General features: G+C 40.6%; 1 protein-coding gene and 2 long non-coding RNA genes across 3 annotated transcripts; 2 read left to right on the top strand and 1 right to left on the bottom strand.

Moving 5' to 3' along the window:
- Positions 1 to 571: 571 nt before the first annotated feature.
- SLCO2A1 (solute carrier organic anion transporter family member 2A1) lies at positions 572 to 40,189 on the bottom strand. The gene is made up of 14 exons (XM_075201579.1): positions 39,925 to 40,189; positions 21,734 to 21,871; positions 21,312 to 21,474; positions 19,776 to 20,003; positions 19,596 to 19,694; positions 19,303 to 19,436; positions 16,969 to 17,050; positions 10,468 to 10,632; positions 9,249 to 9,438; positions 8,568 to 8,697; positions 8,267 to 8,436; positions 8,122 to 8,186; positions 7,820 to 7,943; positions 572 to 6,277 (listed from the first exon to the last, which is right to left on the bottom strand). Exons 1-14 carry the CDS (start codon positions 40,003 to 40,005, stop codon positions 6,157 to 6,159), a joined length of 1,890 nt encoding a protein of 629 aa, XP_075057680.1. The 5' UTR covers positions 40,006 to 40,189; the 3' UTR covers positions 572 to 6,156.
- Positions 9,701 to 16,092, top strand: LOC142143607 (uncharacterized). The gene is made up of 3 exons (XR_012689551.1): positions 9,701 to 9,757; positions 10,953 to 11,043; positions 15,910 to 16,092. It is a non-coding gene; the product is annotated as an uncharacterized LOC142143607 (long non-coding RNA).
- On the top strand, positions 16,676 to 20,076 carry LOC142143606 (uncharacterized). Its single transcript, XR_012689550.1, has 2 exons — positions 16,676 to 16,818; positions 19,599 to 20,076. It is a non-coding gene; the product is annotated as an uncharacterized LOC142143606 (long non-coding RNA).
- Positions 40,190 to 60,948: the final 20,759 nt, after the last annotated feature.

The raw sequence follows: 60,948 nt of genomic DNA, 5'->3' as shown, positions 1-60,948 counted from the left end.
TTGGGAGTCTTCCAGACATTTCGGGAGTGTGGGCAAGTATGATTAAGACTCATTTCTTTATTTAAGCCTATCAGCCTCCCTCTAACTCCCTTATCTCGGCTTTCACTTCCACTCACGCAATCCATACCACCTTATTTGTGTTTTCCCCTTTAGGATGTAAGCTCTCATGAGCAGGTCCCTCTTTGCTTGTGTTCTCCTTCTACTATTCCATCACCCTCAGTACCTCTTGGCCTGTGTCCCTAGCCCTGTTTTCTTGAGCCCAGGACTACACCACTCTGGTCACAACCATCACTCTCATTCACTTTCTCGTAAATAATTTGATCTGCATTATTATGTTACCTGTATTTTATTTGTTTTTTCAGTATGTCTAGACTTATATGTCATGTACGGCACTGTGGACCTTTAGTGACACCTTAAAAATAAAAAATAATAATAATAAGGCATTACTCAGCAGTCTCGGGGCAATGCTGCTCCCTAGTGGATATATGACTAGTAATATAATAAGATCAGTTTCACTCGATGTGTATGTGTTTGCAGGATCCATAATAATAAAACAATCAGACACATTGCACATAGATATAAATGTTTATATATAATTTACATAACAAACATATTAACAGTTTACCAGTGTTAGGTTAACAGTGAACAATATTGTTTAATAGAAAATGAATGCCCAAGTAGCTCTCAAATAAAGACTTATTAGAGTTTAAAACCAAAAACAGGGCTTAATAACTCCCTAATTGTGACCAGGATATGTATATGCTGTGGTTAAAAAAACACATCTATTTACAATGTTAACATAGTTTTGCATAACTGAGAAATCCTTTACATTCCTTCCATCATTTCATACACACACGCACACACAGACACACACTTATTATAGCCGTAACGCCAGAGGTAGTCATCCTGTGGCTCTCCAACTGTGGTAGAACTATAAGTACCAGCATGCTTAGCTGCTGGCAGAGCAAGTTTGGACTTGTAATTCCAACACAGTGGAACTTGCACTAAGCTATTTTGAGTGGAGTCACACTAGCGCTTCAGATCATAACATTTATTCAACTAGGAAAATGAAGGGTTGGAAATATGTCAACAATCTGCATAATGCCATGATAGCATCAGTGGGAAACAGTGCTACAGACAGGGGGCCTGATTCATTAAGGAACTGGACAATTCCTTAATGACAAAACCATGTTGCAATGCAAGGGGTATAAATTAGTTTATTATTTTGCACATAAACTAAATACTGGCTGTTTTTTCATGCAGCACACAAATATCAACTTTAAATTTCAGTGTACAAATAAGCTACCAAGTATTTGTGAGCTGCATGAAAAAAACAGCCAGTATTTAGTTTATGTGCAAAATAATAAAACTAATTTACGCCCCTTGCATTGCAACATGGTTTTATTCAGAAAACTTAAGTAAGAAAAGTTCCTTAATGCATCAGGCCCAGGGTCAGATGTAAAAACGCTGCATGCGTGAGAGAGAAATAAAGTGAAACATTTAGAGGCGCCAACATGACTCAGAGAAGACATAATGTAAATCATATGTTTGGGAATTTCCCTAAAGTTAAACATGAGAGTATGTATTCAACATGCATGTCAGTAAACAGGTTACATGTTTATCATACATGTATCATTATTGCTATATTTAAAACACTTACATCTAGTAACTACTTATACATTTAGCACAGGTTTTCTTAAAAAAGGTGTAGTGATAGCAGACCTGTCCCCAGTCTGACAAGGACCTTTATTCAATTTATAGAGAAGAGTGTTTGATCCATGTTCCCAGGAGAATCTCCCAAAATAAGAGCAAACCAGTATGACCATTGTAAAACTGGAACCTGCTCTGTTGGTCCAGAGGAATGTGGTACTGGAGAGATACAGCCATACTTGCAAACTCTCCCGGAATGTCCGGGAGACCCCTGAAATTCGGGTCGGTCTCACGGACTCCTGGGAGAGCAGGCAAGTCTCCCGCATCCCGCAACTGCCTAGCCTAAATGACGCGATTTGCTGTGAATTGCGTCATTTTGGCCCCGCCCCCCGCGACAAAACGGCGTTGTGTTACTCGTATGCCAGTCACTGCTGGGCATAGCTAGATGTCCCCAGCGCCACCTCCTTCACGCTCATCACTGCTCTCAGCACCCCATGCCTTACAGGACAACAGGCACTGGGGCAGCGGAGCACACTCTGTTCTTGCAATTAGCACTTATTTCAGACCCTGCCAGAAGGGTGACAAGTCTTGTAAGTCAACCACAACAATGTCATCAGAAATACACTGTATTGGGCTACTCCCATATTTAACCTTATTTTCTGACTTGCTTGTTATACATCAGTTAACAACCTGAGCACAGGTTACTGTCAGTGCTAAACATGGGAGCAGACAAATGATTTATCAGATATAACCGTGCAGGTTGAAATGTACTGTATCAACAATAAAGACTGAAAATACACTCATCATCTCACTATACATGCGAAGTATTAAGCAATTCCTTCCCAAAATAACATAATAAAAATATTTTAGCTGTCAACCTCTGTTTTGTAGATAAGTTTTGTATTATTTATGGAGGTGTTGGACGCACGGTGGGAACATGAATGCAATAAAGAATGCAAGAAGACCTAAAGGGAGTTTTGCTGCCTGCAGTAGAATAAAATAGATATAGAAGACATGGCCGGAAGAGGCTGCCACAAGAGGTAGAGGGGTTATTACAGTAAAATTATATGTACATGCGGTGGTGGAATTTTTTTCTTTTTCATTTAAACCAATTATCTCCTTCAGAGACCTAAGTCTATAGCGCAAAATATCTCTAAAAGGTAGATTTATGTCTGGAGACTTGTATGAGTAGGTTATGTAGCTTTGCTCCCTCTAGGATGAGCGATCAGGAATTCTAAACAGCTCTTGGGAACACACTAGTTTTCAGGGATCCACTCAATTGTCAGTACAAGCCCTCAGGGTACAACTGTCATAAAGGCTAGCTCTTTTATTGCCTAGTAAATAGCCTATGGCAACCTGATCATTTTTGTGATCTCCCTCATGTAGATCAGACAGACAAAAGAAGAATCGCAGCAAATGATATTTTCCCCTATGCCCAACAGGTTTGGCCCTTTAGGCTTTAAACTGTATCAGGGCATCGGGTCAGGCTCTCCTGTCCAGCACCATGTACATGATGCACCCATATATAGAATGCACACAGTATATGATGTGCTAACTTTGGTACACCACAAGGGGGCAGGATTAGAACTATAGAGAACCAGAGATCAGCAGAATCTTCAACACTGTTCTGCAACAAATTCCACTCATTACTTAGTTGTCATTGAAATTTCACACCTTTAGCTGTCGGAATCTGGCCTTAAGTGTTCCCAATCCTACCACAACCGCTACACACAGCAGAATTAATTGACTGTCATCATCCCAGCTCTGTAAATTCCACAAAAGACAAATTTACAAATACATTGCAGAATTCCAGATAGGAGGCAAACTCAGAACTTAAAGTTTATATCGCACCTCTGAGAAACCAGCAGTTGCCCTGCAAAACTCGATTTTTGTACAAAATTTCACCACCACACTTATCTTTAATACTAATGTATCATGTATGTTAAATTATCATAGGGATAAAGGGACCACACATAAGGAACTAATATATAATTCCCCTATTAGGAGGTAGTAAGTATTTGGGAGGGATATTTGTTTAAAGACCTTGGATTACAAATGTCTGCAGGACAGAAATGGCCGTGTGCATTAAAGACCAGCTGTAGACAAGCTGCTTGTAAAGTCTGAGTAATAAATGCATTTTTGTTACATGTATTTAAATATTTGCTATATACAAAGAAACAACATGTCAGCAATGAGGTCCATCAGCATAGACAGGGGCAGTGACAGTGAATCTAGGTTGTAATGACTCATAGAAAAGTAATAAATGTCATAGGTTGGATCTGATTTAGAGTTGGACACAAGTGCGTTTGCTTGTGGTAATTATGCGTCTCATGCAAAATATGTCACACGGCATTTAGGCAACTCGCAGCAGCATTTTGAGCCACACCTGCCTGACAGTTGTTGCCTCTAGCGCTTCGAGAGGCGGATAAGGGACAGAGTAGACGGACTTTAGCTACTGAGACCATTGGCGTGTCAGTGTTTTGGCTTACACTTATCTTTAAATTACTTACGAATAGTAAATACTGCACCTTCATAAAAAGATGCAAACTAGGCGTCTTGCAACCTGGTACTTGCACAGCATGCATCTAAGCATTATATTTAAGGTTGCACGATAAGCAAAGGAGTTTGTTTTATCTGTAAATCACCCCCTTGCAGAAACTGAATAGTGCAGTGATACATGCTGTGTACACAATACTTCCACCAGACATTCGTGTACGCCACACCTGGCAGCCATTTTGTATGTACCAGGGTATTCTGTTTGCTTGTTTTGATAAAGTCATTCACACCAGTGTTATTTTTGGTTGTTTGAGGCCTATAACATTAAAAACATGTTTTGTTTTCTCCTACGGAGTGATCTTATTATCCTAGGTTTTAGCAATTGTTTGTTACTGTACAATGGCTAGTCATTTATTTTACAGCTGTTCTTTCTGCCTAAAAATCTCTTAACATCAGACATATTTGTACATTTTCACCCCTTTTTTTTTAACTTTACAGTAAACTATTCCATGCAAAACTTTGTTCGTCTATAGCTCTCAGTTGCTACGGGTACATAAGTGTTGGTATTGAGGATAAAGTTGACATTGGCTAGATGATATCAATGACTTAAATTCCTGAGTCAACACTACTCCCAGACCTAACCCTATTAACTGTCTCTGCTGCACATCTCCTGGGATTAAAATCACATAATATACATTCAGAATGAAATTTCACTGTATTTCAGTTGGCCGTTAGCCAAATATGTCGGCCCAATAAAGTAATTAGACACCGTTGATGTTTCTAGCAGTTTAAAGCTTACCTCTCGGCTAAACACCATTGAGGTAGCCATTTTGTGGACTGAAGCATTACTCATAAACATGCAGCCTATATATTCCCTAGAAGCCATTGAAACCACTGAGCCATTAATGTTACATCACTGGGGCATGAGCGGTCTGCATCTAGGATTCCCGTGGATCCAGCGAACAGCGCTTATCTCTTAAGTATAATTTTTTTTTACAACAGCTTGTTGGCGTTTCTCCTCAGTAGTGTCGACACGTACAAGATCTACAGACATCACATAATCCATTCACAAACCCTCCAAGTCAGTGATCTGCACAACTACAAGAAAAAGATGTGTTTTTTTTTTTCTTTTTCTAATTCACAATCGTTCATCTAAATTCACTTTGTATACAGCAGCAAGATAAGACGTTTTCCTGTAAAAGATTGTGTACTGATGTATGGAGAACCGCCTATAAAGCCACAACGGTCTCCTGTAATTCTCTGAGCAGAGTCCCTCACGTTACCTGTCAGACTGGTATCTGCGCTTCAATTCGGCTTTGTACTTTATTCTGGTTTGTTCAGTAGAAAATACTGTACTAGTTCTGTTATAGCTTGTAATACACTGTTTATCCTCAAGTCCACCCCTAGATTGGCACATGTATAGTTCAGCCACAAAAACTCCTGACGCTCAGAACAAATTAAAAAAAAAAAAAAAGGTCTCTTGTAAATACAGATTAAATTCAGTTCAAGAAAGAAATGTGTTTAGTGCTATAGAGAAAAGCCTCAATTGTTCTTATAACTTCTCAGAAAACGCTAATATGCGTTCCATCCTCTCACTGTGGGGTGTTAGCACCACTGTAGATGGCTATAGGAATCCATTAGCCTTAGACAAAGGCATCAGCCAGTTCCTGTTAACTACAGCAGCAGGATAATATATATCTATATTTTTTTTGTGTGAATTTGAGTGCAAAGGCAGTTTACTTCTGTGCGTTCTCATCATGTAGACTGTCCCATAACAGAATAGTGTGACTAGCACTTGCTCTTCATCCTCCACACAGACTTGTATATTGCCATCTTTGTAGCTGAAGACTTTTAAAAGATGTTTTAGATCTTGTCCCGCTGGTCAAAGCCTCAGTCTTGTAAGTTGCAGTGTTAGGAGGGGCACTGGCAGTATTTACCCCTGAAGAATACAGTTTCAGAGAGGAGGTACAGGGTTGCAGGAACCAGTCTCTGAGCTGTGAGGGAAAGAATCTATGCCACAGAGGATTCCTTTTCTTGCAAATTGTATTCTCTGCTCTTCTTAACCTTCCAGGCAATGAAAGAAAGCAACAAAATTCCCAGACCCTTGTAGCCCATCTGGAGACCAAGGTACCTGTACCAAGAAGGAGGTGAAATTAAAGATATACTCCACATATTAATATGGTTTACTTCATAATGTCTTACATTTATTATTGGAATTGTCCACCCCCCAGTTAGCTAGCCGTATTCCCCCATAGAACACTTTTGTGAGCAACCACCTCTCTAGGAACGCTACTGAGCATCAGACAGTAGGAAGAGAAGAGAGTTTCAGGCAGGTTGAAACTGTCTACTATTGAAGCAGCTAGAACGGCCAGTCTACAGTAAATTGTACAAGCAGGTCCTTCATACTATCAATTTAACTACTTGCCCTCCATATATCTGCTGTCATCAGACAGATATCATTGCTTTATTATAGGCAATGAGGGAATCTGCAGAGGAACCCCACAAAAGGTCCCAGAGCTACTTGAGGGATGTTACCTAGGTGTGTAGCCGAACAGCGGACAACACCTTAAATAGAAGTAGGAGCTGCCATACTTGTACCATTGTAAAGTGCAATGCCATTCAAATGCTGAAAGGAACAAAAGCCAAATGATCATGAAATTGCAGATTATTGTTTAGAAAAGCCAAGCTATTAAAGATGTAATAACTACCTACAGTAATGTAAATATGTTTCTCATATTCCTACCTTCATCTCTTTACATATTCTAGTGAGATTTTTTTTTTTAATTTAAAAGCATGAGGTATATTGTACATAAGGCCAACATTTGTACCTATGGCCCTTGAGATACATATATATCACCGTTACAGAATCAGTGACCTTATAGTACATAGTTACCTTCAATTTGATGTAATATACGACTTTTTAAACATTTGTGATGCAAAATCACTACTTTTTATTCTGTTAACTTATTTGATTTGCACATATTCTACATTATCCATACTCATCATTTATCACATACATCGTGTACTACGTTCATGTTATCTGTTTGTAAATATAACAGTTATTTTGGAAGGGGCCCACCTCCACTAATTCCAGTGGTTACACTTGTTTTGCTCTTACACAGTCCAATAGTGATTTTCGTGACTTTTTACTACAGTTTAATTTGTATTGTTATCTACTACTTTATCTGTCTTTATTAATTATTATAAGTCTTGTAAACTTTAAGTTGAGTTTGTATATATTTTATTCACATATAGGAATATGCAGTTTATGAGTTGTTTTGGTTGTTGATACTTCACCAAACTTTATTTGATGTATTGCATCATCCATAGGGAGCAAGGTAAATAACACAAGCATATTGAGGGCTTGTATCTCCTACCCCTCCCAATGTGTATACATACACACACACATTATATATATATATATATATATATATATATATATATATATATATTTATTTAGTTTACATTGGCTAAAGTGGAACTTAGAAGTGGCGGTATTTAATGGTAATGTAAGTGAATGGAATCTGTTGATATTACAGTGAAGGCAGTAGAAGTGGCGGGTTGGCATACCACCATATATACTACCACTTCCACCACTGGTACTTCATCAATAAAAAAAAAATACCACTGCTATCAGACAAGTAATTAAGGTCTGTGTTGGAGAACATATTACCTGTTCCGCAGCAGATCGTTATTGTAATACCGGCACGCTCCTCTTTTCTGGCTGCAGGATGTAGCCCAATGAATACAGGCAGAATCAATGACAAATCCAAAGAGAGCCGGAGCGGGCAGCCAAGCTGAAAAACAAATATATAAACATGTCTGAATGGAGACAGAATACCACATCTACTCTCTTGAAGTGGAAGGAATAACTTTCTAGATTTAATTTAGATGTCCAACTGGTGACTCTGGAAAAATGGCCACGTGACTAGGAATATTGTTCTGTATGTCTTGGTGTACAATGGGAACACTCACCTAAAAGTCTCATAAGAAGAAATTGAACTCCAATTGCAAATGATTTCTCATCCTGAGGCACCACTCTAAAACAGGAAGAAGACCATACCGGTTAGGTTTTCAGTATTCATCAATAGAAAGGAAGACGCCTATTGATCCTACATACCTTAATACCATCATGTACATAGGATTATGAGACAGACAAGCGATAAGCCCAGCAAACGAGATGAGGAATATGACGGGAAGCAGGAGGTTGGCACAGCTGACGGCACAGGATCCTGACTTTGCTGTCCCCCTTGGGGCACCAGTACTGATACATGAGCAGCTTACATATGTCTGGAATAAAGAGAGGAAAAACCAAGGTGGTTATTCAATAACGAGCTCAGACGTCTGACAAGCAGCTGCGCTGTCTAATGATAACACCCGATTAAGAGCTCTGAGGAATGAGAAGAATGTGGTGTACTCACCGATGAAGAGGTATTGTATGTGCTGCAGCCGGCATGGCACGGAGACAAGTATTCCACTCCGTCAGACCCACACACCGGGTGGAAAGCATGTTGTGGGCATGAGCATTTCTGGCTGCAAGTCGTATTCACACTGCAAAGCATCACAAGTCTTCAGTTATACCAAAGATAGAGAACTTCCAACTTCAAATACCAGTGTCCTTGAGCAAAGATACGTCAACCTGTAGATCAGTCATTGACGTACCTGTACCCAATAAGTATATCGTTAAGTCTCAAATTTTATGTTTTATAAAAATGGAAATACATGGAATGGAATGCAGCATCCTGATATTTAATGCTGTGCAACACTGCCAAATATTTTGAGGCATGTATGGTATTTGGACACATACTAAGAACAAGAATTCAAAAGCACAAAAATAACATTTATGTTTTTGCGAAGGATAAAATAATAAAATAAAGGGTCAGGGCTTATATTAATGTAAGATTCAGCATGGTTTCAGCAAAATCTCTTAAGGTGCCCATTGACACAGTGATCCAGCCACTCAGTGGGGGGGTCTCCCATTTACCATTCTCACATAACACGTGTGTGTCTATATGTGCAAAAATACATATATATTTTCTTTTAGCAGGAAAGGGGAGAGATTGTAGTAGATTGTGATTCAGTTGAATGCAGACTTCTTGTACCTGTCACTGGAGACTATCCCCAGCTTCTGTGTTGGGCAGCCCATGAAGAACAGAGGCACACAGAGCAGTAGAGAGCACAGCAGGACACCCAGAGCAAAGCGAGGAATGACTTTCACAGAGAGACAGTATCTCTTCATAATGATTCCTCCAATCAGCATTCCCAGAGCAGCAAATGGCAAGTTGACAGCACCTGTACACAGGAGGGAGGTCACATTGTTGGAGTTTGCAGTAATATAAGATAATCAATGACAGACCTGTCATTTAGAGCTCTAAATCTACAGTGAAATACAATACTGATGCAACTGTCATCTCTGTGCAAAGGATTGTTTGTATGGATTAGAAAGAGAATCAGTACATGGCAGAACTGTGTGCCACAACTGAGGTAGAAAACTACACCTACCATGATGCATTGCACTATTTGTCGCTCCTCTGTGACATCATCATTAAGCTGCCTGAAGTATAGTTGTAGTTTGACTCATGCTTGCACAGAGGTAATAGAAGCAGAGAAGGTAACACACAATGGAGTGTGACATGAGAGGGGACAGGGCAGACAGTACTAAGACTGCTTAGCAGTGTTGGTCACTACATGGCAGTTCTTTAGCTTTTAAACTAAACCTTACAAGTATCATTCTGTAAATATGTATGTTTTTGACCATATAGATTTCATATAAACAACTTGCTTGGAAGTGGAAGTGTCATTTATCGAGTCCCTAAACATAGAACTCTATGTTCAGCATTGATCCAGGAGATCAGAGCTAGTCAATATATTGCTCTCCAGCTGTTGTGGCACTATAAGTCCCAGCATGCTATAGCAGCATTTGCTTGGCAGGGCTTAGTAAAACTTCTCATTCCATGACAGTTCCTTAGCTGTGCCATTGACACATCATAGAGTCCTTTACTGAGAATTTACAAGATATCTAGGGATACTTCCCTCTGTTTACCTTTCCTAAAAAGCAGCTGTGTTTTCTCAATGCAGACTTTAGACCAATGACAACACCTTTCTATATGTGGCCAGTAGACTTCAAGCATCATAGAGATCCTAATCATACTTGAATTTCCGGTAAGAATGTGCAGGAAGACAGCAATAAACGACCAAGATCATTGAATATTAATAGTAGCTGTGTGTCACAATCCCACGTGATGTATTAAATACTTTTGAAGCGAATATAATACATTACATAATACCACAAAAGAGCACAATTCCTTTAGTATCACTGACCGATGAGGAGATTGGCGTATGAAGCGCTGCTCCCATACTGCCTTTCTAAGAACTTGTTGAGGAAGGTAGATAGAGCTGCAATGACCGAGGAGAAGCTGCACTGTGCGAGGACCAGGATCAGGAAGAGAGGATTCAGGATCAGGCGGACAAAGTATCGTGGGAACTCTAGAAGTAAAGATAAACAGTTCTTACTTTTTAGGATAAATTCACTTACATATTATTGGGTCCCCCTATTTCTGTGTTTAATTTTAGCCTTTCTAGGGACAAATGACAATCCACACATTGGGGTACAAAGATTTAATGAGCAAAAAAAATGTAGTTTACAAAAAACAACAATATTTTCAGACAATACAGTATATAAAACAAAAGTAAAAAAAACTAAAAATGCAACCATCAAAAAATATCTAAATCAATATTCAGTATTCTTAACTCCACATTCACATCCCAACAGTTTATTTTTTTGAAGATTTGCTCTGTGGTTACAGGTGGAATAATTACTGAGCCAGACTTGTAGACCAAGTCACCAGGGCTTGATTAAAGTGGTTTGAAAATTTGAGCTGCTGGGGAGAACTAGAGGTAAGAAACATTGTTTATTCAATTAACATGTATAGCTAATTGGATGGTTTAGGATCTGTTTTGTCAGCAGATGTGTGGAAAGCAGAATGAAAGGCTGTCAACCACAAATCGGTAAATAACTTTGAGTCTGCTAAATTAAACCACTTAGACAAATGCGGGTACATTTGAAGATTAACTGGATCATGACCATATTAAATGGATACACACTTATGTATGATTCCTTTAGAATGCTGGCTCATATTTACTTTACTGTAATGCCCATTGTCAACTTAATCCATATATGGCTTTCCAAAGCTTTGAGCGGAATAAATTCGCTAGCATGTTCTTAATTCTTCACATACTGATATTAGCCCTGACATCTTCTGGTAGGACATGGAACAGTACAGTTCCTTCGTTATTATCAGAAGTCGTTCAACGGGTTCAAAATATACCTGTCACGTCTACACAGCGAAGGCAGTAATTGTGTGGGCTTAACAAATCTTCAGACAGTTCACTAAGAACTATTGATATCACTGAGGTACGAGCCATGAAGTGCCTCATTCCACAGAGGTGTCACTAGGTCCAAGTGAATGGCTATATTCTCATGAATATTGGTTCAAGCCAAAGATTGTCAGCTTCCACTGTTGCGACAATTGCTAATTTAGCCTCACAGATTGGAAAAAATCCCGTGCAGAAATGCCAAGCAGATAAAGTCCCTGGTTTATTCACCCATATATGGTCCTCTATTATAACTACAGATACCATTTGTTCTAAGTAAGACATGAAATCCATTTTTAACATTTTGTTAGTGTAAATGCCATAACCACCTTATGTTTCCAACCGACTGTATATAATTACAGTGGAAAAATTAATTAAATAATCCTGCTTGGTTTATAAAGTTTTGTGTGAATTGACACATGTGCAGTATTACTTTGACTTCATGCATTGGTGTTAAGCTGGGTGCACATCTATGCATTTATCATGCAGATGATACGATTCATGACCCTTTGTTCAGATTGTGTATGCTCCCGCGATCATGTTTTATCGCACCAAAAGACATCGCTTCTGTTTAATTTGTTTTATAAACTTCCAAAAATCACGATCAGCGATGGAACGTTGTTGGGTATATGTAGATGTGTGTATGTACTCACGGCCAGCAGTGTAGGCAGACATCTGTGTACAGAGTCACATTTCAGCAGATTTATGAATCGGCACCCTCATCAGGACGTCAATCGTTGATGAAATCGTTAGAAATTCCATCAGAAGTAAGATTGCATAGGTTTGTGGCTTTAGAATTACTGAATTGCTTTAACTTGTTGGAATTACTGAATTACTTTATCTTATTGCATTAATGTTGCGCAAAATTTTACATTACACTGATTAGTTTATTTAACTTTTAGATTTTAAAAAAATAAGCACGTGCCCTCTCAACATGTATTGACCAGTTATGCCAAATTGGCAATGCATATTCAAGAATTTCATTGCCAAAATATTTCTTGTCAATGTTTCTCAACTGCTGCGATTGGCTATTAGAGGTGGGAGTGTGCCAGGTATGCTTTAGGAAAGTCATGTTCAACTTCTTTATTTATCTATTTTATGCTGATTATAACCATTGCCACAATCTAACATTTACCTGCCATTAATGTTCTTATCCTATTAAGTAGCTTGCTGTAGCTTTACTGCAAACTGCTTCAATAACAACCTTAACATTAGCTTTTAAAGTGCCACTAATCTCCACATAATTATCTCATTATTTGTGCAGGAAAGTGAATATGAAAATACTGTCTGTATTATGTTCTATCTTTGCATAAAGATATTTTTGTGGAAGACGGTGGTTCCAATAATAATCATCATCATCAGCTATTTATATAGCGCCACTAATTCCGCAGCGCTGTACAGAGAACTCACTCACATCAGTCCCTGACCCATTGGAGCTTACAGTCTAAATTCCCTAATATACACACCCGTAGGAAACCCATGCAAATATGGAGAGAACATAGTCCATTTCCATTTATTGTGTACGTTGCATAGTAATTACCACAACTTATGTGCATAACCCAACATTTATCTATATTAAATGTAATCTGCCAGTTTGCCATTTTGTCTAAATCCTTCTTTAGCAAGTTTAGGTGTAACTGCACATGCTCCTCTATTACACAAGTAACACATACTTGGGCACTCTCCCGGAATGTCCGGGAGACTACCGAATTCCGGGTACGACTCCCGGGAGAGCAGGCTATTCTCCCTCATCCTGCCCACTTCCTAGAGAAGTAGGCAGGGGCGAGGCCAAAATGACACGATTTGACGCACCTCTCCCCTCCATTCTCACACCCCACCTCCCCTTCAGGATCTCCCGCAGGCCAATTATGAAAAGTTGGTAAGTAACATCTAAAAGTGTTCATAAACTATTGCTGCACAACTTGTATGTTCTGGCATCCTATTGATTCTTATGGGTATATCAGGGTTTCCCAAACCCAGTCCTCAGGGCTCCCCAACAGTGCAGGTTTTCCATATCTCCTTGCTGGAGCACAGGTGTATTCATTACTGACTGACACATTGTAACAGATCCACAGGTGGTCCTAATTATGTCACATGTGATCCGGAAAACCTGCACTTTTGGGGAGCCCTGGTATAGATGACAAAAACACATTTTAAAAGATCAACTGACTCTTGTCTTCTGCAGTTATTTTTCCGAGTTTAGTATTTAGTGGCACAATATCAGTTTCATTTTTCTTGCTGTATATGTAATTTAATGAGGTGTTGGGATTAGATTCAGCAGCATAGATTTTTTTTCAAATATGTCCCGTCTGGTGTTTTTATTTAAGAGAACACTTTCCCAGCCCAAAAGCTTCAATGCTTCTCTGAGCTGATTTAAGATTGCCGTTCTAGAATGCATCGTATTTGTAACACATTACACAACATTCCGCTGACACATACAGCTCTTTACTGAATAGCCACCTTGGTTTTCTGTCTTTTGTATTCCAGATATATGTAAGCTGATCAGTACTTTTGGCTCTCTGTTGATTACTTTGCTCTTTCAACTAATTCATTCTAGCTTTCTAAACTTAGCATTTGACAGTTTGGGGGCCAGGTTTCTTGATTACAAAATATTCACTTGACTCATGTTGCTAACTATAGTCTTTGTGTCTTTACCACTGATTCTGCTCTGGGCACACCGTGATTGCTTGTGTTGATTTTGCTTGTATTCATCCACAAGTTGAAAATAGTCCATCCCTCCCAATATTTGGGTAGGCGGCATAGGCACAGAATCGTGACTAGCACTTTTGAAGCACTAGGCTGCCCTGTTCTCTCCTCCTCTCTATTCCCCTCCAAACCCTTTTATTGCTGTGCACTCTGCACCCGTAGTGAGAATACTGCCCAGCTTTTGCATGCACAGGGCAAAACTGTCCCGACCTGGATGGCGGGACAGAGGCCTCAGATCAGGACTGTCCTGCCTAAATCGGAATGGTTGTGGATCGACCAGACTTGTCATCTGGTCAAGCCACAAGTCTAACATGAGCCTGTGGCTTGACCAGACGACAAGTGTAGTCACAAGCATTTCATAGCTGTCTAGGAGATGACAGAGTAGCACTATATGGAAGTCTTCTTCTTCTTCAATATCATGTGGTGCTCCTGCATTTTCAAGTTACTCCTTATGTATCCATGCATATTCTGGCCCTAAATTAGCTTACTTTTTTATAGTGAAATGCAATTTATTTCTGAGATTTGCTTGAGCATACACTTGCATGTAGCTCTATTTCTTTTAGTAGTTTCATATTTGTATTTGTTCACAAATTGATCATCTATGCTCAGAGAGATGGTATTTTTGAGATTGTTAATCTTTCACAATCCAATCCTCTGGAAGGGGAGTAGACCCTGACATCTTGTGTATATTTCTACATACTCTCCTCATTAACAGCATCTTCATTTTAAATTTACAAAACTGGCACATGGTTTATTAAATGGGACACCTTGTCCCACTGCTACATCTGAACTGTCACCCCCAATTTGGTATATTTATTGGGGTATGTTAGATCAGGACTAACCTCCCTGAACCTCTTCTATCTACCCCTTCTTCTGACTGTGACCAGCTAACCCAGGCTTACTGGTCTCCCATGTCTCCACCGTCGTCTACATTAGCTCCAACCAGTTCCATGTTGTCAGTGGACCTTGGTTATTTAGATCCAGAATTTTGGCTTCCAACTCACTCAGATCTTGCACAGCAATATTCACCACAGAATGGCTATTCCAGAAGTACATACACAGCACAAACTATGCCGGGCGGCATTGCCAATCATGGAACATATTCTGACTGCAATTTAGGTACCTAGTACTATCTAATGTAATATGAGAGTAGTACCACAGTAGTGTTATAGGACTAGTAGACTACTTACTACTACTCAGTTATATTTGAAAATAGATTTTCTTTTAAGTCAATGAGTACAAAGAGAAATCATCACCTTTTACAGAAGCTGACCATTTTGTCTTTATAATACACTACGCACTTAAGAACAAATTGACTTTTCAGATAGTTGCCAGGAAAATGAGAAACCTAGCTTAGTGGTTTACTTAAGATGTAGCTTCAGTTAGAAGCACCAAACAAGCAGCAGCTGACTTTATTTAAAGGTAATTACCCACATTTTGTTTTCTCTCCCTCCCTTCTCAACAGATGTAAAATATACTTAACTCAAGTCCAAACAATGTCCTGGCATTAAACTATGCAACTAACAGAACAACTGCACTTTTCAGACAGTAAGGAAATCAAAAACCTCACTTGGTTTTGCATTTCAGTTGTAGCCTAATCGGTTTGAAATTCTATTCAATTTCCGGGCCTTGAATTGAACAAACTCATACATGGTCACATCTGTGTTCCCTACTTGAATTTAGCTATATGAAAGGGGAGTGATACAGACGTAGGTGATGGAACATGAATGCTTAGCACACAAATACGGGAGGAGGTCTGATCTGACAAAGGAAACGTTGATAGGTGCTTCAAATGGTCAGTTAAAAATGCTTTTTACACTGTCCCTATATGTGCTTAAAGCTTTTGTGTGCAGATGTTAATATAGACCTATTTTTCCATTAGATAAATCATATGGGAAAGCTTTATAAACAGAATGGGTTACTGTGCTCTTAAACGTATTTTAAAATCCTCAGCTCTGCTTATCTCTCACTTTTTCCAAATATACTGCAAGAACTGTTGTTGTATCTTGGTACCCTTTAAATTACCACTAAATCGAACAATGCAGCTTGCTTTATGTTTAAGAACTATAACAACATTCATATGTGTATGTTTTAGAAGCTTAGCAGAATTGAAGACAGTTGCGTTTAAGCGACAAATGCAGGATATCTTTTTCCAGTTCACTGTAGACTTCCTGTTTTTAAGTTGAAGGGCTCTGCTGGGGGCCCATACAATGGCTGATCCAGTCACTTGACGTAGTGTTCCAGATCTATGTATAATTAGAGGGGGGCCCACACATTTGCTAAATTTTTATTTGCCCACATTTTCAGCCAGTCAGGGCACCCTAATCTAACATGGCTAATAACTGAGCACAACAGTGTACCCTCAGCTGTATAGTAATAGTTATGTTCTGGTACAGCATGGCTTTTGATTTGCCTCTATACTCCATTTACTTATATTAAAACCCAATTCTACCTGATGCCTCATTGTAAATTTCCATTCCACTGACATCCACACACTAATTATAGCACAACCTGCCATGTCTGGACATTGCCTGACACGTGGGTCTGTGATTACCGTCACATTGACTGTCCGGTGTGTTCTATTATCACGAGGTAAGGAATAAAATGTACTTCAGGAATAAAACGTTCAGTTTAAACAAATGCAAATGACAGGATTATTGTTGTGCACTTGAGGAATGAAATGTGCTCAGCCCTTCCTGTGATATGACTGGCTGTGGGGTCCCTGTGGTGCTGTCTCCTTACTTTTAATAAAGCCGGACAGAGAACTTTCCTCGCTGGTGGCATCCGGAATCTTTCTCAGAACGTTCTCCTCTGTAGCTGATTTCTGGCACAGAAAACAAGTACACGAGAGACACACAGAGAAAAAGAGGGAGGGAGAGAAGAAGAGAACAACACAAATAAGTAACAATTTTCTGATTGCGCTGGAAGTATTGCATAAGTTACTTCAAATCAGATTATTTTATTTTTTCCAGTTGTCTAATATGAAGAATCACAAAATTATATCACATAATTAGAACCACTTGTATGCATAATAGTATAAGCAAAGATAAAGAAGTCAAGCCAATTTACTAAATCTGTGTAAGTATTAAATAGAGAATACTAATACAACCTTTAGTAATGAAGTACAATGGAGTAGACCAGTGTTGCCTATGTGGTAGATAAGTCTACCAATCGATTACTGGGCAGCCAAGAGCAGATAATGACCTACGTCTCCTGACAATAGATTGCTGGCAGTTTGGGGGGGTTATAATGCAACGGATATCGGACAGTTGTGGGGGTCTCTGCAACAAATGACTTGAAAATCGGGGTTCTGTACAAACGGTGGCTGGAAGGTATCTGCAATTTGTGGTTTTCAATGTCTGTGTTATTCCTGTGTTATTTCTCTGCAATATGTGGTTTGCAATGGGAGGTATTTCTCAGCCATATATGGCTGGCGATAATTATTAAACAATCTAGGCAATATAAGTCTGGTAGAATGTGCAGTAGATTGTGCATTGGTGGGGTCTAAGGGCCTCAGTTAAAACTATTACACCACTACTTTACTGATTTGGGACTAAATAAGTTAGTAGATCAACATACACAATTGTACAAAAAGCAGATCCCATGTCACAAAAGTCTGTGCACCCCTGATGTAGAGGGTTAGGGTATAGTTTATAGTGTTTCCATCAATGGAAAAGCTTAATTAACAGATAAATAAGCTTGTCATAAAATCCATCATAAAAGCTATGTCAACATGGCAAATTTAATTTGAATTTATGGACAAAGCTAAACCTACGGGATATGTTTAATTAGCAGGTTCTAGATGTTGCTCCGCATGTTGTGAGTATAACATACTGTTCAATATTTTAAAAACGCACATGTATACAATCATCAGCTATTTATATAGCACCACTAATTCTGCAGCGCTGTACAGAGAACTCCCTAACACTAGTCCCTGCCACACTGGAGCTTACAATCCACACAGATCTAGGTCAGGAATTGAACTTATGACTCCAGTGCTGTGAGGCAAAAGTGCTAACCAATAAGCCACTGTACAATAAAATGGATAAATGCATTTAAAAAAACAAAAACAAAATTATCTTGGTTGATATTCTCAATATGTGATTTGGGGAATTTGTCTTCAGTAATCTGTTACAAAACGATTGCCCCCCACACAGAGGCATCCTACCTACTGACTTCTGCAGCTGTTTATAAGTGTAACAAGTATTTCACAGCATGGGCAATAATCCCGTGTCCTGTTTTTTCCTGTTCATTTCTGTACAGTTATGAATCGCTATGCTCTTGTATTAACACAATTAGCTTCAAACATAGGATATATTTTATGAATTTAGACTGTAAGCTCCAGTGGGGAAGGGACTGATGTGAGTGAGTTCTCTGTACAGCGCTGCGGAATCAGTGGCGCTATATAAATAAATGATGGTGATGGTCCAAGTAAATGACATATAATACGTATTGTTACAGCTTTTTGTTTAAAACAAGTTGGATGTAATTCCATTTTATATATGGGAATCCTTTGACAGTTTCTTGCACAGGTTTAATAGGAGCCTCAATTATACTCTGTACTGTTCCATTATCTAAAGGGGCCTGCATACACTGATGTTTCTCAAGTTATAGGAGATCTTACATATATTGCTACCTGTGCGGAACACAAAAGAAATTGTTTTGGAATGGGAACATCCAACTTTGAAAATGGTGACCGTCCAATTGTATCACTATGTGTGTAAGCAGATTGACCAACAATATTTGGGTACTCATTTTTTCCTTTCAATCTCACATTCCAATGTTCTAATTAGCTTCAGACTATTCTATTTCCATCTGCTCCAAAATTGAGAACCTTCCGGCCAAACGAGTTGAAAATTGAGTACGCTACTCAAACCCTGATCAAATGCAACATAGATAGCATGGAGCTAATTATGAATAAAGGAGTTTAGCTGCAAACTGAAGTTTGTCTGCTAGACATTTATGTTTGGTAAGAATTATCATGCGTTTTCCAATTTGCTTTCACACGACAGATTGACAAATGATAATTTTTGGAAACAATCTTAAAAATAAAGATGTGTAGAATGTCATTCTTACCTGATTTGTTGTCATGTGCTTTGGAAAGAAAAAATAAGGGATGGAGGTGACCACTAAACATCCAGATGCAATGAGAAGGCCTAGCCACCAGGCCCCTATCCACCGGGGGTCCTGTGGGCCAATGTCCACTTCCCCTGAAATACATAAGTTCCCGATAATTCCGTAGTATAAAATAAGGGATTGTAGAACAGTACGTTTATAGAGCCAACACTTAAATCTGTTCCTTAAATTAACAATATTAAAACAAATTTAACTAATACCAGTGCTTGAATATATTTTACATCCTTACTTACCAGGATCTACTCTTCCAATGTCAACAAACATTCTCAAGACCACGGAGCCCAGTAGATACCCAAATGCTGGGCCAAACACAGACACTGCAAACAATATGGCTGTAGACAGACAGGTAAAAGAAGTTAGATAAAGTACAACATAAGAAAACCATACTTCTTTATGTATTTTAATTTACTTACCAATATATAAAGGAGAATTGTTTGGTTCTGCAAAATCGTCTATATAAGAGATGCCAAAGGGCTGTATGGGGACAGTGCCAATGCCAGCCAGTAACTGTCCCACAACCATTATTGCCCACATGCTGGTGGCTTCCGTGTTTGTTGTTTGTGGTGTTTGTTGGCCTTGTGTCCTTGTACAAGACAAAGTCCTGTTTGCTCCTGTGCACAGCTCGTGATGAGATTTATTTCCTGTCCAGATAAAGTAGTAATGCAATGTAAGCAAAATCTTGTTGCATATATTATAAACAACTGACCTATTAAAGCTTTTTTTGTTTTTTTTCCATGAATGCACCAACTAGTGTCATGGTCAGACTTAGACTTTGCTTAAAGCTGACAATAGGTCTCATAGAAACATAGAAATTGACGGCAGGTAAGAACCGCTTGGCCCATCTAGTCTGTCCATATTTTAACCTAGGATCACCTCAAACCGTGTTTGATCCTTTATTCTTTGTAAGGATATCCTCATGTCTATCCCAAGCATGTCTAAATTGCTCTACTGTATTAGCCTCTACCACCTCTGATGGAGGGCTATTCTACTTATCTACTACCCTTTCTCTCGACAGGTAAGTTACAACTGACTGGAGCGATGCCAGTTACTGGACTTTCAGGGACACCATTGTCTACATATCAAGCCCAATGGCATGATGTGGTGCCAGCCCACAGGAGCATGTGGCAGATTGCGCTGCACTAACTTCACCTACAGCCTCTGCTCACTACTGGAGACAGGTGGTTGATCCTACAGTTATGTTATATCAAGGGCGCCACATCCGTAAAATTAAATTAGCAGTTGTAACACTGGGGATTTCGTTTTGCCTTCCCTTGATAGACTTCTGTTTTTCAACCTCCCTAGCTATGATGCAATTTAGATATCATGTAACTACATTTACATGTGCCCTCCAATGTAAGACTTTATCATGCTAAGGCAGTGGATTCCAAACTTTTTCAGTTCAAGGCACCCTTAGGGCCTCCATAATTTTTTCAAGGCACCCCTAAGCCAAAATAATTACCAAGTAGTCCCCTGCCTTGCTTACCACTGGCCCTGGCCGAGGCACCCTTGTGAGAATGCCAAGGCACCCCAGGGAGCCTAGGCACACAGTTTGGGAACCACTATGCTAAGGTATAAACTGGAGTGAAACCAAAACTGTCCTTGCAACAAAGTCATTAGTGTAGCTTAGGTTAAATTATTTGGCCCAAGCTAGACCCTATTATAACTCTTCTTTTTTTTTTTTTTTTGCATAAAGAGGGAATAACGGAGTGGTTGAATAACGATGACAATGAGATACTTGCTGGATACCCAGGATTTACTCTAAGTATCATCTCCTGGCGTTGTTAGTATCATCTACTGGTATTATCTATATCGGCTAATCTGCCTGAGCAGTTCTATAAAGTGATGTGTAAAACTGTTTGTAATAAAAATAATAATAGTAATAATAATGTTTGTCTAACATTAAATGGTCTAGCATGTTAAGATCAACGGTCTTTTAAAGGCAAACCTACCATTTTCGATGGCTATGTACTCATATTTCTCTGAAAGGAAGTGAGGCACTGTCAGTAGAAATGTCCCAAGGGCTAGCAATAGACCGCCAATACCAATAACACGGGGACGGTGTATCCGACTTCCAAAATAGCTGATAAAGATTATGAGCACGGCATTGCTGATCTAAAAACACAGAGGTAAAAGGTCAGCAATTATTTGAGTAGTAATATGATAGAATTATCTATTCTAACCATTGATAGAAATATGAACAATACAAGTTATATATCTGTCTGCTTGGAGGGGTTATAATGATACATATGAGCACAAGAGGACTAATAAGTCACATGGAAGGGGATGGCTTCCTATTAAATAGTCTACATTGCTGAAGAATCTCTGCAAGAAGTGGCTCTTATTGCATTACATATTACATAAATCTACCTACCTCGTGAATACTGGAGAGCAGTCCAGAAGAAGAGCTGGAAAGACCAAAGCGTTTCTCAATGTTGGTCAGGCTGCTCTTGAAGTAAGCACTGTACAGAAGCTGGGAGAGCTGCAGGAGTCCATGGCAGAGAACGAACACCTAAGGATGAGAAAAGTATGATCCATAACGTCTCTATAGTCCGCATGTTGTCTCACTTGTTGCCTCATATTTCCATTTACGAAATCAAATCTAGACGGATACTGATCCAAGAAGAGTTTACCTTGAGGACATTTAGACATGGTGTCTATGTGGTTATCTTAGTATAGCAGGCCCTGAGCTCCATGGAATTCTAGCACTTGTAGTTCTACAAACGCCAGTACGCTCTTGCAGCCATGGGTATGCTGGCACTTGTACTTCTACTAACAACAGCAAACAAAAGCAGTTAATGGCTGCCAGTGTGTGCTGGGACTTGTAGTACCACATAATACATTTTATGTGACTTTTGAGAAGGACCCTATGAGGTCCGTCCCACCACCTTAGCTATAACTGGACCAGGCTTTGAGGGTTTGTGCTCCTTTCTCTTCATAGAAGGAGGGGGGTCGTATGTAACATATGTTGGTAAATGGGGTCATCTTGGCCCAGTTAACCCTGAAGAGAGCTTGTCCTATTTGACAACATTCTGAGGTTAAACTCTATTCTGATCCTGTCACTCGGGCCATGCGGCAGGATCACACTGTGTGTATGACCTTAGTAATAGGCAATACTGCCATTAAATAATAGCTAAAGTTTGGTGACAATATCATCTACTCAGAAATGATCACCAATTGTCTCTTCCTAGTCATTTAAATGTAATTCAGCATATTTATACTTATAAGTACACTGATCCAAAGTACAGAAAAAACTTTGACCGTAAAACCCTTAGGGCTAGATTTACTAAGCTGCTGGTTTGAAATAATAAAATAATTAAATAATTGGCAATTATATAAACATAAAGTACACTGAACAGCACACCCAGTTTAATTTAGTTAAACCTTGATAAAGATCTTGGGCTAGATTTACTAAACTGCGGGTTTGAAAAAGTGGGGATGTTGCCTATAGCAACCAATCAGATTCTAGCTTTCGTTTATTTAGTACGTTCTACAAAATGACAGCTAGAATCTGATTGGTTGCTACAGGCAACATCCCCACTTTTTCAAACCCGCAGCTTAGTAAATCTAGCCCTTAGTCTCAAATATTGCAGATAATAGATCCCAAAAGGATGAATTACAGAAACTGATTTTTTTCTTAAACTGCAGAGGTTAAAAAGTTGTGTTTGATGAGCAGTTAAGTTTATTAGAGATGCATAAGTAGTGTGTGGACTGGACAATAAATTAGGAGGAAGTAAGTCAGGAAGGTAGTAAGCTGCAGAGACTAGCTTCCCTGTCACATCAGGGGGTGTTTGATGTCACTAATCCAGCTCTCAGAGAGCAGTAGTGCAATCACAAGCAAACTAAAAAAAAACAAGCTGAGTAGCATCAGTTAAACTATAGGAAATGCAGCTCCAGATAGGAATAGAGTCTGTTGCTCAAGATAACAGCTATTGACAAAGTTAAAATCAGTCTGTATTTGTGATATGCAATGAGAGAGAATGTTCTCGCTGGGAGTGTGGGACATTATCAAGTCTTTCCCTGGTTAAAGCATTATATGTTGAGATGTTGCAATTTTCTGGGAATTACAACCAAAACAAGCATAGAAATTCATGTGGGACCATTTCTGTTACTCAGTCAAACATGGCTGTCCATCTGTTCCTGAGACCTCACCCCCCCCCCCCCCCCCACCCCCCTTCACACCACTGCTCTCCTGAGCATACACTTTGACATCTGAGCTCTCAGTCCTGGAACCTAATGCCCAAACAGAGCTACACTGCGGGTGTATGTGCCATCCTGCCGAGATGTTCAGAAGAGCAATGCCTATGGGTGAATGGACTGGCATCGCCAGGCTCCCCTATATTTTTGCTGTGCAGTTTGATTGGCTACAGGTTGTTCTATCTCCACCCACTTCAAACAGTCTACACAAGGACAATCAGGAAATGAATAATTATAACAAAAGGGTGCTTAGTCCTAGTTGATGCATATTATAATCATATAATTGATCAACTTTTTGAAAGCCACATTCAAGAAAGCCGCAATATCATACCTCCCAACAGGAGGTATGAATCGTGATGGGGTGTGACCAGCGTATTTTAAGCACTAGGCTGCCCCATTTTCCCCTCCCCTCCAAACACCGTCATGCACACAGCACCTGTGCTCTGCCATCGGCAGTGAACAGAGAATACCTCCCCAACATTCCCACCCATGGGACAAAGCTGCCTCAGTCAGGATGGGGCGACAGCCCTCAAATCGGGACCGTCCCGCCTAATTCAGGACTCTTGGGAGGGTTGCACTACTCAAAAGCACCCCTGACTATGCTGTTGAAATTCACAATCTGATAAAATAGAAATAAAAATGAAAGGAAATAAATATGCTGACTTCTTATACATTATTGTGCTTATACACTAATATGATGTGGGAAACTTGTTAAAATAGCCAAGGACCAAAGCTTACAACAAAAACTGCTAATACCAGGAAGTTCTGAAAGGGCCTCACAGGTTGATGCTTTTGTCTGGAGTCTGGTGTCATTATACTTGGTAAACACAGTTACAGTGACATGCACATTCAATTATGTCTTAATTTCTGGGAACTATTTGTATTGTTATGTAGACGGTTATAATTCTTATACTAGTAATTGGCTGGTTATAGCACAGATTGTACATGTAGGAAACAAATGACCCACCCAGGTGTGAGAACTATAGACAGGGCCTGGCAAATTAATAATAGAATTCGGGAGCCATTCCAATCTCGGAGCTAAGCTAAGCAGCCAAAGTAAAGGTTCACTTGTTGAAATCTATAGAAATGACTTCCAAAAGGAAGGTGTAAGCAGTATATTTTTAAGTGGTGTGGCTTCTTAGCCCCAGTGTTTATCCAGCTCAGTATATAGAACTAAATTTGTTATGCGAAAAGTGAGTGTAGAAACACAATAACATCCACCCCGAGAATACAAACTGAAGAACAGAAAGTTTTTCCTGCTTTCAGACTGCAGTCTTATATATCATCATCATCATTATTAATTTATAAGGTGCCATGAAACTCCACAGAGCCATACAGTCAGTATATGAAATGAATCAACAACAGAACTACATAGAAAGAAGTTATAGGCGTGAGACAGAGGGTAGAGAGGGCCCTGATAGAGTGCAACATAGGACAAGTCTTGGAGGCGGGAGGGAAAGGTGGTAATCAGAGAGGTACAAGACACAGGTCAGACACTGATGTAAAAAGGTGTGAGTGTCTGAGTGTCTCATAACTAGGTCAGAGAGAGTGAGGAGTTGCTGAGGCTTTGGATATTATGGGGAGTACATTGACAATGCCAGAATGGATAAGTTCTGGTATTGTTCACAGTGCAGTGTTTCAGAGGAGGAGACGAAGTTAAAGTATTTGGTTCTGTGGAGGATAACACCAAGGCAACAGGAATAGGGGACTAGGGAGAGCAGGACGTTGTCAGAGGTGAGGGAAGTTAGACTGTGGTAGTGACACCGGGAGGAAGAAGATGATGGATATTTTGAGCTTTATGTAGCATTAGGACATCCAAGTGGAGATGGCGAGCAGGCAATTGGACACACAAGTTAAAAGAAAGGAGAGGTCAGGGGAGTAGATGTCATGTGCACAGAGGTGGCCGTGGAGACTGAAGAAGCATATTACTTCAGAGTAAAGCAGAGGGCCAAAAACAGCCCTGCGTAAACCCAAATGATAGATGGAGTAGAGAGGAGAGTGCGTCTAAATTGGACATACTAAAAAAGTATTTAGAAAGGTAAAAGGTGAACCACGAGGCAACAGTTCCGTGATAGGGAGTAAAGGATATCCAGGAGAAGAGGGTAGTCAATTGTATCAAAAGTGGCAAAAAGGTCACGAAGGATGAGTTGGGAGAAGTGACGCCTTGACTCAGCTGTGAGTACATCGTTGGTCACTTTAGCGAGGGCAGTCTCAGTGGAATGGGAGGAAGCCCAAATACAGAGATAATAGAAAAGCGTTAGACAGTTGGACAGCTGATCAATTAGTTAGGAAGCAAAGAGGGTGGTTGTTGGAGAGAGAGGTAGAGTTGAATGCTAGTTTCATGAAGATAGTAGAGTTAAGAGAAAGAAGGAAACTTGAGTGGAAAGGGAAAGGTTTCAGAGGAGAGTTAGCTGCCGGCAAGTATTTTGGGGGGACAGAAGAGTTGGTAGGTAATGGGATCAAGGAGGCAGCTCAGACACCTTATCCTCAGTAACAGGAGAGAAAGTACTGAGGGTGGGTAGTGTGGTAGGTGAGAAAGTGGGTGTGGGGTATAGAATCTGGATAAAGGATATTTCTTGTTGGATGGTTCAGCTTGTTCCTTAGAAGTACTGTAGGTGCCAAAGTCCTGAGCAGTAAAGGAAGGGGTGGGCAGAGAAGCGAGTGGAAGGTGGCAAATAGGTCATGGGGTTGGTTGACTGCATGGATATTATGAATTTAAGGTAGGTTTGTCTGAGGAAGAAGAGAGGGAAGTGCAGTAGGCAGGATAATTTTGTGGTGGATGAAGTCAGCATTGGAGCAAGATTTCCTCCATTGGTGCTTGGTTGTATAGGAGCAGTTTATCTGGGAAGATCTGCTTGGTGTTCCGGGTCTGGTGTTTGGATTGCTAGGGATGATGTGTGCTGACTGGAGGTGTATCATCTCTAGCTGCAGTGAATGTGAGATTGCGGCAATGGTATGACTGAGACTCTGCAGCGGTTTCAATATTATGTTAGGTGTCCTATAAAACAACTAGATAGGATTACCTGGATAAGGCATTATTAGAGTAACGAACTAGCAGAGCAATTGCTAGAGAGAGGTCTTACTAATTTAATATGTAAGACTACCACCAATCAACGATATAAAGAACTGCAGTAGTCAGTTTGATTGATACCAACTAGATAACGATCACATCACTAACTGAGCAGAACCAAACTTTATTAAATTTACAAAGGAGTGAATCATACTATGATATATTCAAATTTATACTAATTGATATAATAATTTCAATATATAAAGTAGCGGGGCTTAGCAAATATTTCGCTATTTTATTTCACTTTAGTTGTCACCTTATTGTTTTTATATTTCGCTATTGCATTAGGAGGGATTCATTTTCAATTCCATTTTAAGTGTAAGTAATAAAGAATTAGATATTTTAGAAACAAGAAGATCGCTGAGTGCCTCCAGTAGCACAATTCTTTTCTCTTTCTCTCTATTCTGCAGTGAATGTAGTGTTATGAAAAGAGATTGCTGTATCAGGGCAGGACTGCATAGTAATAGGTTAGAAGATTGGTACAAGTGAAGCTAAAAAGAAATTATCCTGATTAAGCATGAATTTCTGATGGTAAATGGAACTTTGATTTGTATTTTCTGTACTTTTATAACCTCGTTTTCGACCCGTTATAAGTAGCTAGTGTATTTGCCAAGTAGAAAAAAACAAACTAAAACCACGGTGCCATTTAATACCACCAAATGACAATACAGAAATCTTCCATTGAAATAGTGGACCTAATTTAAGAGGTGCACTGGGTGCATCCTGCAGACACCTGGGTCTTGTGCCAGTGTACATAGATTGTCTGCTATACACCCTTCAATGGACACATTTTCAACCTAATTCATTAAAGCACACAAAACGAACATATTTTGTGTTGTTTGTTTTTGGTTTTTTTTAAACGACCGTAATTCATACATATGCACGTCCGGATGCAACAACAAGCAGATCTGCAGAAACATCTGTTGTTAAATACAGATGTATGTACACTACACTCCTGTATGGCACTTGCATATACATATGAGCAATATAATGTCCCAGCAGAATGCACAGAGAAAAAATGATTCAATTATTATAATCTGTCACTATGACTCTGCACTTACACCAGAACTGTAACAAGTGATAAACACCCAAAGCTTGAATCGGATACTGTTGCGTGCGCTCGAGTTTGGCATGCCCTTCTGTATATTTACTGTGTGCGTATGCCCAGTCCCCTTCCCGTTACGTCCATGAAATCGTAGGCAGTAGTCAGTGTCAGTGTCATCCACGTTCGAAGATGAATTGGACGTTGCTGTGTTCACCGGTGAATAGTCCGTTTCTAGTGTTTAGCCTCGCTTAGAATATATAACTAGAGGAAATCCTTGCAGAGTAAGCAAGCAAACAGAGGGTTAACCAAACCAATCACATTTATTTCAATTCATCAGGGTCAGACAGAATCCTCAAAGACAAGGGGCGAGATTTACTAAGCTGCGGGTTTGAAAAAGTGGAGATGTTGCCTATAGCAACCAATCAGATTCTAGCTGTCATTCTGGATAAAGTGCTAAATAAATGAAAGCTTGAATCTGATTGGTTGCTATAGGCAACATCCCCACTTTTTCAAACCCGCAGTTTAGTAAATCTAGCCCAAGTTCTTTATCAAGGTTTAACTAAATTAAACTGGGTGTGCTGTTCAGTGTACTTTATGTTTATATAATTGCCAATTATTTAATGGATCCCCAGACCTACGCTTTTTACTATGGCCTGAGAGTGCCGTGTTGTTAAAAAAAAAGAAAATAATATTAATAAGTATCACAGACCACTGATTTTTCTGCCTAATTGACTTTATTTAGTATTTGGTGCCCAGGACGCAGGAAGACTGTTACTTTAGCAAGATCACAAGATGCCAAACCTGGAATTTGAAGTGTGATCTCCAGCATGTCTCTCATGGTTGCTGTTACGCATACTCGCTGTCTCCCCCATTATGTGGAGAAGACTTCCGAAATAGCGGGTGATCTCCCAGACTCCCAAGAGAGACAGAGACACATTGGGTGGGACCCAAAGCGATTATGTGAATTTTTGATGCATCTTGCATCAATGAGCTACAATGGTTAGGGCATTAAGTAGCGTTATTAAGTCATGCTCACCCCCTACTTCATGGAGTTACCCTTCGTATCTCCCAGAGGAGAGGCCTGAAAAGTCTCCAGCTATCCTGGTTTCTGCTTAATAATAAGGTATAAATATTTAACTGCTGTGTTAGATACGAGGGGCACTGCAGCATTAATAGTAGAACAACTAGGAATACAGACCACATACTCCATTTATTTGACAAAATACGATGGAAGTATATAGCATTGTAGGCTAAAATTTCAAGCTACAGAGAACGTTATTTCCCCAAACAATCCCTACAACACAGAGACAATCTGGCAGAAGAGTCACATGTTGCTAATCGCACACTAGATCTCCCCAGTGATGCTCCAGTACACAGCTGCCAGACAATCCATCCACCAAAGCTGGAGAGAGAAATTGTCCAAGGACTAGAATCACTAAGCAAACAATTATAAGGAAAATAAGATCACTTGAACAAAATGTTCAGTTAGTACAATTCTCCCCCCCCCACGCTTTTTATTTGAATGAACTCTGATGAAAATGTTAACTTTTGGTTATTCAAGTTTAGATGTTAAGTACAGATGCATTTATTGCTAATTACTACAGAGACAGGCAATTTGAAGATGTGCAGCTGTTGTGGAACTACATTTCCCAGTATAGCCAAGGACCAAAGCTTACAACAAAAACTGCTAATACCAGGAAGTTCTGAAAGGGCCTCACAGGGCATCTCAGTATAGATATTACTTGTTATAGTTAATGAGGCATGCTGGATTTCTAGTCCTAAAACAGCTGCCTGCCTCTCTTCTAGTGTTTATTGCCTGGTCCAGATTAGGATTTGTGGGGTCCACAGTTACATACCCTCCAACTGAATTAGGCAGGACAGTCCCATTTTGGTGTTTGTCACAACGTGCAGAAAGTGGGATATATGTGTTTTTGGTGCCAATGGCAATTGTTTTTAGGGAGGGGCAGTGGCGCCCTTTGGAAGCACTGGGCACACCCTGGGCACTAGTGTTCACTAATTCTAGGACAGTTACTCATCCACAGTTGCCACCCGCTTATTAGGTCGGTGAATTCCCCGAAAGTCTAACACAATCCATCATACTTCCTATAAAAGCTGTACCCTAACCTCCCCACACCCACTGCCAAACATTAATTATCGTTGTCCGCAGACCAAGCTTAACCTCTCAAAAACCACAGCCCAACCTCAACCACACACGTAATATAAGCCTAAAACCTGCCATTATGCCTATCCTGAAGTTTCCTCCTATGAAATTGAAGCAGCATATGCCAAGAAGCTAGTGGGAGCCAGGAGTAGCGGGCCTAGTGGTAATAGAGACCACCAGGAAAGCTGGTATGAAAACTTTTGCAAGCTGATGCCTGAGAGCAGTTCTTCTAATTTCATGCAATTGTCCCTGGCATCAATTGCTTGATATTCTGTAAGCAGGTTCTCCAGGAGCAATTCCCTTGTGGGAAATTGTTTGCATGTGGTATTCACAGTATGCAGCTGCTGTCAACTATTCTTTAGTACTTCAGTTAAAGGAGGTTTCAGGGCAAATCACATTTTTACTTGAATATTTAAAGCAACGATAAACTGGTAATGAACACATTGAAAATCACATATAAACAGGTTTTACTGCATGCTTCATTTTGTATAGTGAATTTGTTTTTATGACAAAATGCCTTTATGAGCAGGTTTCAAGGAGTATTTATTGTACTGTGGTACACACGAGTCTCACGCATGATAAACAGCCAACATACTTTTGTTATTTTCTATGTAACGTTAATAGGGCTGGCAGTGCTGTCACGTGGATGACAGACCACATTTTTCCATTGGCTTGTTCTGCATAAAGTTAATATGTAGAGGCCCACTCTCTGCCACATCTATAAATGTGTAAATAATCAAGAAAGGCTGTATGACCCCGGCTAACCAGGGAAGGTGGCCATAAATGCTGTATGACCGCCGCTAACCAGGGAAGGTGGCCACAAAGGCTGTATGACCCCTGATAAGCAGGAAAGGTGGCCATAAATGCTGTATGACCCCCGCTAAGCAGGGAAGGTGGCCATAAAGGCTGTATTAACCCCGCTAACCAGGGAAGGTGGCCATAAAGGCTGTATGACCCCCGCTAACCAGGGAAGGTGGCCATAAAGGCTGTATGACCCCCGCTAACCAGGGAAGATGGCCATAAAGGATGTATGACCCCCGCTAACCAGGGAAGGTGACCATAAAGGATACATGACCCCCTCTAACCAGGGAAGGTGGCCATAAAGACTGTATGAGCCCCCGCTAACCAGGAAAGGTGGCCATAAATGCTGTATGACCCCCGCTAAGCAGGGAAGGTGGCCATAAAGGCTGTATTAACCCCGCTAACCAGGAAAGGTGGCCATAGAGGCTGTATGACCCCCGCTAACCAGGGAAGGTGGCCATAAAGGATGTATGACCCCCGCTAACCAGGGAAGGTGACCATAAAGGATGTATGACCCCCGCTAACCAGGGAAGGTGGCCATAAAGACTGTATGAGCCCCCGCTAACCAGGGAAGGTGGCCATAAAGGCTGTATGAACCCCGCTAAGCAGGGAAGGTGGCCATAAATGCTGTATGACCCCTGCTAACCAGGGAAGGTGGCCATAAAGGCTGTATGACCCCCGCTAACCAGGGAAGGTGGCCATAAAGGCTGTATGACCCCCGCTAACCAGGGAAGGTGGCCATAAAGGCTGTATGATCCCCGCTAACCAGAGAAGGTGGATATAAATGCTGTATGATCCCCGCTAACCAGGAAAGGTGGCCATAAAGGCTGTCTGACCCCCGCTAACCAGGGAAGGTGACCATAAATGCTGTATGACCCCCGCTAACCAGGGAAGGTGGCCATAAAGGATGTATGACCCCCGCTAACCAGGGAAGGTGACCATAAAGGATGTATGACCTCCGCTAACCAGGGAAGGTGGCCATAAAGGCTGTATGACCCCCGCTAACCAGGGAAGGTGGCCATAAAGGCTGTATGACCCCCGCTAACCAGGGAAGGTGGCCATAAAGGCTGTATGAACCCCGCTAACCAGTGAAGGTGGCCATAAAGGATGTATGACCCCGCTAACCAGGGAAGGTGACCATAAAGGATGTATGACCTCCGCTAACCAGGGAAGGTGGCCATAAAGGCTGTATGACCCCCGCTAACCAGGGAAGGTGGCCATAAAGGCTGTATGACCCCCGCTAACCAGGGAAGGTGGCCATAAAGGCTGTATGACCCCCGCTAACCAGGGAAGGTGGCCATAAAGGCTGTATGATCCCCGCTAACCAGGGAAGGTGGCCATAAAGGCTGTATGACCCCCGCTAACCAGGGAAGGTGGCCATAAAGGATGTATGACCCCGCTAACCAGGGAAGGTGGCCATAAAGGCTGTATGAACCCCGCTAAGCAGGGAAGGTGGCCATAAATGCTGTATGACCCCTGCTAACCAGGGAAGGTGGCCATAAAGGCTGTATGACCCCCGCTAACCAGGGAAGGTGGCCATAAAGGCTGTATGACCCCCGCTAACCAGGGAAGGTGGCCATAAAGGCTGTATGATCCCCGCTAACCAGAGAAGGTGGATATAAATGCTGTATGATCCCCGCTAACCAGGAAAGGTGGCCATAAAGGCTGTCTGACCCCCGCTAACCAGGGAAGGTGACCATAAATGCTGTATGACCCCCGCTAACCAGGGAAGGTGGCCATAAAGGATGTGTATGACCCCCGCTAACCAGGGAAGGTGACCATAAAGGATGTATGACCTCCGCTAACCAGGGAAGGTGGCCATAAAGGCTGTATGACCCCCGCTAACCAGGGAAGGTGGCCATAAAGGCTGTATGACCCCCGCTAACCAGGGAAGGTGGCCATAAAGGCTGTATGAACCCCGCTAACCAGGGAAGGTGGCCATAAAGGATGTATGACCCCGCTAATCAGGGAAGGTGACCATAAAGGATGTATGACCTCCGCTAACCAGGGAAGGTGGCCATAAAGGCTGTATGACCCCCGCTAACCAGGGAAGGTGGCCATAAAGGCTGTATGACCCCCGCTAACCAGGGAAGGTGGCCATAAAGGCTGTATGACCCCCGCTAACCAGGGAAGGTGGCCATAAAGGCTGTATGATCCCCGCTAACCAGGGAAGGTGGCCATAAAGGCTGTATGACCCCCGCTAACCAGGGAAGGTGGATATAAATGCTGTATGATCCCCGCTAACCAGGAAAGGTGGCCATAAAGGCTGTCTGACCCCCGCTAACCAGGGAAGGTGGCCATAAAGGCTGTATGACCCCCGCCAACCAGGGAAGGTGGATATAAATGCTGTATGATCCCCGCTAACCAGGAAAGGTGGCCATAAAGGCTGTCTGACCCCCGCTAACCAGGGAAGGTGGCCATAAATGCAGTATGACCCAGCTAAGCAGGAAGATGCTGAACTGTACTTTCACACAGACACCGCTATCTTGACCAACATATCCTTGCGCTTCCCCATATAAGTAGCAAGATATCACTAAATGGCATTTATGTTCCAGTCCCATGCTTTAAAAATGACCTTTAAGAAGCATAGACATTCATTACAATATAAAGCTTTTAGTAGATAGAAGCTTATTCCTGCTTCTCCACCCCGTTTTGTCCAGTGAACACCAATACTTACTATAAATTATATAACACACTATATGGATTTATTATACACATTAGCAACAAATATAAACAAGTTGCTATTTACTCAGCCCTGTGTCTGAGTAACACTGATTTTGTTGTAATTTGATGTTCAGATCTCGATTTATTTTTAAGTTTGTAGTTTTTTTTTAGTTATTATGTTGTTGATTTTACTGAAGTAAGTACTGTTTGCACTCAGACAACCTGTCAGTCTTCCATATGTACTTAACAATGCCCACATGACTCACTTTGACAGTTTTGTGTGATGGAAAATGCAAAAAGTATTGATATATGAAGTTCACCATATTCAACACATATGTTTTAGTTAGAATGATCATTTTATTACCATTTCCCGTTGACTGTCTTTTTTTTAATGAGCAGTGTGTGTGTGTGTGTGTGTGTGTGTGTGTGTAAATTAGCAGTTTAATGAAGTCCTTTTAGTAAGTTGAGCCCCAAAGGCATCTCAATTAGGCAATAGTTAGTCTTGATAAGTATAGTAGCTTTCCAGGATAATATTAGCTCATCAAAGTGAGTGGGTGTTAATCATACCTATCTGAGCCATTCGTTCTATTAGTAATTTTATATGGAAAATTTAAGTCACATAAATTCAATTGACATGTTTGGCAGCTGAACAATAAGCTTTTAAAGTCTGCATAATTAGTAAACACAAGTGCCTAGGTGTTTTTTCTTACCCCTTGGGTTGCATTTGGTGACCACATTCTGTAACAACCAGAAAGTATGGTCAAAGGACAGCCTTAGTTCTCAATTCTAAGTGCACAGGTGTGATTTCACACGTGTGGATTTCTGTATGTGGTGGCTTGTGTGTGTGTGTGTGTGTGTGTGTATGTGTGTGTATGTGTGTGTATGTGTATATATATATATATTGATAGTATATACATATTTATAAGTAGAGTACACAGATATAGGGTGTTATTCCACAACAAGCTGGCCTAAATGCATTGTCTGGTCGTTTGTGGGCAGTGCTGGGGCTATGAGTTTGATTCATGACCATGGTCTTATCTGTGTGGAGTTTGTATGTTCTCCCCGTGTTTGTGTGGGTTTTCTCCGGGTGCCCCGGTTTCCTCTCACACTCAACCTTAGTCTCTCTCAATCTTAGTCTCTCTCAATCTTTGTGTGTGTGTTAGGGAGTTTAGGCTGTTAGCTCCAATGGGGCAGGAACTGATGTGAGTTCTATGTACGGCGCTGTGGAATTAGTGGCGCTATATACATAGCCGACGATTTGTTCTGATGATGGCACAATTGGATCTGCAGGCAATTTGAACACATTGCATAGATCTAGCCATTCTGCAGTTGGTTGAAATGAAACTCTGTGTGCAAATGTGTGCAACAAAGACTTTTGCATTTTTATCTACAGTAGAAATGGCAGATCTGTTGCTGGCTATAGCAGTGTGCTGGGGGAAAAAATGTTGTGTGTATGTTCCTTGCAGGATAACCCCACCCTTTCAGCACCTGTTATGGGCTATAAATTGATTTGAGCAGCTTCCACTTTTGTATTTGTCTGAGAGGCATGTTGGTGTCAGTAGCTGAGGGGGAGTGCTGACATTGGATTGCTATTTGGAGGCTTCTGGGGTACCTCTTTGGTAAGTTAGCTCTCAATTTAAAAACACATATGTATGGCCCAAATATAGGGACTCTCATTGTTTAGAGTAGGACCATCCTATATGCAAAAGCGCCTTGGCGTGGCAGGATGGCTTAAACATACATTTGCAAATGTGTGCAACAAAGACTTTTGCATTTTTATCTACAGTAGAAATGGCAGATCTGTTGCTGGCTATAGCAGTGTGCTGGGGGAAAAAATGTTGTGTGTATGTTCCTTGCAGGATAACCCCACCCTTTCAGCACCTGTTATGGGCTATAAATTGATTTGAGCAGCTTCCACTTTTGTATTTGAAATGAAACTCTGTCTACTACCAACCCTTACAAATATTTTAACTGAGAATTTTAATGCTTACTGGCATTTTTACAGACACATTAATATGCTAATTGAAAATGTAACCAGTACAAAATGCAACAACGTGGGGCTCAGAGATGTTCAATAAAGGCCTTACACCTGTACACAATTATAGTCATTCTTGTCATGGTCAGAACAGTGCATTGCCAGTATCCATAGCTTAATTTGGGTAAGACTCCACCTCTTCTGAGCATGCATGATCTGACATATGTGCCTACTGCACCTGCACCAGCTTAGAAGAGGCCTCACTCTGTTTTGAGAAAAGGGCGGGCGGGAGCAGAGGCCACAGGGAGGGATAACCTGACATTTCCAGGCCCTCCTCAACTCTGGGTCGGCTGCACCCGTTGTAATTCCAGCCTTGAGTTTTCTACATCATTGTAGTATCAGGTTGGGTCTGCTATTTACTGACTCGTACTTTACTTTTTACTCTCACTTTGTTTTCTTACTGCATGTCTGGGCCGAACTGCAAAATGTAGACTTAACCCCATGTGTCAAACTCCCATTGTCCCATAGATTGTAAGCTTGCGAGCAGGGCCTTCTCACCTCTTTGTCTGTTTTACCCAGTTTGTTTATTAGTTTACTATGTTTGTCCCCAATTGTAAAGCGCTACAGAATATGTTGGCGCTATATAAATACATGATGATGATGATGCATGTTAGTAAATTTACTGATCATTGCCACCCCTGGATCTTTGGAATGTTTTGACATCTGAGAATACAGATTGCATTCATCTGCCAACTTATTTTTCATGACCAGACATTGGCCTAGTAATAGGTGTACCATCCAGGGGTCCTGCTTGTTTCTTTCCTTGGGACTATGGAAGCACATGTGTGGCCTGTTTAGCAGTTATATAAAGCTTTCCAATTTAGGAGCCCCTAGGAAGGGAGGCAGCACTAGTAAAAAGTCTGTATTATGAGTGTTATTCATAGTTGCCTACTCTCCCGGTATGTTCAGGAGACTTTTGAATAAGGATGGTCTTCCATGACTACCGGACAAATAGGCCTGTCTGCAAGGTGGATGTGAACATTCTGTGATAACACAAATCTCATCATCAAGCCATGCCCACCTCAGTGATCACTGAGCGGGCAGGGTCATGATGATGCCTCATCATGTATTTTACCCTGACCACTTACCCAAGTGGTGTCACCCATCTCTTCTTATCATACCTGCCCTCCCCATCTTCCATAAGGCAGGTATGAAAGTAGGCAAGTATGATGTTCATGTAGGAAAAAGTGAGGAATGACCAGCTTATATTTTGTACCATCATCATCATCATCACCATTTATTTATATAGCGCCACTGATTCCGCAGCGCTGTACAGAGAACTTACCACGGCCAAGTGATCATTATGCCACTGTGGTCAGCTGCTCATCCTTCTAAGAGGTAGTGGAATCTGTCAAACATGGCAATTTCAAGCTATTTGACCTAATTGGGACAGATTTCCCAAACTTGTGGTCCGTTTTTGCTATTTATTGCTAAACTCTCTTTAGGTCTCATGTTCGCATTTTTCATTCTACTTGTATGTGCTAATCAGCACTGCTCATGTGCAGCACTTCTAGAAATGTTAGTACGCAGGAATATAATAAACAGAATTATAGATCTACATAGATACATTCAGATAACAGGGGTTTTACAGCACATGTGAGAAAGGGGGGATGCAGTTTGTCTAATGTCGAATACTATTTCCCAGTTTTGTTTTGTAATAGAAACTAAAAAAGAGACAGATTTCGAACATTGTATCAAACTTGTATCTGGTTTACTGTGACATGGCTGACTGTTAATGTTTTAGGAAGTTAAACAGATCAGAGAGTTCACAATATGAGGATATGTTTTCAGTAAACCGATTAAAAGATCTTATAGGAAGCTGGGTATTGTCTCGTGCTGTAGGAAAGGAACGCACAAAGCAATGGCAGGAATAAGGAATTAGAGGTGACCAGAATAATGAGCTATCAATAAGAAGGCATCTATAAATAGTTATTAGCTATAACACCGCTATTTTATAAAGAGGCAATGAACGCAAGACGCACCCAGGATACACTGACCGGCTGAGCTATTTCCTGTGTGTCCACTACGAGACCGTTAAGTCACCTTTAATAACAGAGTAACTAGGGGGTATGTGCCATGCAGGATATAGAAGTCAAATCCAAGTGAAAAGCTGGTTCAGGAAAAGCTTAAAAACTCAAATAACTTCCTAGGAAGTAGAGAGTAATACAAAAAAATGCTACCTACTGTAGTTACTGCTTAGGAGATAGTAATAAGAACATATATATCCCAATTGCTCCTGTGTCAAAAAGTTCTTATTCACATTCTCAAACAATCCTAAGCTCTTACAAGCCAGGGGTACTCCAAATAGAGCCGTTACTATACTCTATTAATACAAATATACAGAGAAGGTTCACAGTGGCTAATGTGTTAAACTTGGTAAGCCTCACCTCACTAAGGGGCCTCTGTGCCCAGAAAACTTGTAATAGCTATGAGTTTAGTTTGCCATTTTAATATATCATTTAACATTTCTGAATTCCACTGAAAAATTTAACCCATATCTGTCAGTTTAACTAAAACTTCTGACATCTTTATAGATCATTCTATCCATTGTACATTAACAATGTTCACTGCTAAACCATTTACCTCGTATATTTCTAAGAATTGGGAAATGTTAAAATAATCTCTTTGTTGATGATAATAATGCTGATTTATTCAGGCAGTGATGGGGTGAAGCACAAACCAGAGCAATACTGAGAAAACACATGGGTATAAATACAGAGATATTATAACACAGAAACAGATGTGATTATATGACATCTGTAGGTCATCTGAATTTAGAGCAGTATTCAGAGGAAAACATGTGCTGTTATATAGTTCAGACACTCTCAGATCGGTAAACATGGTGTTTGTGCATTGCAATGCTGAATATTGTGTTTTATTCACAATCCTATAGGCCACTATGACAGAAAAGTATTTTCTCTGGGAAGTGAGTATTTCCTAAACTGCTGGATATCTAGGGAAGTTATCCCCCAGGCTGTACTGTTTGGTATTTAGACTAGAGATCTCCTTTAGGTCAGCATTACGGCCAGATTAAGTATAACCTGTCATCTACCATGTTATTTAAAAAACAAACAAACAAAAAAACACCATTTATAAGTCATAGCAGAAACGTGTGTTATATAAAGCCTATTATGTGCACTTTAATTTAGATGTTATAATGCCAAAGGGATCCAGTATTTCTGAAAAGTTATTGATGATAAAACAAATTCTATATCATCATCATCATCATTTATTTATATAGCGCCACTGATTCCGCAGCGCTGTACAGAGAACTCACTCACATCAGTGCCTGCCCCATTGGAGCTTACAGTCTAAATTCCCTAACATACTTACACACACAGACAGAGAGAGACATCACAAATATATTATCAAAAATGACTGGTAACATTGAAAAGGCTTATGCCCAACTGTTTAACAATGTAAGGTGGCTTACAGCACTAGCCCATGTATATTAAGGACCAAAAACCCCATCAGGCAGCGTTATTTTAGTGTGGTTACTAGCAACTTACTAGCTTATGAATATTTCTGGTTTAATTCTACATGTTACATATGCAACGGGTGTAAAGCAAGATTAATTATATTTATTCTTTAGCTTATTTCCTCATCCACGTAATAACAGATAAGGAAGTAAAACTTAGAATGCTTGGCGTGCCAGTGTGTCATTGCTCTTGCTAGATAGGATGTCACAGAAGTACTTACTTGTAGATATGTGTAGGAAGACTTTGGTCACAAGTAGAACTGAACCCACAGCAAGAATGGAATCAGGGAGGTTTCAACAACCAGCTATCATTAAGTGACTTGTCACTAATGCACAAAGTGTTATCAGCTGTGTTAAAGTAAACAAACTTACACTGATAACTTTGCAGTGATAGTATGTAGAAAAGTATGTATAGGATGATAACATTTGTACAGCCGTATCGCTGTAGGTAGGATGCCAAAGGAACAAGACTTGCGGTGGCCACATTTGCTGTGATTTGACACAAACGCTGAATGACCGAATGAATGATTTTATTTTTCTTTTGGTGTCAGAAATGTCACCCAGATTGCAGTGCCCAATAGGATCTAACGATGACACCACAAATCATTGTGACACATCATTCAATATGTTTTCCATCATATCCCAATTTTAATCATATAGAATTATCATTTAGAAACACATACATAGTACAATGGGCTGCCAAGTTTGTCTACATGACCGACGGGCCATCTGATTGCGTACATTATGTGGCCAGCTTAAAATAAAGCGGAATTGGCACAATATTTCATAAAATATGACACAGTCCTCCTATAACAGCGCATTTCCAGTCTCTTACAGAAAACTGTCGTTGATTCACTTCCATAAATTACATATTTTAATAAAAGTGGGCAGTTTGAAATCCCCAAGATATTTAGAAAATTCTGTGGATTAATCAATTGGTTGACAAAATGCGTAATGTAAAAGAAAAATAAATCTTTATTTCTTCATTAATCTCTATTTCTTCAAAGAGGAGTTGAATTAAGGCTAACTGTAGTAGCAGCTAATGCATAAAGTAAGTGAAGCTGATAATGTATTGCTGAGACGAAAACTAGGTGATGCAAGAAAAGCATCTTACCTTAATGTTGTTGAAGATTCCCTTGTAGCAGCCAGCTGCAGACCTAGTTTGGGACTTGTTATCTCCGAGTTTCACTCCCATTTTTTTAACTGAAGCGTACTAGTGGGATGTTTGCAATTCTCCAGTGCCAGTCAATAGTCTTGTCTAAAGAGCATGACAGACGGTTTGTTCTCTACCTGCTAATGTCTGGGAGTCTAAGTTAAGCTGCAGGGTCACTCTCCTCTGCATTCTCCTTCTCTCTCAGGTGTCTGCAGAGGTTTAAGTGAAAGGGGAGGATTTATAACTTTTCCACTATGACAGATTCCTTCTGTCTATCTCCACCCACTTTTCAAACAATTGGGAGAAGAGAGAAAGGCAGGAGCCAAGAGAGTGAAATCAGAACAGACAATGAATGTGGAAAAAGAAAAAGTGAAAAGAGAGAGAGAGCAAAATACAAAGTCCTTCAAATGTGACAGAAATCTCAGCAATGCTGGAATGAACAAGACACTTTTTGCTTATGGGACTGATGAGCTTACTGTGTGTTATACAGAACTGTCACTCTTACAGATGAAGGTGATTGATGAAGCGGTTTAGGGAAGCTTATACTGCCATGCTGTGTATGTCTGACAGAAGTTTAAAGAAGCAGAAAAGAAGTCCGCTCACACTTGGGGCTAGATTTACTAAACTGCGGGTTTGAAAAAGTGGAGATGTTGCCTATAGCAACCAATCAGATTCTAGCTGCCATTTATTTAGTACATTCTACAAAATGACAGCTAGAATCTGATTGGTTGCTATAGGCAACATCTCCACTTTCTCAAACCCGCAATTTAGTAAATATACCCATTCATGTTTTTAGAAAGGTTAGAGCACACTCATGATACTTCCCAGGCACAGAATAATGGGTGTCTTAGCGTTTCTAGAAAAGAAAAATGACTTTTACATCATTTTCACTTATACATAAGTAAAAGTTATGTAAAGGTTTATTTGCACAAAATTAGTTTTATATAAAGTATATTTACGTACCATTTAGATTACAAAGCCCAGATCCCTTTCTAGTATGTGTCCAACAGTCAGATCATGCATGTAACATACTACAAACAAAACCAGGATGACAGAAGTACAGTATGTTGGATTGAGACTGTTTACCTGAGTGACAATCTCCTTATCATTCTGCATTATTATTATTTGTTTAGAAGCATTTGTTACCACTAAACAGCAGCAATTCAGCAGATTTTCTACATGTCCATCTTTATAGAGCCGACAACCCTTGTTCACCCCCAACTGTTGTTAGGTGCTTACTAAGTGGTTATAGGTCAGAACACCTCCAGGTCCTAAATGCAGGCATTGGATATGTTTTCCAGAATGCTCGGGACTTAATGTTTTTCTTAGATAAAGGTCTTTCTGCAGCTTCATTCCTAAAATATATTAAGTTACATTTAAAAATTGCCCCTGCCTTTCCTTAGTTTGCCACTGGTTGTCAAATTGTTTACCAGTGCTCCTAGCAGTGACTGTAGGCGGAGGTGAAGGTATATGTATATACGTTTGTACTGAGAAGTAGCAATTGGGAACTTTTTTTTATTCTGGTTTTGAACTTTCTGGATATTTTTGTAACACAGACTGACACTGTCCCGACTTAGGCTATCCACCCGGAGCCAGATGTACCTGTCGTAGTTAACTCCTAGCTGTCTATCAACGGCAGTCAAAGAGGTCACTCTCCCCAAGCTAATATCACTGAATCACACAGAAACGATGGGATTTTACAGTCTGCCTGGTTTAGCTACACACAATATGGAGGTGCGGAATCTAACGTAGCAAAGATTTTCACCAGAGACCCCTGCAAGGAAGTTTGGTATTTGCTGCTTACACCACGCAGGTTGGGGTTCTCTGGGTGGGTATCAGGCGAGACTGACAGGAGAATAAGATGCTAACCGAGAAGGGAAAACCAGAATAGGAAGGCCAGAATACAAGGATAACTTGAAGAGTAACAGATACAGGATGCTAGGATTAGGTGAGAAGCATACAGTGCTGGATACCAGGATCTGCTGAATAGGAACGGATACAGGATGCCATAGCTAGCTGAGAAGCATATAGTGCTGGATACCAGGATCTGCTGAATAGGAACAGATACAGGATACCAAGATTCATAAGGGAAACACAGGATAACAGGTGCCAAACAATCCAGCATCTAGCAGGCTAACTGGACATGAAGATCTGGCACCATATTGCCAGAACAGGTGCCCTAAATTGTCTGGAAGATGAGGGGTGTCAAGTAATCAGCCATTGGCTGAACAGGAAAAAATCTAAAAGACGGGAATTTGCATGCACACCCCCGTTAAGTTGGCAGATGCCATTGGTAGACGCTGGAGTAGAGGAGCCCAGCACTGTACACCGGACCCTGGTAAATAAGCCAGAGGGTTCGACGTGTGACAGCTAATGTGCAAATCCTACAAAGCATAACATTGCCAATTTTTCAGAGCAGCTAGAAACTATTGTACAAAGCTGAAGCTCAACTCAGTGTTGCCTCCAACAGCCCCACCAAGTTCTGGTCTACAATAAAATAACTTTCTTGTGTTTCAAACTCCCATTGTCCTATAGATTGTAAGCTTGCGAGCAGGGTTCTCTTACCTCTCTGTATGTATGTATTACCCAGTATTGTCTTATTAATGTTTCTTCCCAATTGTAAAGCACTATGGAATTTGCTGGCGCTATATAAATAAATGTTGATGATATTACAGGAAACACTCTTCTCAAAAATTATCTCTGTCAATGAGACTATCAACAGCAATAAATAGATATTACAAGCCTTAAATAACCACTTTGGTACTGCAGGGCTAGTCATTGATCATTTACCTGCAAAGAACCTATACTAGCAGCTTACTGCACAATCTTCCTAATCTACTTCCCCACTTGCAGTATTTTCAGAGTATCCTGCCTCATTAAAAGAAGTTGAAGATCTCCTCTTCCAGTTGGAGAGAAAAACATTCTGGCGCTCATACCTTCAGTTCATACTTCCTAAAAAATGCCTAACGTGTCATGCCTGTACCTATACATTATCCCACCGTGTAAATCTATGGATTTGTGATGGCAGGGGTCTCAGGAATGGCTTGGCCTGTATGTGAAAACACTTGTGGATAGACATCCCTTTCAAGAGCAAATATAAATCCCAAAACACTCCAGGATACTGCATGCGTTGTCACAGCCAATGTTCTAGGATCAGCAACCCACAGAATGCCTGCCAAGTGACCAGTGCAGGTGTAGAATATATATAAATTGATGTGCAAGCTTTACTCCGAGACACATTTTTACACCTATTAGTTGATATTTTGCACATTTCCTTTATTTCTGTGTAGTCTACCAATACTACCGTTAAACAGTAACAGGATTTAAGGAGACTTTGCCAAAATGTGTAGCTGAAAATAAACATGGCATTTCAGAGCCATGAATAATGCCTACCTTTCTATTCCACTCTCTGACACAAGCTACAGTTTTCTCACTCTAGCAAAAAACTTCTACAACATATCACTGTGTTGTGAATGACTTCCAGTGACGCATTAGGAGAATGTTAATAAACAGATCTGTGTAGGATTGAAACTTTAATATTTTGTGACTAACATTTATTTCACAAAGATGTGTAAGAGATGCCATCATCAAAACTAGGTCAATAGAAGAGCAAAGTAAGTAAATGAGTAACCTCACTTTCTATAACATATTCTTAGTGTTTGGAGGAACCACAGGGCATTGCAAGTTGCTCAATCGATATATAACCAGCTAGAGGTGCATTTAAAGGAAAGGGCAGTTTATTACAAGTGAATGTGTGAGTAACTAGTAAGTTCTCAGGCACTCATCTGCCAGGCAGCAAAAATCTCCAAATTTAAATCCTGCAATTTAATTAAATAATAATAGTATAAAAAGGGGCAATTCAATCAGCTGCGAATAGCAATATTTTCCACATCTTGACATTGTTCATCATCATTGCACAGTTATTACAATTTTTAGCAATGAATCTCTTGCAATTCGAGGTGTATAGCATGTAAAATCTGTTATTTGGCAAAACATTGATTGGGATTATACAGCAGCCCAGAGATATCTGGAAAAACCAAACAAACAACATAATGTTATTGAAGCCAGCTTATGTATTAACAAAATTACAATATCTGTTGTTTGTTTTAACAACAATTCTACTTAACATATCCATTTATTTTTTTGCTAATTTATTTTTGAAAATTGCAATATTTTGAGGTTTAGAATAACTATTTAATTGAACACATAACAGACAATTGTGCTGTATTCATCATGATGATGGTTATTGCAGTGAAAAGTATAATTTATTACTTATAGTCACAATTTTCCATTATTTTATAGCTGTGTGAACTGAGCAGTGCTCATCTGCCGCAGAGGGAACATAGTTACTTATTGCTATGAAGACCTGTATTAAGCTCTACCGAGCATGCAGAGGAGCCCGGTACAAGCATGAAACAGAAAGCTCGGCTTGAGTTTCCTGTTTTACTGTCAGAATGATAAAGAATAAAAGTGTTCAAAATAATAATACTAATTTATATATATAAAACAAGGCAGATAAAATAAAAAATTATATTATATCTACCTTTTTTCACTTTGGACAGTAATATTTCTTTTTCTGGGGGCTGAGTAATAGACCAAATTCATTTTAAAAAGTTTCATGCTGAAAACAATTTGTTGCAGTAATAAATATTTTTTTCAGTTTCTTTATATATGAACGCTATTTTTAGGCAGAAAATTACAATATTTTTGGGTGTAGATGTAGGTGTCTGCCAACCGGGCACTGAAAAGATGATGGAAAAACATACCAGTAGGTTATTTGGCTGCTATCAAAATTGACCCTGTGTATGTGTGTGTGTGTGTGTGTGTGTGTGTGTGTTAGGGAATTTAGACTATAAGCTCCATTGGGGCAGGGACTGATGTTACTGAGTTCTCTGTACAGCGCTGCAGAATTAGTGGCGCTATATAAATAAATGATGATGATGATGATGGGTCTTGTTAGCTGTTGCCAAGATGTCCTGCGAAAGGAGCATAGAGAGAGTAAAGGATAAGTGTACAGGGCCTAGTATAGAGTCTAAAAGGGTATAAATAAATGATGATGATGATTAAGGTGAGATCAAGAGGGGGGAATTGAGAGAGTTATAATGACAGCCAGCTGGAGAGCATAAGAAGGTGTCGGCATGTTGGCATACCTGCTGCTGCCCATGTCTTCTGGCTGCCACCATGGCACTGGGAAACCTTATATAGGGTCATTTTCTGATCAAGTTTGCCGTATGAAAATACGTTATGCGTTGAATTAAATTGTTGTTATACTTATTCTCAAAATATAGTGATTTTCAGAATTAATTTTCTGGCTTTAAAAAAATCCTGGAAATCTAAATCTAATAACAAATTGTAACCAAAATAAAGAAACAAAAAATCCCCACAAGAACAGGTAACTTGTGTCACAGTATCCAGGTCCTGGAACGGGTGTACGATAAAACAACTTGAGGATAAAAACATACTTAACCCCTCTATGCTGACAAACGCCACAGGTCTATGGCGATCACTTACATTGAACCGCCACAGGTCTATGGCGATCACTTACATTGAACCGCCACAGGTTTATGGCGATCATTTACATTGAACCGCCACAGGTTTATGGCGATCACTTACATTGAACCGCCACAGGTTTATGGCGATCCCTTACATTGAACCGCCACAGGTTTATGGCGATCACTTACATTGAACCGCCACAGGTCTATGGCGATCACTTACATTGAACCGCCACAGGTCTATGGCGATCACTTACATTGAACCGCCACAGGTTTATGGCGATCACTTACATTGAACCGCCACAGGTCTATGGCGATCACTTACATTGAACCGCCACAGGTCTATGGCGATCACTTACATTGAACCGCCACAGGTCTATGGCGATCACTTACATTGAACCGCCACAGGTCTATGGCGATCACTTACATTGAACCGCCACAGGTCTATGGCGATCACTTACATTGAACCGCCACAGGTTTATGGCGATCACTTACATTGAACCGCCACAGGTCTATGGCGATCACTTACATTGAACCGCCACAGGTCTATGGCGATCACTTACATTGAACCGCCACAGGTCTATGGCGATCACTTACATTGAACCGCCACAGGTCTATGGCGATCACTTACATTGAACTGCCACAGGTCTATGGCGATCACTTACATTGAACCGCCACAGGTCTATGGCGATCACTTACATTGAACCGCCACAGGTTTATGGCGATCACTTACATTGAACCGCCACAGGTTTATGGCGATCCCTTACATTGAACCGCCACAGGTTTATGGCGATCACTTACATTGAACCGCCACAGATGGAAACCAAGATGGAAACCATTTGTGAGCCATCAAAACAGGAAGACCAGATTAGTGTTTGGCAAACAACATCTAAAAAAGCCATTACAGTTCTGGAACAACATCCTATGGACAGATGAGACAAAGATCAGCTTGTACCAGAGTGATGGGAAGAGAAGAGTATGGAGAAGGAAAGGAACTGCTCATGATCCAAAACATACCACCTCATCAGTGAAGCATGGTGGTGGTAGTGTGATGACGTGGGCATGTATGGCTGCCAATGGAACTGGTTCCCTTGTATTTATTAATGATGTGACTGCTGACAAAAGCAGCAGGATGAATTCTGAAGTGTTTCGGGCAATATTATCTGCTCATATTCAGTCAAATGCTTCAGAACTCATTGGACAGCGCTTCACAGTGCAGATGGACAATGACCCGAAGCATACTGCAAAAGCAACCAAAGAGTTTTTTAAGGCTAACAAGTGGAATGTTATGCAATGGCCAAGTCAATCACCTGACCTGAATCCGATTGAGCATGCATTTCACTTGATGAAGACAAAACTGAAGGGAAAATGCCCCAAGAACAAGCAGGAACTGAAGACATTTGCAGTAGAGGCCTGGCAGAGCATCACCAGGGATGAAGTCCAGCGTCTGGTGATGTCTATGCGTTCCAGACTTCAGGCTCTAATTGACTGCAAAGGATTTGCAACAAAGTATTAAAAAGTGAAAGTTTGATGGAGGATTGTTTAGTTTGTCCCATTACTTTTGGTCCCTTAAAAAGTGGGAGGCACATATAGAAACCGAAACCTACACTGTTCACCTGATTTGGATGTCAATACCATCAAATTAAAGCTGAAAGTCTGCAGTTAACGCACATCTTGTTTGTTTCATTTCAAATCCATTGTGGTGGTGTATAGAGCCCAAATTATGAGAATTGTGTCGATGTCCCAATATTTATGGACTTGACTGTATATATGTCAGTGTGCCCTCATTGCTTTGGAGAATGGAAACATCCTTCTTCTTGTTGATGGCCTGATCTTATTTGTGTGCATTTGTGCCTGTTTTACAAGCAGCTGTATGAATTGCCTGGTCAAATTGGCTTATTTTGTAGGGTGAGCACAGCTTTGATCCACCGCATGGGAGAAGTTGGCTGGACATGAGTAGATTGGGACATTCCATAGTGAATGCAGGTTAGCTGTGTGTGATGCAAAATGTATATATGTCCTGTTAGATGAGATATGGTTCCAGCCATTGCTTTCACTAGGAAGCTTTGTGCACCACCTGGGAAGCACATTTATATTTGCACACTAACCAATGTAAATAGAATGTACAGAACAGTGGTACAGTGGTTAGCTATGCTGCCTCACAACATTGAGGTTCATGGGTTTGATTTTGACCAGAGTCCTATGTGTGTGGAGTTTATATGTATATGTTCTGTGTGGGTTGGTATGCACTTAAATTAAAACATACAATTCTGAATTAACAATAAACATGTATCACCACAATATTACAAAATAATATCACCTAGGCAGTTGAGCGATACCCGGGTTCCCCATCGATACTGGCTTAGAGCAAGTTAACTTACTGCTTCATAATAGACTTTTCCCCCTTTCATAAAAATGGTCCTAATTGTCAAGGCAAAGCCTAAATCAAAATGTTATTAAAAATATATATTTGAATTAAAGGAAGATGATTAGTCTATTTCCTCAATTGCTTTTCTGGCAGCTACAGACCACATTCCTGTACATTATTTGTTGTTGTAATAGTTAAATACTCTTGACACATCATTGTTTGATTCCCGTTAACATGAGGCCTGATGACACTTTGGGTGTGGGTATTAATTAAGGCAGGACGCGCACTCGACACTAATCAGTGCAACAATGAGGAAGAGAGGTATTTGTGTCACCACAGAATGAAGATGGTCCAGACAGCCAGTGATTTGGCTTCTCAACAGGGTGTACAATATTTGTATGACGTCTTATATTTATCCAGCATATATTTAGCATTCGAAAATGCAACTAATTATAAACCTAAAGATTATAAATAGTCACAGAAATATCGGGTAACCCCATTGAAGTCCAGCTTTAATCAGTAAATCAATGACAAAACAAATATATTGATATAAATGCATTTATATCAAACTATTTGTATTTTATTATTTGTAAAAAACCCAGCACTGTGAAATGGACATTCTGTAAAGTTCGTCATTTAGAGAAGCGTCCCGGCATGGTTTTATTGCTTACCTCCTGAGAAGTGATTACTATCATTCCTGCAGAAATCTCCAATGCCCTGTATACCACAAATGACCGATTAATTCTACTGAACAACGTGTGTTTTCATGCATCAATAAATATAAGATACTCCGTTTCCCCAGTGCTCTGTCACCCTCAGCAGTATAGTTGGTGTGTTGAAGAAAAGTAATGTCTGCAATCCAGTATTAAGAGGTCAGTTACCTGACGCGTTTCTCTAGCGCTAAATAGTTTCATTAGAGGGTGTATAGCTGGATATAAAGAAACCTTGCATATTTAAAGAACCTGTAACCAATCAGAAGTCTCAGAGACTGAACACACTTGATTACTTCATCACTTAATTTGGGAATGCTTTATTATATTATATATATATATATACACACACACACAGTGCTTTTTTGTCATGGAAGTGAGTCCAGCACCTTTTTTCGACGGATTTTCCAAATTTTTTAAATTAACTTTTGAACATTTGATGTTTGCGACTTCTATCATTTTTTTTTTTTACTTTGCAGTGCTGCTACTGTGCAGACACACACAGATTGAGAAAGACTAGGGTCTATTTTGATAGCAGCCAATTAACCTACTAGTATGTTTTTGGAGTGTGGGAGGAAACTGGAGCACCCGGAGGAAACCCACACCAACACGGGGAGAACATACAAACTCCACACAGATAGGGCCATGGTTGGGAATCAAACTCACGACCCCATGTGTGTTTTTATAATTTTTTGTATTTACAATTGCAATCCTCTTGAGACTGATTAACTATTTTTTATGTTTTATTTCTATTTTAAATGTCTGCGATTAAATATAGTAAGTAAATAAAAAAAGCAGTTTATTTTGATAAAAACTATTTGGGGAAGTGAATTATATGTGTTCTGTATACTTACACACACTTATCTGAGATTTGTGCTTTCGTCTTTTTTTTTGGTCACTCTTAACTAGGTCATAAGCACAAGAAATGTTTTTTAACATTGTTTTAGATCTTATTTTTTTCATTTTGACACATTCACTATTATGTTTGATTTAAAAACCCTGTATAAGACAGGAGGTATAATCTTCCTTCTTGTGTACAAATGAGAGTAGCAAAAATTAATTCTAGAATACATCCACAAAATCATATATTATAGCCATGAGCAATGAAGAAATCACTATAGTCTTCAATATGCAATCAAGGAAATAGCTGAAGCACAACAGTAACACTGTACTGAACAGGAAACAGGAATATGCAGACAAATCTAGAAATATGCATTGTAGCAGTTGAAAGTCACTGGCAATGCAAAAGTAACGCAGCCACAGACTTCACAATAACAGTCTCTGGTATAAATGGTGTCACTTGAGGCAGGTATGCAGACAGGCTGATGATAACACAATCCAAAAAGCAGAAACAGTTGAGCAGTCAGAACAGTGGCACTACTTTCACAGGCCTGAAGCCCCTCAATGCTCATGGAAAGAATGCTGAACTGTGAGTGTGAACTCTAGCATGTAACTGTAGTAGAGCATACTTACCAACTTTCTGTTGGTGAAATCCGGGAGCCTGCAGAGGAGGTGGGCGTAACAGGGGGGCGGGGCTCCAAGTGGCGTCATTTTGGACCTGCCCCCATGACGTGATGACGCAAAATGCGTCATTTGACAGCGGGGGGGCGGGGCCAAACGCCGCGATTCACCGGGAATCGCGGCGTTTGGGACTTAATTCTGCCCACTTCACTAGGAAGTGGGCAGAATTATCCAGATGCGGGGGATTGCCACACTCGCCCGGGAGCCCGGGAGACTCTCGCAAAATGCGGGAGTCTCCCGGATATTTCGGGAGAGTTGGCAAGTCTGTAGTAGAGTAATCTGTGAGTAGCGTGCTGCAGATGGAGGCGGTGTCTGAAAACCAAGACGAGAAGTCAATGTAATCCAGAAACTAGAGTCATGAACCAATACCAATGGAGATGCAGAGCCTTGGATCGGAAATTAGAAGTTACAGTAATGCAGAACCAGGTGTCAGGAGCCAGAAGTCACCGTAATGCAGAGCCAGGAACTAACTGGAGTGGAAGGTACAATAACTGGAAGCTAACATGTAAGCACTATCACAGCAATATGAAGCTGGGCAGATGAGGAGATACCTCAGAGAGATCCCCAGCAGGATTAGGTAGAGGGCACACCTACAGCAGTGACTGATATGCCGACTACCCCCAGATGTCAAGAAGCGACCAAGAGAAAAGAGAATATCGTGGCAACGTCTATATGAACATACCAAGCTGGGAAAAGGATGAAAGCATTTTTTGTGGGCATAAGCATGACAAATTTGCTTTATTAGGTCACCCAGATTTCAATGGCAAAATTACCTTATGGGGTTGTATGATCCAGTCACACAGCAATGTTAGTTTAGGGGGCAGGTTGTTTGTGTATGTGCAAATAAGGAGAATAAATGTTAGTTTGAGTGTAGAGGGGAAAAAATGACTAAAATAAAATTTAAACTATATAAATGATTATGCCCCATATTAAATTGCTTTTATCATGTAAACTTTGGGCAGGTAACAAAGGGGTTCATTTAACTTGCTGCCAGTCCCACTTTTCCATCTAAGACATACCAAAACATATGTTGAACTTAAATGCTAACGCCACAGAGAAGATATAGTAATAGCATATTATCCCAAATTGTGTACCTAATATTTATATATATATCTGTAAATTTGTGACAAATCGTTTGAATGTAAAATTAAACTCCTATGATGTACAGGCAAAAATATATTTTAGTTTAAGAATTCCCTACTAAATTATGTGTGTAGTAGAAGGTATAAAAGGCTGTATTAAAACCCTATTAACATCTACCCAGCCCTCTTCTTGTGACCTCACGTGAAGGGGACGTTGGTAGAAGGAAATAAAAACCATGAAAAGTTGTTATCCATTGTTCATATCCCAAGGATCAAAGTGCCATTGAGGATTTGATACTTATTTCTGTTTGCTCCTGAACAGAAATCAATAAATGATGTGAGTTTTTCTGTTCCTGCTTTTCCCCTTTCTATTTTAAGAAACTTTTACTGTATGTCCTTTTTATTATATCTTTTTATATACCTTAAGCATTGTGACACTTCTGTCATATTAAAATCCATTTATTAATATTCTGTCTTTGTGTTCTTAACAAATTGAGGTGCTAGTTAAGCTTGAATATTATTGATGCTACCTAACTGAAATAAAAGGGATTATTTGGTATATGATAAGTCTGGTTAATTTGAGTTTGATTGTAGTGGGTTATAAGGCCAGGAGAACCCAAGAACTCCCACAAACTGCCAGTTTTGAAATCAAATCCTGGTGGTGGCAGTGTGAGGTATTACTTATTACTTATTTTAAACAAACTAGGTGGTTTTGTTCTGATTAACACTTACCACACACATGTCACAAAGGTGAGTGCTGTATGTGGCAGAAGATAAAATGGTGGTTTGTGAGTTTGTTAAGTTTGCTTGAAGAGCTGAGTTTTCAGGGAACGTTTGGAGGATAGGGAAATCCCAGAGTTGCTGTAGCCAGAAAAAAAGACCAAAATAGGACTTAACCCCCTGCCTCCTACTAACAGAACACCACAATCTGGAGTCGAAAACCCCATTCCTGAGTCTATTAATTGATATTTGCTGCTGCTGCAGAAAGCAGGGACATTTTGAATCATAATGCTCTTCACACATCACTGTAGTCTTCTGCCGAGGACATTCATGATGTGATGATCCATGGATGATGAGACAACCATCCAATCAATGCTTTGAATAGAGAGATGCTGAAATCACTGAAATTAATATAGCCTATATGACTATATAATATATATAGTGCTGCAGAAAATATGCATTCCTTTCAAAAAATTAATTATTTTCATATATTTTACTATGTACTTAAAAATAAATTAGGAATGCACCAAATCCTTATTATTAGTTCTTAGTTTTACAAGAATAAAAGATTAGGCAATATACTGAACCAAACCCATACTTAATTTGCATAGCAGGGTCATCTAACCTCTGTCTCTTTGTTAATACCCAGGGGTAAATGCATCATACCCTGTTTTTTTCAACTCACCGGGAATCAGTGAGTTGACAACTAAAATTTTAAGCGGCGCTGGCTTGTAAAGGCAAGCGCTGCCTCTACAAGCCAGCGCCGCTTTAAATTTTAGCTCTCAACTCGCCGGTTTCCACCGCTAGTTGAAAATAACGGGATATGATACATTTACCCCCCAGTCTTATTTTATGACTGTGTTTGTTCCCAGTGGTAAAGCACTTAGTGGGTATGCTGGTACTAGATAATTAAATGATAATTGTGTTTGCAGAAATAACTGTATTTTCATCAAGTGTATAGTGATGGCCAAAAGTTTTGAGAATGATACAGGTATTGGTTTTCACAAAGTCTGCTGCTTCAGTGGTTTTAGACCTTTTTGTCAGATGTTGCTATGGTATACTGAAGTAAAATTACAAGTATTTCATAAGTGTCAAAGGCTTTTATTGACAATTACATTAAGTTTATGAAAAGAGTCAATATTTGCAGTGTTGAGCCTTCTTTTTGAAGACCTCTGCAATTCGCCCTGACATGCTGTCAAACAAATGCTCGGTCACATCTGATGGCCGCCCATTCTTGCCTAATCAATGCTTGTCAGAATTTGTGGGGTTTTGTTTGTCCACTGCCTCTTGAGGATTGACCACAAGTTCTAAATGGGATTAAGGTCTGGGGAGTTTCCTGGCCATGGACTCAAAATTTTTGTTATCACTTTTGCCTTATGGCAAGGTGCTCCATCATACTGGAAAAGACACTGTTTGTCACCAAACTGTTCTTGGATGGCTGGTAGAAGTTGCTCTTGGAGGATGTTTTGGTACCATTCTTTATTCGTGGCTGTGGTGTTAGACAAAATTGTGAGTGAGCCCACTCCCTTGGCTGAGAAGCAACCCACACATGAATGGTCTCAGGATGCTTTACTGTTGCTATGACACAGGACTGATGGTAGTGCTCACCTTTACTTCTCCGGACAAGCGTTTTTTCAGATGCTCCAAACAATCTGAAAGGGTATTCATGATCAGTCCTCAGCAGTTCAATCCCTGTTCCCTTTGCAGTATATCAGTATGTCCCTGATGTTTTTCCTGGAGAGAAGTGACTTATTTGCTGGCCTCGTTGACACCAGGCCATCCTCCAAAAAGTCTACACCTCACTTTGTGTGCAGATGCATTCACACCCGCCTGCTACCACTCTTGAGCAATCTCTGCACTGATGTTGCCACGATCCCATAGCTGAATCAACTTTAGGCGACGGCCCTGGCGCTTGCTGGACGTTCTTGGGCGCCATGAAGACTTCTTCACAACTATTGAACCTCTCTCCTCAAAGTTCTTGATGATCCGATAAATGGTTGATTTAGGTACTAGCAGCAATATCCTTGCCTGTGAAGCCCTTTTCATGCAAAGCAATGATGACTACATGTGTTTTCATGCATATAACCATGGTAAACAGTGGAAGAACAATGATTTCAAGCATCACCCTCCCTTTAAAGCTTCCAGTTTGTTGTTCTAACTCAATCAGCATGGCAGAGTGATCTCCAGCCTTGTCCTCGTCAACACTCTCACCTGTGTTAACGAGAGAATCACTGACCTGATGTCAGCTGGTCCTTTTGTGACAGGGCAGAAAAGCAATGGAAATGTTGTTTTTGGGATAAAGTTCATTGTTATGGCAAAGAAGGACTTAAATTCATTTAAAACTTAAATTAATTGCAATTCATCTGATCACTCTTCTTGACATACTGTAGTATATACAAATTGCCATCATAAAAACTGAGGCAGCAGACCTTGTGAAAAATAACATTCGTGTCATTTTCAAAACTTTTGGCCATGACTGTACAGATAACAGAATTCCCTTGCACTCTTCTGTGCAAATATTTGTGTAAACCATCCAACACTTACATAGGATTTGACCAAATCATTTGTTTTTTTACAAAAGATTAGGCCACTGCTTTTTGTCACAGAACTCATAGGTACTGAGTTCTGGCACCTTTTTTTTGACGGATTTTTGAAAGTTTTAAAAGTAACTTTTGAACATTTCATGTTTGGTCCACGTGGACTTGAATCGCCCTATTGAGTGTAGCAGGTCGGTGGCAAAATCATTAAAACGGTGCATGCGGGCTGCTTGTGTGTGACTGCGGCTGGAGACCGTTATGTTTCATTACACAACTGATGTGTGTGGGTGTGTGTACAGTGATTTGACTACGTGATGTGAGTTCCGGCACCTTTTTTCTTACCAAAAAAGCACTGGATTATGCTATATACTGAATCAAATCTAAACCGTAATTAGCATATAAAAATTAAGCAGGAGGAGTCTATGGGGCATATTCAATTCCAATCCCGATCCGCGGGATCGCGCGGAATGGCCGCGAACCTAATCCGCGGTACCGCAATAACGTGGATTTTCGTTTGCAGTCCATAGGGCTGCGTACGAAAATCCGCGTTATTGCGGTACCGTATTAACGGCAGTACTGCGCATTTTCCGCGGTGACGCGCGCTAACGCGGATCGGATCGGAATTGAATATGCCCCTAAATGCTTAAATTGGAAATCATAACGACAGGTCCGAATCTTGTTAAAAACCCTCAAGATTCAGGTGCTTACTGAACTCTACAGATTAAAACCAAACTTTGGGGGGGGGGGGGGGGATTCAATTGGCCGGCGTTACGTCTGCGCACTATTACCATTAGTATGGTAATTTCAACGCTGGAGCAAAAATCCGGGTTAAAATTACCATATTACCGGTAATGGTGCGCCAGTCGCGTTACTTTTGACAGTAACACGGCCAATTGAATTCCCCCCTTAGAAACAGGTTATATCTTTATGAAAAGTAGTGTAAATCAATGTAAATGAATATCCGGTATAAGTGAAAGTTTTATGTAGTTTATGTATCATCTGTTTTAAAAAGCCTATAACAAGCAATACCGCAATATATGTGGATAAGTTTACTCGCATTGCACAGATGTTGGTGCAAAATCTTTTTGTTTTTGGGCCACACAGACGCTTTTCCCAGTCATTTGCAAGATTGCAGGCTGATATGTGAATGTGCCTCCAGAAACAGTAAGCAAAAAAAGACACTTCACTGTCCAGTCTTCTATAACTTTTGGGCAGGCCGCTTATTTATTTACAACTTTTAAATGTTCTCCTAAAATATTGCTCACTGGACCTTCAATTATCTCTTTAATAAGTCATACCAGAAGGGGGACATGGTCTTTATTTATTCCATGTGTCACATTTTTATATTTTACTGTTTATTTGTTTTCACACTGCTATTTGTGAAACCTCCAAATGCTCTATCCTGTCATAACTGCTCTTGGTTAATACAAATGGCATCCCATTTACAGGATAAGAGATCCCTGATTACTGGCAACTTCAAGGACATGTAAATATCATGTTGTTTTTCAGTTAATAAAGCTTTGCAGCCATCCACTAATCTTGGAAAACCTCTGAAACGTACAGTCTTCACTCCTTCACCCTAATTTAAATATCTCATCCAGCATCTCATTTTTTCAAGTGGCCAGAACATACATACCAACTGTCCCTATTTGGGAGGAATGTCCCGATTCACGGCCCGCAAAAGGGTCAGGTCTTAATGGGAAAGTGGGTGGACTTTTGATTAAATATGGCCATTTGTGGGTGGAGTTTGGCCGTAACTGTGGCTGGAGTTTGGCCGTAACTGTGGAGTTTTGTCAGGGCTGAGGTAGGCTTTGTCCCGCTTTCGGAATTCTGAATGTTGGGAGCTATGCCAGAATATGAGGCACATTTCTTTGTCTAATCTACTTTCAGTGTGGAGCACAACAATCCACCAATCTTCTCCCATCAGTTGGTCATGTGTTTACTTATATAAATAGTGCACAAATAAGGGTATGACAATGGACAGTGGCACTTTTTCTGTGGCCCTGCATTCTTTGCAGCGTCATATATTAACTTTAATATGTATTAACCATCATTTTTCTAGTGAACAAGCCACAGGCAGCAAAGGATATTAATAAAAATTATTGCAGTCAGCAAATAAGAAGTTTATAAGTGAATATATGAAAGTTAAGAGCTCATTTCCTCTTGATGTGGCCCAAGAGAGTTGTGTTTAAGTATAAAATGTTTGCAGGATTCTCATCTTGGAAACAGGAATTCTGATGGGTGGATACAGGGACATTATGCTTACATAGATTTACTATCACAGGAATCCAGAGGTGTCTTCGGGAAATGTTCACAGATGGGCCATGGCCTAGCAGCGTGAGTAACTATATGTTATTGTTAGAATATATTTAGTCCTGTCTTGGATTATACAAAGATGCCAAAAGAAATGGTACAGAGCTCGTATTCCAGCCAGAACGCATCAACAAAAAAATTGGAGGATCAGTCTGTTTCATGTAATAGCAAAGTTAAATAATGGCTGTGTGACCGGATTGAGTACAAAACAGCAGTCTTGTATGTCCCACTCAAGCCACATATCTTACCAGTGGCAGATTAGGGGTGGATGGGTGACCACCCAATGCCGAGAGCAATAAGGGGGGGGGTCTTTCACCATTCACGCTACGCTACAGACACGGGACTGAAATACAATGTGGGGAGGCAGGGTGGGGGTCTTATGTGACATAGGGAAGCATGGTGGGAAAGTATATGTGACAAGGGGAGCATGGTGGGGAAGTATAGGTGACAAGGGGAGCATGGATGGGAAGTATATGTGACATAGGGGAGTATGGTGGGGAAGTATAGGTGACAAGGGGAGCATGGCTGTGAAGTATAGGTGACAAGGGGAGCATGGCTGTGAAGTATATGTGACAAGGGGAGCATGGTGGGGAAGTATATGTGACAAGGGGAGCATGGTGGGGAAGTATATGTGGCATAGGGGAGCATGGTGGGGAAATATATGTGGTATAGGGGAGCATGGTGGGGAAGTATATGTGGCATAGGGCAGCATGGTGGGGAAGTATATGTGAAATAGGGGAGTATGGTGGGGAAGTATATGTGACAAGGTGAGCATGGTGGGGAAGTATATGTGACAAGGTGAGCATGGTGGGGAAGTATATGTGACAAGGGGAGCATGGTGGGGAAATATATGTGACAAGAGGAGCATGGTGGGGAAGTATAGGTGACAAGGGGAGCATGGATGGGAAGTATATGTGACATAGGGGAGTATGGTGGGGAAGTATAGATGACAAGGGGAGCATGGCTGTGAAGTATAGGTGACAAGGGGAGCATGGCTGTGAAGTATATGTGACAAGGGGAGCATGGTGGGGAAGTATATGTGGCATAGGGGAGCATGGTGGGGAAATATAAGTGGCATAGGGGAGCATGGTGGGGAAATATATGTGACAAGGGGAGCATGGTGGGGAAGTATAAGTGACAAGGGGAGCATGGATGGGAAGTATATGTGACATAGGGAAGTATGGTGGGGAAGTATAGGTGACAAGGGGAGCATGGCTGTGAAGTATAGGTGACAAGGGGAGCATGGCTGTGAAGTATATGTGACAAGGGGAGCATGGTGGGGAAGTATATGTGGCATAGGGGAGCATGGTGGGGAAATATATGTGGTATAGGGGAGCATGGTGGGGAAGTATATGTGAAATAGGGGAGTATGGTGGGGAAGTATATGTGACAAGGTGAGCATGGTGGGGAAGTATATGTGACAAGGTGAGCATGGTGGGGAAGTATATGTGACAAGGGGAGCATGGTGGGGAAGTATATGTGACAAGGGGAGCATGGGTGGGGAGTATATGTGGCATAGGGGAGCATGGTGGGGAAGTATATGTTTCATAGGGGAGCATGGTGGGGAAGTATATGTGGCATAGGGGAGCATGATGGGGAAGTATATGTGACAAGGTGAGCATGGTGGGGAAGTATATGTGACAAGGTGAGCATGGTGGGGAAGTATATGTGACAAGGGGAGCATGGTGGGGAAGTATATGTGACAAGGGGAGCATGGTGGGGAAGTATATGTGACAAGGGGAGCATGGTGGGGGAGTATATGTGGCATAGGGGAGCATGGTGGGGAAGTATATGTTTCATAGGGGAGCATGGTGGGGAAGTATATGTGGCATAGGGGAGCATGATGGGGAAGTATATGTGACAAGGGAAGCATGGTGGGGAAGTATATGTGACAAGGGAAGCATGGTGGGGAAGTATATGTGACCTAATGAAGCATTTGGTACTTGCGCATTGTTTAGCTTGGAGAAGGGAAACGGGGGAAACGCAGACTGAGTACAGTAAGGGCGTGTTTGTGCAATTGCAAACTGTATCAGAATCACAAGGAGACGCAGATCCACCTGTCTGTAGCCTGTCAGTTGCGGGTGCCTGAGGGCTGGTGGAAATACACTATGAGATGATGATGACCATGACGGTCGCCAGCACTAGCTAGCCACTTCTGATTGGCTGATTGCGTAATCACCTCTGAAACTGATTAGTTGATTGTGCCTATTTTATATAATTATTTGTGCAGATTTTATAATAAATTTTTGCTGCTTTCATTTCTCATGAAAATGAAGATTATACCTGTTGCATTCTAGAGGTTTTTTTTAATTAAGTCAGAGCTTATAGTGAATGCGTTTTCATCATCAAATATTAAAATAGTTTTCTTGTGCTTATGACCTTGTTGGGTGTAAGTGTATCTTATGTATGCCTAGTATCAACCTGGCATGTACATACACCGATCAGCCACAACATTAAGTCCACCTGCCAAATATTGTGTAGGCCCCCCTTGTGACGCAAAAACAACTCGGCCTCCCATTGAGGCATGGACCCCAGACCTCTGAAGGTGTCCAGTGGTTTTTGGCACACGTCATCCTTTAAGTCCTGTAAGTTGCAAGTTGGGGCCTCAATGACTCAGACTTGTTTTTTCAGCACATCCCATAGATGCTCGGATCGGATTGAGATCTGGGTCATTTGGAGGCCAAGTCAACACCTTGAACTCTTTGTCATGTTCCTCAAACTATTCTTGAACAATTTTTACAGAGTGGCTTCCACATGAATGCCAGGACCAAGGTTTCCCTGCAGAACATTGCCCAGAGCATCCCCACCAGCTAATTTGCAGTGACTATGAGACACCTTGGGCCAGCATCCCCATAAAGATCTTTCTACATCATGTTGACTACATCCCAATAAATTTAGACTGATATGAGAGAAAATAGGGATTAGCTCAATATTAGGTAGCTATACCAAATTAAGGGGACATTCACTGTATACACAAACATACAGAAAGAAAACCATGGTACTGTACATTCTGGCCAATTAAATAGGTGAGTATTTTTTAGTATCTGTTTTGGTTTATATGGAATTTAGGTGGTGCTAGAAAGAGAGGAGGATAATTATTTTGGGTTAAATGTGTGCCCTCATTCCAAATTGTTTAAGGAGGCAAAACTCCAAATAAGTTCCAAGTTAATCTTATTGTAGAGAGTATATAAATATATTGTTCCTATGTTTAGTGGTGATGTCATCTTGGAGGATGCAGTACCCCAGAAGGCACCACATTGGTTGTACTCAAAAGCAAATGGCCCTAGAAATTCATATATTGGTTACTGTATAAAAGTCAGTATTGCTTGATATTGACATTCAAAGGCATTGTAAAAAACAGCTGAAAGAGAAAGGTGTGCAGTGTCTTTTGACCCATGCAAAATATTGGTTGGTATATTATCAGTAGTTTATGTATTGTAAGAGAAATCTGTTCCTTTAACATAGCTGAACTTTACATATAGACATTGATAACAGCAATATCCTAGTTTTTATTATTTTGCTCCTTGCTTGCAGAACCCTATGAGTAGCAAATAATATTTGAAGCGAAAGGGTTAATGCATGTTGACAGATCAAAGTTCAAGGGGAAGGTATTAGCTCCTGTAAAGTTTGCTGATACAAAGTCCCAGTGAAGCCCAAATAGAGGACTACAGAGAATATGTACTAAGCTCTAAGACCCAAATTGTATATATTGTGTAATACAGAGGTTGTATTACAGACAGAAATGGAGAGTCTGTCTTATATTAGACATGAAGCTCTTGTATGCAACAGTAGCCCTCACATATCATGGTTAGCTTGCTCCCAGTTCTAGATTACTACTGTTTATAACTCAATCCTTTGTACAGCTTTGTGTAAAGTGCAATATACAGGGCCGGATTAAGGGAATGGAGGCCCCTGGGCTAAGGGGGCCTCCATTCCCCGTGAGGCTCCACCCCTGTGATCCGTCTGGCGCCCCACACCCCAAGCACTTACCTCTTTCTGTTCTCCTGTCACTGTAGTCCTTCTGCGGTGCTATGTAAGCTCCTTACTGAGGAGATCTCGTGAGAGTGAGACTCACGAGATCTCCTCAGTAAGGAGATTACTGAGCGCCGCGGAAGGGCTACAGTGACAGGCTCAGCAGCATTGATCGGGCCGGCGGCGCCCCCGCCCCTGCACCGATTAATAATACCACTGAGTTCTGTCAAGGGCCCACTGGATGCCTGAGGCCCCTGGGCTGTAGCCCAG

Source organism: Mixophyes fleayi, chromosome 3 (assembly GCF_038048845.1).
Source record: "Mixophyes fleayi isolate aMixFle1 chromosome 3, aMixFle1.hap1, whole genome shotgun sequence".
In the NCBI taxonomy this organism is placed as follows: Eukaryota; Metazoa; Chordata; class Amphibia; order Anura; family Limnodynastidae; genus Mixophyes; species Mixophyes fleayi.
This window is presented reverse-complemented; position numbering and strand designations above follow the sequence as displayed.

What these genes read in the sequence shown, in the direction of transcription:
- SLCO2A1 (XM_075201579.1), bottom strand. Translation starts at nt 40,005, where the DNA reads ATGGGAGTGAAACTCGGAGATAACAAGTCCCAAACTAGGTCTGCAGCT. An exon ending in TCTGTCCGGCTTTATTAAAA is followed by an intron (nt 10,633 to 16,968) that starts GTAAGGAGACAG and finishes CTTTACTTCTAG; the next exon opens with AGTTCCCACGATACTTTGTC. An exon ending in CATACAATACCTCTTCATCG is followed by an intron (nt 8,437 to 8,567) that starts GTGAGTACACCA and finishes TCTTTATTCCAG; the next exon opens with ACATATGTAAGCTGCTCATG.